The sequence below is a fragment of the Rhinichthys klamathensis genome, unplaced genomic scaffold (genome assembly GCF_029890125.1).
Source record: "Rhinichthys klamathensis goyatoka isolate OS25496 unplaced genomic scaffold, OSU_Roscu_1.1 h1tg000006l_1, whole genome shotgun sequence".
Taxonomy (NCBI): Eukaryota; Metazoa; Chordata; class Actinopteri; order Cypriniformes; family Leuciscidae; genus Rhinichthys; species Rhinichthys klamathensis.
The window spans coordinates 1-72,089 of record NW_026606559.1 but is presented as its reverse complement, the minus strand read 5'-3'; the positions used below and the strand labels follow the sequence as shown (position 1 = coordinate 72,089).

Below are 72,089 nucleotides of genomic sequence, written 5' to 3'. Positions count from 1 at the left end.
ATTTTGAGGTGAACTAATCCTTTAAGTGCAATCCTAAGTAGCCTATATTTCTGAGAAGAAGGCTGCATACAAAGTAGACTGAAAGTAGCCTATACTTTCTTATTTTTTTTTAGTTTAAAAGAAGTAGGCCTATACTAATATAGCACACTTGAATAAACTTCTTTTTTGTAAGGGTTGACACCTTTTATTTGTTGATGGTATGATTAGTCAGCACACATATTTTTACCTGTCATAAAATAGAGGTAACCATAAGTAACAGCGCGCGCTTAGGACTGTCATTATTTTTCACAGTTGTTCAACTTACAATTTAGACATTTATTGACTGCTTTTTATTTGTCGACAGTAAGCAAAAATGTCATTTGTTCCCTTAACCACTCTCTGCACCCTATATATTTCCTGTAATAGATATCATGTTTCTGAACTCCATGTCAGTGGTTAGAAAGCTAAAAATAGCAATGCTGTCCATTTTAAACAACACTGTCATGTAAGGGGACACCTTCAAATCTATGCGACATCCATGGCAGCTTGCCTCCATCAGCAATATGTTCTTAGAAACCTGGGTTCTCCAAAATCATACATGATTAAAGAGAATCAGGGTTTTCTGGAAAATGCGCTTAGCGCTGCAGATTTTACGGAAGGATTGAATCAACTAAAGCACTTGCAGCATTTCCAATAAAGACGTTTTTGTGCATTTGTTTGTTGTACACTTCAGCTTCTTAAGATGGAACACATTAACCTCACTGGAAGCTTTTAGTCATCTAGTCCCATCCACTCATCCACAGGGATGCCACTTGTTCCTACAGAAATGCTCCAGCATTCGATGGAAAGTTGAAGTGTGGATACTTGGTACCCTTGGAAACCCCTGTGGACAATTTCCAGTGGTATTGATTTCTGAGAAGAGCTTTCCACTGAGACAGCCTCGGGGATCTGACCCCAACTCTTGGCTGCGTTTCCTCAGCATTATTTTTAGTAGCAGCACAATGTAGGTATTTGTACGGCTTACCGAGGTTTATTAACATTAGACTTGATATCTCTTTGTAATGTAAATTCAATCCTTTAAGCCCTTTTGCTGAAGTGGAACTATGCTCCCCTGCACTCTGCGTTAGCACCTAGATTAGTTTCTCCCATCAGCTCTATTAGCCTGCAGCATTTGTCATTATGAGGTGGAATAAGGATGCTTCTAAAAGCCCACGGGAAATCTCCGAGGGGCCTGTTTGGCTAAGAGAGGTTTCTACCTGTCTGGATAAACAATCCAGATTCAATTGCAAATGCAAAGTCACATTTATGGGCTTCATGCATGCACACTTATTTGCAAATGCCGACTTTGGTTTTCAATGCCAAGTATTGTAATAAATAAATAAAAGTGAATCAGAAAAGACAATAAAAAATTCTCCAAATAGTTAAAAAAAATATATTTTCATGATTCGTTATCGCAACTTTTTATCTTTTGTCAAATCAACTTAATTAATGTGGTTCAGATAACATAATATTTATTATATAATATTTATTAAATCAATCTCCATTGTATTAATTCAAATTTTTAAGGCAGCCAGGTAACTTACGTTTTTAAGTTAAACCAACAGTATGGCATATACAGCAACCGGAGACAACCACAATGTAAAAAAAAAGTTGTTTCAACTTAAAAAAGTAAGTGTTTGTGCTGCCTTAAAATGTTACGTTTAGTCAACTCAAAAATCCAAGTTGTCACTAAGTACAAATTCACATTTCAAGTGACTAAACTTGAAATTTTAAGGCAGCACAAAACTTAGTTTCTTTTAAAGTTGAAACAATTTTTTTTTTTTTTTTTTTTACAGTGCAGGCAATATTTTGCTCTCCCTTTCTAAAGTTTTAGCTTGGGGAAGTGCAATCTTGTTGTTAGAGATTAACCTTTCTGCAAAATCTAGACCTTTTAGACCCTGAAACACACTTGATGCAATATAAGCTACAGACAGATGTACTGCTTTAACTGGTGTCATTTGCCATCATCTAAACTGATTCATTGTCCAAGCTAGCCTACAAAAGTGCATCCTGCTTGCTTTTCAAAGGATGCCAGTCTGCAGGAGAGGCTGGTCTGCAACGGTGTCTCCAGAATGGCTCGTTGTGCTGTCCTGGCAAAGGAAGCTGTGAAGAAACTAATAGTCTGTTTAGATCAGGCAAAAGGCGGGTGAAAATAAAGCCCTGCGGTGTCAACGCTGATGAGAACTCGCAGAGCATCCGGAAATCATTGCCTTTGTCACAGTTCATTTGCACTGAGCGCTTGGTATCTGCTGCAGAGTAAATAAAAAGAAACAAATGCAAACAAGACAGCAAGCAGGCCTTTAAATTTTTAAATTTAAAACGCTGTTAATTTACTCTGTGCTTTCTTACCTGGAGTTTGAAGAAATGTTTTCTTCTTTTTTAGTTGTTATGTGAATATGATCTTCTTCAGAAGACCTGCAAGCATCAAAGTAACCTGGAATTGGTCTCTCTAGCCAGACTATTCACAAGATAAACTAAAATATGCAGCACATCCTACACATTGGACAATCGATTTTTGTCAAGCAAAAAATATCTTAGGGTCAGTTTAATTCTAAATTAAGGTCGTTTTGGGAGTATATAACAGGACCTCATTGTTAAAACAGTCAAATAAAGTTTACCTCGTTTTTCTAATGTAGTTTCCACAAACAACCAGGAGGTGGCACCTTTAGATCTGCATAAACTGGTGCTGGATCCATATCTTCAGATTCTAGATTCACAGCTTATTTGATTTCATAAATTGCATGGTGGTATCCGATCCTCTCTGTTATCAGTTTAGCTACAGACTCCCCCATTTTGCTCCCATGTGGTGAACTCTGCGATAGCAGATTTTAGATTAGTGAATTTTTCGAAAGAATTCAGTTTCGCAAGCAAGTTTATAACATTTTAACCTATTTTAACCCATCAGACATAGCCAATGCAAACAAACAGCTTTAAACGCTTCCCGCTTATGCGTGTGTAACAGCCTCATTACACGTAGCCCATGTAACTGCACGACAACCTCTCACTGATCTTGTTATAAAACACAAACACATGCATGTAGGGGAGGTGACCTGACCTCGCATCTCGGTGCTCGGGTTTATTTAGGATCGCTTGTGCTGCATCAAGTTTCTCTCTTCCCCAAGAACCCTCAGTAGGGCAACAAACAAAGAGTTGAATTATTTATTCACGTCAATTGCTGTTAAAGGGTAAAGAGACCAGCAGGCGTGTGGAACGAGGGTTTCCTCTCACGTATCGCAAGGATCAAGGCGTCTTTTGTTTGCATGTCGCGCTCGCGCAGTGTGTCAAGAATGAGTGCTGTGTCATGTTTTGTTTAGTGGCGATGTTGACAAGGTGTGTGATGTCCTGGTGTGATCTCGCTCAGGCCTAGCCTCCCCCCTCGACTATCTGTGGAGTGGAGAGGACCGTTTGCGGGAATCACTGGCGAACGATCGTATCTGGGCCGTTCTCGGGTTTCTCAGCTGCACCAAGACCTGATGCTGTTCGCTGTCATCACTCTTAACCATGGAGCCGGACTCCACTTTCTGGCCCTGACAGTGGCTACTGTAAACACAGGAGCAGAACAACTGACAGATTGTGTGTTTTGTAATATTACTCAAAAATACACACAGACACATTTGTCTAGATTATTTGAGTTATTCAAAAAAAAAAAAAAAACTGTAAAAAATGCTGGTTCGTTTGTTTCAACCATAGACTGTAAAAAAGGTTTCAAACCAAGTTTGTGTCACATAGCCAATGGACAAATCCAACCGCTCATAGGCGGATTAACCATGGGCAATTGCCCAAGGGCACCACATCCAGGGGGGCACCACGCAAATATTTGTTTCTCTTTTAAAACAAGCGATTCATTCTCAAACTATTTCTAGCCTAGGGCTATAAATACCCTTTCATTATAACGTTATAATTTCCCTGAATGTTTTGTTGAAAGTTTATTATTTTCATTATTTTTTTGTGGACGCGAGATTCACACTACAACGCCCATATTAGCCTACACTAGCGTGTCCACTGGCACGGAGCAGATTGAGTGTTTTCAATTAATTCCAATGGAAGTTGAGCTTTAAGCTTGCGTGTGAGCGTGAAGCTAGACTTCTATATGAACTGAAAATGCTCGCTCTGCTCCGCGCTAGGCTAGTGGAAACGCACCATACAGATTCTGGGAGTGTGCTGTGCGGTTTCACGTCCTTTCAAAACCATGTAGCTATATAGATGTTATTGCAAGACCAGTCAAAAACCTTGGCATGTTTGCATTTAATTTTTCAATTGTCTAGATTTAGTTCAGTTTTTTTTTAATAATATTTTGCGGCATACTTTGTTCAAATGGATATCTTATCTTGAAGTATAATAAATAATAAACAGATGGTTATTATTATGCCTGTAACAGTTGGGTTCACTAATATTTCATGTTGCATACTTGCAGCAGGTTATCTTTAACATTTGGGCTCACAGGTTATAATTTATCATTTACATTGCAAAAAGTGCTAACCTGATTTTGTAAGAATTTTTTCTACTTGAGCTAACATTGATTAAACCTTCTGTTGTCAGATAAGTTTATTAATATAAATTACTTTTGAGTATAGGAAAATAATAATAATAATAACTGAATGTAAATTGGATTTTGGTTGGAAATTAAAGTTGGGTTGACATCAGAATCCATCTCTGTCTATCTTCCAAACTCGCTCTCTTTGCCTTGCACAAACACAGAGACTCTTCCATGATCTCCAGAGGAAAAGAAAGAATGTACGTGCAAACATATGCTCTACATAAACAAAGCCAGTAAAACAATAACTCAGCTGAAAGTGACAGAAAATATGGATTTGACCTGACCTTACATCATTGATAAACTATTGTCTGGAAACGGGAATTACCTTTTCTGATGTTTCCTAATTGACGCTGTATTCTTTCTTCACCTTTGTTTGTTTGAAAGCCCCTGTAATGTGGTTCTTTGTACAGAAAACAAGAGAGACCTTCTTAAACATAAATAAAGTCATGCTTTTTTGGAATGATAACAAGGTGTGTAAACAGAATATACTTTTTTTTGGTGAACTATCCCTTTGAATTTAATGTAGCTAGAAAAAGATTCCATTACCACAGCTCAGATGAAATTGCATGAACATGACCTGTCTGCAACATGACCAATTAATGAATCAAGTAATAATTTACTCAAATTGCCCATTAGCTATTCATATCCGTACATTATAGGATAAATGCTCCACCAAGCTTCTACGTGCACACATTTTCCATTATATAATAAAATATAATAATAACTGAAATCCAATTCTAGGCTCCACAACCCTACATTGGACTTGGAAGATGGATGGATGAAATCCAATTATTAACCTAAATTAATGCAAGGCAGACTTTGTCTCGATCAATTAGCAGGAAATATCATCTCTGTGATATTGCTGAAAAATGACATTGGGAATGCTATTTCATGTGTCTATGTCTACCAGAGCTCAACTGAAGAAGAAAAAAAGTCTGTTTTTGATTGACAGTGTGAGCTTAATGCAAATCCCTACTAAGTCTCAGTTGTTATTGGTTAGTACAGCTGGTCTGATGTGCCGCATCACTCCCAGAAGAGTCCCGTCACTGACATAGAGCTTTGAGAGTGTTTGATGGTGATTGCTCTCGAGACGGTACGGATGACAAATCAGACGAATGGAAGAGGGAATTCGCTGTGGAGTGAATTGACAGGTGTTTGGTGTTTAGCCCATCTCTCTTTCATTGTTCCGCTTGTTCCAGACTCTCTTAGAACAATGCATGAGTCACTGAGGTGAGAAAGCAAAGAGTAAAGAGGCTATAAGTCACTGGCCTTGTTTCGAGATAAATTAAAGGACTCCCTCAGTTGTCCGACCGGAGGGTTCTCTTGAATCATGGTTGGCAGAAGTTCAGTTTGCAACGGAAGGGTTGGGCGAGCTAAACAAATCTCCGTCCTGACCGACGTCCTCTCCGCTACGGTTTGTCTGAGGCTTGAGATTTGTGTGTGTGTGTGTGTGTGTGTTGGGGAGGATGAGGATGACGTGATTCCCTTTATCCCAGCCAATAAAGGAGAGTGGCCAGCAAAGATCCGGTTCTGTACGTGCCGTCAAATTCAATAAGGTAGTGCTTTAATGTTTTCTTTTAATCAACCAAATTGCATTATACACCAACGGCGTGCTGTACCCCCCCAACGGTCGCCCGACGGAGGAGAGGAGGAAACGGCAGGGGGCAGACAGGACACTTCGTTCCTCTCACTTTGAACAGTGGGTGGATATGATGGCTGACGAATGCAGGTGGGAGATTGCAAATACAAATACAAGTGTAGGTCAAATGAGTTTTTAAACCAGCTCGGTCATGTCTTCTCCAGTCTGCAAGGGCGCCATAAACTCTAAAGGAGCTAATAAGTGTGAGAAGAGACTAAATTCACTGCCGCTGGCATATGAATGTCAATAATGTAATTGGAGTCTTGGCCAAGTGGTCAGCCCATTCAGGCAATGTTAGACGCTCGATCATATCCTCCCAATTCTCTCTATGTTCATCCTAACAGATATACCAATAGTTGCAAAAAACTATTGGTCTGGACTGGGACGACAACAGATCTCAAATTTGAACGGAACACTATAGTCAACAACACAAAACCGTCGCTGTGTTGAAATCAAATAGCCTACTGTATAGTAGGCACTAGGCACTACATTTGTTTTGAGACTTACATTGTGACCATTAAAAAAAAAAAAGTTCTACATAGTGTGAATTGTGTTAAAAATTTTGATGTATACTGCATCCACCATGTTGTCACTGTCATGTGACCTATGACATATATTGTGTCGCTTCACTGCCATTAACAAATTCTTTCCCATGGCCTGATGGGATAAAGTGTCCAGTGAATGCACGCTTCAGAATCTCGCTGGAAGTATAGGTCACCCGGGTACTTTTCACCTATACTATAAATTCGTATATACATACTGTTTTTTGCCTAAAGCAGGACCAATGACAAAACAAAACAATTCTTTTTAGTGATTCAAAAACATACAGCGACACCAGAATGTTCTAATTCGCTAACAAATGATTCTTACTAGCCAGGCTTTTATAGTAAATCAAACACATAGATATTACAACTTACAGCTCTTTGTTGTACTTGAAGCCTGGTGTATGATTCATTTTTTGCCTTTATGTCTTGCATACTTGCGTTTGTACAACTTGAGTTTGAAACAGTATTAATGCTGCCTTCACATGCTATTGAAAATTTCCCTACTTGCACTTCTGAAGTCGTGATTACGAGCTCGTGGCATTCAAGTGCTTTGTTGTCGGAAAGAACAGGAAACATGGAGGACAGCAGGTTTATTCTTGCCTTTTTATTGGAAAAATCTTATTAAAGGGTTAGTTCTCCCAAAAAATGCCTCTTCTGCTGGAACTCGACTCGCGTACGGCCGTTACCGGAAGCCAGTGATTACTTTTATGATGGATGGATGTGCTTTTTGGAGCTTCAAAAACTCTATTCACTCCCATTATAAAGCTTGGAAGAGCCAGGATATTTTGTAATATAACTCTGATTGTGTTTGGCTGAAAGAAGAAAGTCATATACACCTAGGATGGCTTGAGGGTGAGTAAATTATGGGATCATTTTCATTTTTGGGTGAACTATCCCTTTAAAGCCAAAATTATATTTAGCGTCCCATTCTTTGACAATCATATTATAAACATTCACACCACTATTCTAGAAGGTCAGCTTGCTTTTCGCTGTGTATAAAACATACAATACATTTCAAATGATTATGTAAATATGCACTACTTTAATGTCAAGAAGGTGATGTAGCTGTTAAGGATAAGATTAATAAAGTATACCAGTCACAGCAGCAATCGTTCTACCCTCCTCTATGTTTAAAGTTTACGGCACGCTCAACTCGAGAAATTGCATCAAAATGATCCCCGAGCTTCCCAGTGGTAAATACGACTTGAGAGGGCATTGATGTCCAATTGTTAACAAGATAAGGCAGCATGAGACACTTCATGCTGTTCTCGGCAGGTCAGGTGAAGTAAGGCAAAGCTCATGTGTCGAACGGAACGCATACATATTTTGGCTATTGTGTGTTGCGAAGAGAATATCAAAACACATATTCAAATAAAAGTATTCTTTTTAGAAACTTGAAGACATGATCACATTGTGTTCCTTAAAAATATTTGCTCTCTCATAGATTATGGAATTAGGATGATAAATAGCATCACAAGTAGACACAGTGCTCTTTTCAGCTTGCGGTATGTTCTGATTGATGTTCTCAGCATGACATATCAGTACTATTTTGATCAAGTGTTTGTGCTGTCCCACAGACAGCTCTCATGTACTCACCACATACTCGCACACAGCGGAATGGATTGGCAGATGCATTTGATCCTCAGAATAGAGGAGGAGAAGAAACTAAAGGGATGACTTCAGCCACAAAGTCACTTTGACACAGCGAATGAGGAATCAGGTAACGGGATCAGGCTTCATTAGGTGACTTCAGGCAAGCTGGCAGTCAGCCAGGTGAGCTGGACGCACAAATGGACATTGATTTTTCAATAAGGGCCTCCCGAGCTGTCAGCCAACCGTACCACACCGATATCCCTCCTCCTGGGGATCAACCCTCGACTACCTGACTGGTGGGTCTTACAGGCACTCACTCACAGGCCACCTGCCTCATTATACCTTCATCCTAACTGAGAAGTAACCATCCCAGCCCCACTTGGAGAAATTGATGTCTTTTTCTGAGAACACAGAGAGAATTGTAGCCCAGGACAGGAAAGGTCATACTCTATTGACATCTCAGCCATATATTTTTGAGCTTGAGGCCTGTACCGGTCTGTGTTGCTGTTCCTCTTTTCCAAGGCTGCAGACACCTTTAATGTGTCCCATCCATCAGGCCGTCTCCTTGACCGCGGGGCACTGCTAGTACTGGGCTGCCCTCCACCTGAACCCCCTCACCCAGTAGGAAGAAGTAGTTTGCAGAGGATTCATTCCATTGCTTTTAAATATGAATTTGCGAGCAACCGTCTACACAGCATAACACTGAGTTTATAGAGAAAGAAGCAAATCTAGGTGCCTTGTCCATCCGCTTTCCTGCCTGCACTAAAATTTGATGTCTCCAAAGGCGTTCTGTCCATATCAACCTTTGCCATTTGCCATAATGCAGTCGATGGTTTGATAAATGCTACCTTCTTCTTTTGGAGAAAGCCTCTACTAGGCCTTGGAGGAGAGCAGATGAGAAATCAATTTCCACAGCATTGTAAAAATTATACAAGTTTCACTTACATGTAATTATCAGATTTCAAGGCGATTTACCCTGACACTGCTTAATGAAATTGATTATCTGTTGTGCAAAATAACAGAGGGGTCTTGCGATCTATATTCAGGCCGGCGCTCTCTCGCAAGCCCATAAATTATGAAAATGCAGTGAAAAGTGGATAATAAATAATATTTATACTAGCTGTGAGGTAGAAGCCATCAGGAGCGTAATAAAATTTGACTTGGCTAATGCTTACTGAAACGACGCTGCTAATGAAAGGGCACTTGTCAACAACTATGAGGTCATCGCAAGCTATAATGAGATTACCTAATCGTAAAAGTGAGAGTCAGCTCATGCAGATTTAGGGGAAGTAAAAAAAAAAAAAAAAATAGTTTGAGGGTGTTTGGCCCACTGAAATGACAGTGGGTTTTAAACAGCTACAGCTGAGAGACTGATTGTCTAGGGATCACACAAAAAAAAAAAAAAATGTGCCAAATTACTTCCTCTCACTATGCAAGATGCTGTACATATTGTACATATTTGGGGTTTAATGACAAATTGCTTGACAATGGAAGCCTGTTTCTGCCAGAGTAAAAGAACAAAAAGGGTACTTGTGAGGAAAAAGAAATAAAGTTACAGCTGTGAAATCTGAAGTCACATTTGTAAGTTATAAAGTCACAAATTTGAGATGTAATTTTTGAAAACTTAAATTGCAATTTTTAGATATAAAGTTTATATTAAGCACAATTATTCAAATATTGTGAAATATAAAGAAACAACTGGTAGATAAAAAGTTGCAATTATGAAAAAATATTATCAGAATTTTGAGATGTAAGTTGCAATTGTTTAAAAGTCACAATTATGAAAAATAAATTCGCAATTATGCAAAGATAGACTAAATTGTGAGATATAAGATCTTAGATATAAAGTCACAATAATGAGAAATAAAGTAGTAGTTATTTGTTGCTATGAATATATTCACAGTTATGAGAAATACATTTTAAATTATGCAAAAATAGTCAAAACCGTGAGCTATGAATTGAAATTGTTAGATATAAAGATATGAGAAATAAAACAAAAATTTTATGGGCCGTTTACATTACACCGTTTTCAACTAAAAACGAAAAACCTTTTATGTGTGTTGCCTGTTCATTTACACGACTTTGGCGTTTCGCTAGCCTGAAAAAGCAAACTTTTGAAAACATGTTTCAAAGTGCAAGTTTTTGAAAACAATACCGTTATCATCTCTATATGTAAAACGCGAATTTGTGAAAACAGTGATGCGTATGGTTCAGTCTATAGGCACATAGTGTTTCTTTACACAGTGACATCGCCAACTACTGGCCTGGCAGCATAATACAGCGTTTTTAATCGTTTTTGTGGATCAATGTGAAAGGGGATCATTTTGACAACGTTGTCATACTCGAAAGAAAATTTTTTCTGTTTTTAGCACGTCGTTGTCGTGTAAACGTACCCTAAGATATAAAGTCACATTGTGGGATATAAATGTAAAATTGTTAGCTGTAAAGTCCCACTTATGCAAAATTGAAAGATGAAAGTTGCAGTTGTTAGATATAGTCACACAATAAAGAGAAACAAAGTCAGATTGTGAGATCTTATGTAGTATGTATTATGCAAAAATGGGTTCCATACTGGACCCATGCTCTATCTGTATCTCCTCACTTCGGATATCATTCGATAACATTCCAAAAAGACTTTTAAGGCAATAAATAGCAGGATGAATCAATCGCCGGCTGCCTCACAGAATGTGCATGACCTGACACAGAGCATTACTAAGATATGTACCATATTTTGAGTGTGTGCAAGAGAAGTGACAAAGTGAACGCAACACATTATTAATGTGAAACCGTATTATGTCGGATGGGTGTAAATCATGCCCTCCTGCCGACGCCTGCAGGTATGCAGCAGACCGTTTCGGAAATTAGCCGGTCATGTCAACAGTCTTCTGTGTGTAAAACTCCATACTTCCATTCGATATTGGGCTGTAAAATAATCACCTACGGGTTTTTGGAACCGACTGATGGTTTGGCATCGGTCGAGTGCAAAGTGTAATATTCACATCCAGCCAGACGTGGATTTTTTTAATGCATTTTATTTGAAAATGATTTGCCAAAATAATCTTTTTTCCATTTACTGAACCCATCGCTCGCAGTAAAGTCAGCAGACTAGACGTAAACCTCTCTTTACTTTACACAGAGTGTTCACTGGCTTTTATTGTGCCAAATTACTCATACTTTTGAATGTCATTTTTTACTGGGATAGCTACAATGAATTGATTTAAAGTTTGGAGACCACTTGATTAACCATGACTATAATGGCTTTTGCTGTATTGAGTTCACCAATACTGCTTAGAGCACCATCTCCTATCCTGTTCTTTGTCAATACAAGTGTTATGCATAATTCATCCTGAAAACAGATCAAATTGGTCTAATGTTTCACAGTGAGAGAAAATTACTTTAATACCGAAAAGTGACCTCTCAGGATAAATAAATAGATGCTCATTTAATATTGTGTTTCATATATGTGTTGTCATGAAATTTCTCGGTGGGTGTGACCTTTAACCCACAGGCATAATTTAAGAGTAGAAACGGGAAAACCGCAGACTTGGAAATGATGCATGCTGTTAAAACCTGCATGGCATTTTCTTTAGTGGGAAAAAAAGATTAATTTAGAAGAAAATCCTGAAGTTGAATGAGAAAGAGGATGGGTAAGAGGCAAGCACTGGCAATTATAAAAGTTGTTTGGATGAATCATTTGCTATATTAAAAGTCTTCTGAAAGCCCATACGAAAAAAGCTTGTGATAAACAAATTGAAATTTCAATTTTTTTTTTTTTTTTACTACTGACATTCCTATGCATGTTCATGAGAGAAGTAAGGTCTGATTCGGGAATTAATTTTTGTCGGATCTTTTTTGAATCAGTTCGATAGTCCACTTTAAACATTCTACTAACTTTGCAGCTACATGTCAACAAACTCTAAAGTAGACCATTAGTAGACTGTTAGGTTTGGGTTAGGGTTAATAAGTTGACATGTACTTGCAAAGTTACTTATAGTCAGTAGAATGTCTGTTGGTGAATTAAGACATTATGCAGCAGTCTACTTATATTCTAATGACTGTTAGTTGACATGTATAGTTGCACAGTTGCACTTAGAGTTAGACGAATGTGGACCATCAAAATAAAGTGTTACCTGCTTGTGATTATTGTAGATTGAAAGCTCCAGTCCCCATTAACTGTAATTAAACTGAAAAGAGCAACCGGTACATTGTTCGAAATGTCTCCTTTCATGTTCCACAGAATAAAGAAAGTCAAATGGATTTGGAATGACACGAGGATGAGTAAATGACAAAATTGACATTTTTGGGTGAACTATCCCTTTAAAGGTTATGAGAATGTTTCTTATTGGAACTGGGAGATTTTTTGTTTGTTTGTTTGTTTGTTTCAACATCAATTATCCCGTGGCACAACCCTTAGCAGCCTGCTTTTCGTGTGATCTAAGCAAACACATGCACATATAATTGCTCTAAAATTCTCCTTCACTCTCTCTGGAAATGGTTTTGCTGCTCATGGCCTGGAAAGCCACAGAAGTTGTCATTATACTGTTGGATGGGTCCGACTCCTCTCACCTCATATGATTACCCACAGATTTCTCAAACAAATTTCATCTGAAACTGAGATTCCTGTAGCAATTAAAGCATTTCTCTCATTCTCTGTTCCTTTCCCCTGCTCCTTTGGCAGGAGGGGTGACCATGTTGGTCAAGTCATCTTGAGGCTCGCCAGCCAACGCTGCCAATGCCGGTTTGCAGGGCTGCTGAGATCGACAAACAAAAGGAGAGGCGGATCATTGTGCTGAGGGGAAGTCTGGGGTTCTCAGAGTGTCGAAAAATGTGCAGGGTGTGCCATTGTTTCTCAACCGCCAGTGGTGTTTTGGCAGGTTTACGGACCCTTCTCTTTCCTCCAGCGCAAAGAGTCAGGCCGCTCTGTCAAAAGTCTGAGACAGGAGACACTGAAAGGGCAAAGTGAAAACAAGGAGCATTTGTGGGCTAAGAGTGATGTTGGCGGAGAGGTGGAATGGAGTGATGGAAAGAGGAGCTTTGACTAAGAATGAATGCTAAAGACTGCCACATCACATAGGAGTCCCACATCCACGTATATCAAAAACAGCCATGCAGCAAATACCACAGACTCATGCAATACTGGATTGTGGTTTGTTTTGACATTAAAATGATTTTCAAGATATTCATTTAATATATCATTATTCAACCTCATGATACAATACAATGTTAATCGACAGAGGCAAGTGAGACTGTAAGTCTCTGACACATGGAAGGGACATTTCTTATTTTTCATGTGGGACTGTATGAGCAAAACAAAAAGAGGGAGAAAAATGGATGAGTAAAACAGTTCAGTATTTTTTACATTTGTCCTCACTTGGTGACCAATAAATGAATAATTTACCCCAAAATTAAAATTTTGGTCATTACTTACTCACCCTCAAGTTGTTCCAAACCTGTATGAGTTTCTTTCTCCTGTTGAACACAAAAGTAGACATTTTAAAGAATGTTGGTAACCAGACAGCTGACAGTAGCCATTGACTTCCAAAGTATTTTTTCCCTACTATGGAAGTCAATGGCTACCATCAACCAACCTTTTGATTACTAACATTCTTTAAAGGGGTCATATAATGCCATTTTTGTACAAACTAGTATGATTCTTTAGGGTCTAAATTAAAAGTTTGTAATATACTTTAATTAAAAATTCTCATTAGTATTGTAAGAAAACACTTATTTTACTTGGTCAAAAAAATGCTCTGTTTTCAGCACGCCGTTTCAGTGCATATGACTTTAAATGATAATGAGCTTTGCTCACCCCGCCTCTCTGTTCTGTGCGTACAGCGTTTATAACACAATAACACAATAACCATAACGCGTTGTTCAGTATAAACGTGGGATTATGAATTATATTGAGAACATCATACATAGAAAACATGCCGTAATGTACCCTGAGTGTAAACCTTAGACGCATTCATTGTGAAGCGTGCAGCTAGCGATTTGCAAAGATTAATATAAATATTAATATAAAGTTGAATAAAACATTACACTCACTTCAGTTGTTCTAGAGGTTCAGCAGGAACACGAATAGCTGGTACCGATCCTTTTTTCATGAGCAGCTTCTTAGCAAAACCAGCTTTATACTGACCCTTGTTTATAAAGCAGTCTGCTGAGAAATGATTCGCGCAAACATGAAAGCATTGACGTTGCTCGTGGGGAATACTCCCTTCGAAAACAAACTCAGCCACTGCGTCTTCAGCGGTTTGGATTTAGGAACATTAAAATGACTGCTGTGTTCGTTATTACACCCAAGAACAGAACACCACAATCGCTTAGACGCCATTCTGCTCATAGACAGTGCTCCAGCATATCAACAATGACCGCGCCAGTCCGCGCAGACTATGATTGACAGCTCGCTCACGAGCGAGGGCGGGTCTGTGTTGAAACGATGCTGTCAATCAACAATCGTGGGAGGGGCTTCCGAGCATGTGACGTCACAAAATCGAACGGCTTGATTTGAGGCAGGGGAAAACATATAAGGAGATTAAAACAAAAACACTGGATGGATTTTTATCATTTTATGATGGTTGTGTACAGGCACTGCCAACACACATTTCAGTACAATCAACTTGTAAAAGTGCATGTACCATTGTATGACCCCTTTAAAATGTCTCCTTTTGTTTTCAACAGGAGAAAGAAACAGTCTCAACAGGTTTGGAACAACTTGAGGGTGAGTAAATGATGACAAAATGTAAATTTTTGGGTGAACTATCCCTTTAAGACTTCTTACTTATGAAATCTTTGATTTTAATAACTTAAAATAAGCACAATATTTATTATTATTATTATTAATATAATTAATAAAAACAATTTAAAAGTTCAATATGATTTAACTCATAAAAATAAAGAAAACACATTTAATACAACCAAAACAAGTTTATTCATATTTAACATCGCGAGATACATTTATAAATAAATGTAGGGGTTTTGAGCATGATGCATTACATTTTTCCAAAAATAAAATAATTTATAACATAATTAAAATTAAATTTTATAATGACATATTTTATATAAATGCATATGGATGCATTTAAAAACAGGAAAGTATTTCAACTGACATTATATTCATATTTATCTCTACAAGTATTACAACATAACTCCTAATCTTCAGGACTAAAGTGATGTCTGTGTTTGATGCTGCGGGGCATTCCAAACACATTTTGTCAAGTGAACTTCTAGATATCCCCTGCTCAATGTGCAAGAAGCAGTGAACTATACGTAGGGACCCTGTGGAAAGAAAAATTGCCTACATCACACTGTTTACATCACCGATAAGTAGGGTATAACTACAATACCCGTCATCTTCATCACATACTACAACTTTTATAATGCTTGCACAACTTCAGTATATAACTCCATTTACCTGGTAACGGGAGAGTTTGGGTTCAGTACGAGTTGGTCATTATCAGTTCCAGGTGGTAAACGAGTAGGTCTAGATAATTATTAAATACCTGTACGATGAGGCCAGTGCTGTAATTTCACAACATGCAGACTGGGAGCATGAAAATATTCCCACCTCAGTGAGAGGTCAGTAAAGTTCGGACTACTTACTCCAGAGTTTTAGTATTTGGATTACGTTTCTGTTTCTCATGGGGAAGGTTTACACCCGAAAAACACAAACCTCCTTGTTTGAACGCTCGAATGCAAATTGACTGAATGATGTTATACTGAGAACTTTTTAATGGCCGCTGCGAGAGCCATGGAACGTACTAATATTACCTTTGAAAGGGATACATATTTTTGGAGCGCCAGTACAGTGGAGCAGGGCCGCTCAAACCTGCTTTAGTGGACGCTAGAGTGGAGTTGTGTGTAATTACGGGGAAATGAAATTGAAGGCGATACTGACAGCAGCGAACCTCGCTGTGCTAATGTAACACAACACTTCTCAGTTTAACACTGCAAGAGCAATATGAAAAACATCTGTTTCAACATCTCCCACTTTCCAAAGCACTTTCTCAAGCTGATTGGTGTATAAGAGTGCTGATTGTGTTTAGCTTTTATTTGGCTGTTGGGTTGGTTGAAAACGTTGAAGCGGTGGGTAGTGGGAATCTTTCGGTCTCAGTTTACTCATTCGTTTTCATTTATTGTATCTATCTATTGTACTAGTTCACATTTAAAAAAAATCATCTTAATTAAGAAGGAGGCTGGGAGGGTAAGGTTTTTCCCACATATTCCAGAGAGATGTCTGACAAAGCATCCACAGGAAAAGGCTTAAATCTGAGGATAAAAAAAACTGCCGGTATCAACATTACTGGTTACCAACATATGTTTTTGGAAGCGTATACCCAGACCAGTATAGTGCTGTTGCCCCTATACATTTCCTAACTAGCTAAACCAGCAAGATTTTACTGTTTTACAACATATCCACAAGCTGGACCAGCACTAATGATGGACTTATGCGGGTCTAACTTTTGGCGTATGCGTGTTCCCGAGAAAGTCGAGTTCCAACGGAAGGGTGACCTGTGACCCGACGAAGGATGTTGGATGTATGATGTATAAGCTTAGATGAGAACAAATGCCGGCCATGCATTTGAAGTCTAAAACGAGAAGTTTTAATGAAAAATGTCGGAGGATTTCGGTACTGTATACGGTCACCCGGAACTCAACTGTCGACTGTGTGAATTTTTCTCACAAAAACCCATCGCTTCACTTAAGAGGGCATTTATTACCCAATGGAGTCGTATGATTTACTTTTATGATGGATGGATGCACTTTTTGGAGCTTTAAAAAAACCCATTACAAAGTTGGGAAGAGCCAGCATATTATTTTATATAACTTTGATTGTGTTCGGCTGAAAGAAGAAAGCCATATACACCATGGCTTGAGGGTGAGTAAATTATGGGATCATTTTCATTTTTGGGTGAACTATTCCTTTAATAAAGAAACAGAACTAGAAATAAAAAGGGTGGGGGGCGAGACATGCTAAAGGGTCAAATTCTCTTCCCGACCATAGCATTAGGATCCCACTGTGTCTCCACTTTAGCACAGCACTCCTAAACTGCAGGACTCTCCGATCGGTCTGGACAGGCTCAGAAAATCCAAATATTATCCTTCTGAAACTCAATATGTGGGCACGACTATGGCAGCTAATAACCTGGCCCCTGCCCTCACTCCACACCTCCCAAGAGTAGATGGAGGTGTAGGCATAAACTCCCACATAATGCAAAGAATGCCTTCACACTGAGAGAAGGTCATTGGTCATTTGAGGGTCTTCAGCAACTCCGTCCGCTCGCGCACACACACCGCCACAACATACACACCCCAATGCCTGGAACTGTTGTACACTCAGATTACAGTGTTGATACTGTACATTTAGTGGGAAAAATAGTTAGAGGTGTGTCTGCTTCTCTAAGAGCTGTGGCTGGTGGCGCCTACATTGTTTCCTTCTGTTATTTTAGAGCTTAGAAATGCTTGAAAGTTGATTTTCTCTGGACGTTTTTGTGAGAGTGCTAACGTCAATCTGGAGGTCTACATCTTTTAGCCACATATCTGATCCTTGGTTTCCTTGACTTGCTTTCGAACAGGCCACACAGAGATTAAACATGGCCAAAATAGCGTATACCTGCCTGCTGTCAAATCCTGTTAGAGAGCTTAAAGGAATGGGAACAGGCTAGTAAAAGGTACTGAGAAAGGCCAATGTGAGAACATAAAATGCAATTACTTGCAATTGTATGAATTATTATTAATAATAAGTATTATTATTAATTGTCTATGCATATATTGTATGTACTGTTCAAAAGTTTGGGGTCTAAACGATTTTTTATGTGTTTAAAAGAAGTCTCTTATTCTCACCAATACTGCATTTATTTGAATACAGTAATGTTGTTAAATATTATTACAATTTAATATAACTGTTCTATTTTAAAATATTTTAAAATCATTACTCCAGTCTTCGGTGTCACATGTTCCTTCAGAAATCATTCACATACACATATGCTGATTTGGTGCTCAAGAAACATTCTTCTTATTTTCAATGTTGAAAACTGTGATAGATTTTTCAGAATTATTTTATGAATAGAAAGTTATTTATTTTATTATTTTTTGTAGTAATGTAGAATCTTACTGACCCCACACTTTTGAATGATAGTGCATATTGGCTGGAGTTGAAATTATTGTCGATAATCTGAAAAGAATGTAAACGATCAACATTACACCATAGCTTCGTCTTGAGTATTTTATCCTTCTTATGTAGCTGACAATTAATCATTTGTGAGCCTAGAGTTTTTTGCCAAATACAGTCCAAATGGTTATTGTTATTGAGTTATGCTACTACCCATTATGTATGTCAAAGTAAAGTACTGCTGATTTTTTTTTTCTCTGCGCATGCAAAAGTCATAATCTTTTTTTTTTTTGATTGACAGAAACCTTGCAAATCTCTGGTCTGACCTTCATATGCGAGTGAACTCATGCCTTGAAGATTTTAAGCATGCATTAACTACAGTACCCTCAATGAGACTCTTAAGATTTAAAACTATTTACAGTAAAAAGCCAAAAAACACAGCCAATTTACATATAATCAATTGGGACCACCTCCGTGGTGCGTTTATTCATTGCTCAAAAAGGCGGTATTGATTGTACTGTGAGGGATTGTGGTACATTACTTGAAGGTTGTTCCAGAGGCTGATGAGGACGCTAAATATAATCGCCGTCAAAACGATCAGCCTTCTTCTGTTACTTGAATGTAAATTTCTCAGAAGCTTATGCCTGAAAGCCTACAAAATGCATGACTATTTTTACTTACACATCCAAGGATCTCAATGATTATGTCACGCTCATTGACATGAACCAATCGTACAATATGTCTATTTTTGACTTTACCCGCTCTAAATGTCTGTTGCATGACGGTTGCGTATCAGGGTTGAATGCACAGAAATGCCCTGATGGCGGAGCTTTATTTGGAGTCTCTTGGACGTCATTGGATATGTGGCCAGGAGCGGGCCTGAAACCCAGAACCTTTTTCTATCTAAGGAACAGAATGGGTTGGGAGGAAGCCCTGTAGGGTGAGTCAAACAGAAAGTGCATATAAGAAGTGTAGGTCAAGATCCTCAGCAAACAATGTGTAAGGATGACCTGTTTGTTCATTGATTTGTATCTGATCTACTGAGCACCACATTGCATATCGGGGAAATCACATTGCATATCACGAAAACCAATAACATTTGATGTCACTGATGTCCAGTCTGCACAATAGGCACCATATTTAATTTGAGAGCAAATAATGACCTAAACTTTGTATGTATACGTATGTATGCGTGTGTGTATGAATGTAAGATAAATGAAAACTTAAAACCTTAAACAAAAATGAGAAATGTTAAAAATGATTCAACTGAAATAAAATAAGCATATAAGTTGAAGTAAAGCAAATCACTAAAACAAAGATAAATTAAAGCTAAATAAAGCTAACAATGAAACCAAAATGAAGATGGAAACTGAAAATATAAAAATAAAAGCTAATTCAAAATAGTGAAAAATACTGTAATAGTATATCAAATACTAAAATAACTAAGCTTAGGATGAGTGATAAAATTTCACTACAAAATCTTATAAACGGCATATGACGCTTGAGTACTTTCACTTGTATTTTTGCACATTTTTATCAAGAAATCCTATATCACTGGGTTCATTTTGGATTTAAATAATACAAATTTAACCACATAATCAATGCCAAAATAATTAACCATTGGCAGATGAAAATCTAAACAGCAGCTATCCTCCACCTTTGCCTTTTAGCTAGCACTGAGAAAATGTATTAGCTGAACATTTTTCCATGCCGTTTACCAAAGGTTTCACCTTTTAATTTTATTCGGGCTGACTTTGGCTCCAAAACGGTAGAATATATGCATTCCACAGTTCACTTTAGGCTATGTGAAAACATCTCGAGACTGACATTTTGATGCTGCTCTCACAGCAGGCCTTCGACCAGGCATCCCGAGAAGGAGGAAAAAAGAAACCAAGAGTAGTTCTCTGGGAGAATCAGTGCGCTCTTTTCTAGCTATTGCCAAGTCGGTTAGGGTTTGGTTTGGTTTGAACAGCTTTGATTGGAGGCCATCAGTAAAGACTAAAATTCAGGTCAGCGTGGCCTCTCGCTTTCATGACTGGCTAGCCTGTGGCCTGACCATTTGGAAAGCTGTGTACAATAACATTTTACTGAGTTCATAAACCTCTTGTGTACGTAAGAATCACTCTCCTCCATAAATCTGAAGGTGTTTAAGGCACGGCTGTGAAATTGATGCAGTAGGAAAGGGAAACGTATGGCAAGACTTCAATGAGGCACACGCGGCCAGATGGATCGTGCCTGAAATAATATACTTATTCTTGATATTAATCAAAAATGAACGTAAAAGTAATAAATGACTTTTTCAAGTCGGGCAGATGGAGCAAATTGTTTAACGAATTGGACCTAGCCACTGAATAAACATTTCACAGGTACCTTTTTACTATTTACTGGTGTGAGAAATGTATTAGAGCAAAAAAGTTTCATTTCTATGGCTTTATGGAAGTCTTTAATATCACTGTCCCATGATTAAAAAGCACAAACTGAGGTCATAAAGTCTGCCAACCCTATGAGGATATTGACTTTGACTTCCTAATAGGATAGTAATAGTCCCTCAAAGAATTTTTCTTGACTCTTTCTTAAGCAATTACACGAATGACGTCAAAACATCCACCCCTTATTGCTTTCAGTCATCCGAAAGCCTCATGTGGTTTTTAACTTGTTCATGTACAGTGTGTCACGCTGCTACAATACAGATTTTCATTGCACTTCCTCTCATCATGTGCCTATGTAACACATAACACCTGTTTCCTCTATCCTTATGCACAGACTGTCCTGCTCTGTAGCTGGTTAGCAGTGCAGTTTTTACTTACAATGCAGTCTTTTTGAGGGCACCAAAGCTCATCCCTTTTAGCCCAAAGTTTGAGACCCCATTGAGACCCATTTATAAACCAGCGTGAGTCATCCTCCTCCAGCCTGCCGGATATGCCCTCCCCTTATTGAAGTCCACTGCAAGACACACACATATACACACGCATCTGATCATCCGCAGATGTTCTGATCACAGAGGAATGAGAATGAATCATGGGGAACAGTTTGGAGTGAAATGTAAGATGGAGATTTCCAACCAGCGTCCAAAATAAAGTTTTTGCCACTAATGGCAGATTAATTGAGAAAATTCCACAAAGATTTATTTTAATGACCACAAAACTGTATTTTGTATTGTTATTTTAAAAAAAAAAAAAAATTTGGTCCAATGACTATGACATTATTTTTCTTATTTTCCTAGCATACTTTTGACCCACATTATTTTCTCGATAATCCATTTCTACTCACATTTGGTAAGTTTAAAATTTTTAACCAATGGTTCCACTTCTCAGATTCAATGTTATAAAATACCAATAAACACACAACTGTGACATAACATTATATACTAATGCATCAAGTTGCTTTGTTGCCGCAAAAGTCTCCAGTTATTCAATTCAATTCAAATTTATTTGTATAGCGCTTTTCACAATACATGTTTCAAAGCAGCTTTACAGAAAGTGCATTTCAGAAATGTACACAGAAAAATACAGTCAGTTAATCATATATTAATTTAGGGCATAACATATCGCCGGCGTTGAGTCGTCTCTTCACCGGCGTTTAGTCATCTCATCGCAGGTGTTGGGACATCTGAAGTCTCCGTGAGAGGCTGGATACAAACTGAAGCTGGGAACGCTAGCGTCCCGAGATAACAGTAGAAAAGTAGGTGGGAAATAATTAGCATAGCTGCTGTTCATAATATTAATGCATTCGATCTGATTCAACAGTAGTATAAAAGGTAAGCATTATGTGAATGTTTGGCTAGAGAGATGCGTCTTTAATCTAGTTTTAAACTGGGACAGCGAGTCTGAGCCTCGAACAATATCAGGAAGGCTATTCCAGAGTTTAGGAGCTAAATGTGAGAACGCCCTCCCTCCTTTAGTGGACTTAGATATCCTAGGAATGACCAGAAGCCTCGAATTTAGTGATCTTAAAGAACGCGATGGATTGTAGGGCGATAGAAGGTCCATTAAATACACAGGAGCTAAACCATTTAGAGCTTTATAGGTCAGTATAATACTTTGTAATTGATACGGAGCTTAATAGGTAACCAGTGTAGAGATGATAAAATTGGTGTTATATGATCATATTTTCTTGACCTAGTAAGAACTCTAGCAGCTGCATTTTGCACTAACTGTAGCTTGTTTATTGCAGATGCAAGTCATTTGCAAGTTTATTGCAGACACTCTGTCAATTTAGATAAGTTAGTGTTTTCATCTGGTCGTGATGAAGTATATAATCATCAGCATAACAGTGGAAATTAATTCCATGTTTTCTTATAATATCACCAAGTGGCAGCATATATATTGAGAATAGCAGAGAGCCTAACACCGATCCTTGCGGCACTCCATAGTCTACTGACGTTATCTTTGATTTTTCCCCATTTAAACAGACAAAATGGTAACGGTCGGATAAGTACGATCTAAACCAGCTTAATGCCTGTCCCTGAACACCAGTGTAGTTTTGTAGTCGATCCAAGAGTATTTTATGATCTATAGTGTCGAACACAGCGCTGATACAGCCTTGGTTAGAAGCTAAAAGTAAATCATTTGTAATTTTAACTAGCCCAGTTTCTGTGCTATGATGCGGTCTGAATCCTGACTGAAATTTTTCATAGATATAATTTTTCTTGCAAGAAAGAGCACAATTGAGCGGACACAACTTTTTCTAGTATTTTAGACATAAATGGAAGATTTGAAATGGGTCTGTAATTTGCTAGGTTATTTGGATCTAATTGTGGTTTCTTAATGAGAGGTTTTATTACTGCCAGCTTGAATATTCTTGGCACATGACCTAAAAATAAAGACGAGTTAATAATATTGAGAAGAGGCTCTTCCACTACATGTAAACACTTCTTTCAGTAGTTTAGTGGGTATTGGATCTAATAAACATGTTGTTGGTTTAGATGCAACGATAAGTTTATTTAGCTCTTCCTGTCCTATAGTTGTAAAGCGTTATACCAATGAACTATATTTGCATAAGAATTAATGCGATTACTATTATCATTAATAAGAACATTAGTGTATTTTATTACATTTCTGTTGCATGTACAATATGCCATTCAATGGTAAACATTAGTTTACATTACTAAATATTAGATGCACAGTTGGGGGAAAGTTACTTTCCAAAAGAAATGAGTTACAATATTGCGCTACTCCCTAAAAAATAACTACTTTCGTTACTTAGTTACTTTCTATGGAAAGTAATGTGTTACGCTTTTGCGTTACTTTTTCTCACCTGGGCTAGTCTTGCTTGTTTGTTATTTAATGAATAAGCCTTAAGCTGGGCGAAATGCAAATTCACTCCTGACTTTCAGCTGTTTGCAATAAACAAATCAAACAACAATAAATAGTGGTTTCCCCAAATTCAACTGAAAACATTTACTTCTGCAGTCTCAAAATTATTCAAACCCCTAAACAGAATCCTTTACAATATCTGCAAATCAGGTGTTGTCTCAAGCACACCTGATGCAACTAATCAAGGGCTAGAAATATGGCTAAAGTCAAAAGAATGGTCCAAAAAGTTAAGAGAAGATATCATCGCCCTTCACAAACAAGGAACAGGAAAAAAAAAAAAACATAGCGAAGGCACTAAATGTTCCTAGAGACAACATTGGAAGCATAGTTCGCAAGTTCAACGTTAGAGGAACAGTGCATGGTTAAACTACCTGGATGGGACAGAAAAAGGAAGCTATCAACGGCTGCAACCAAATTTCTGAGAAGGCAGGTTCAGAGGCTTTGCATCCTCTGGCACTTTAAACCTGCAGTGTGTGGAAGGCAAGATGGATTTATTGAAGTGTATCAGGAAATCCTAGGAGAAAACATCATGCTGTCAGTGAGGAAGCTGAAGCTTGGGTATCATTGGACCTTCCAACAGGACAATTATCCCAAGCATACCTCAAATTCCACCAAGGCTTGGTTGCAGAAGAAGTCCTGGAAGATTCTACAGTGGCCATCACAGTCACCTGACTTGAACCCCATAGAACATCTCTGGTGGGATTTGAAGAAGGCGGTTGCAGTACGCAAACCCAAGAATATTACTGAACTGGAGGCCATTGCTCATGGAATGGGCTAAGATTCCTCAGAAACGCAGCCAGAAGCTGGTGTCTGGTTATAAATCTCGTTTGCAGCAGGTCATAACAGCAAAATGGTTCTACTACGTACAAAAGATGCTTGCCATGAAGGGGTTGAATAATTTTGAGACTGCAGAAGTCATTAAAAGAGTAATTTTCAGTTGCATTTGGGGAAACCACTTTCCTTTCAATTAGCTTTCAATAACTTCTGTTTGATTTGTTCATTGCAAACAGCTGAAAGTCTGTAAATTTCGCCAATAAACCTGATTTGTAATGGGGGTTGAATAATTTTGATCAGAGCGGTATCTTTCCTGTCCAAAAATATATAGGCCTAAGCCTACATTAAAAAATGAAATTTGCTATACATGTTAGCAGATCTTGCAAGACTTTGCAAGAACAAAGACTGTTTATGTAAAACATCCATTAACTTATACATCATCATTCAGTTTCTCAAGACTGAAAACAGAAGGCCAAGCAGCATCAGCTTCGGAGGGAAAACCAGCAACATTTGGTGCAAGGGGGCAATAAAGCCCTGTGAGCATTATGCTCCTGTGGATTTAGAAGATGAGGTATGTGTTTGAAGTGATATTCTTTGGATTAAAAAATTTCTTAGATGGAGTCTATAGGTCCAAAACCTCACTTGGAGAAGATATGGCAGAACAACCTCAAGATTCCTCTGCAGTATTGTGAGGTGCAGACATGTGCTCCGTGAATGTCCATAAAGTACAAGCCAGTTCAAATGACAACTGAGAACAGGTGTTTTTGACTGTTCATAACCGTTTATGGTATATTTGAAAACTTAACAAACTGATTTTTCTACAAAATTCCGAATCAGCCTTTTGATGCTGGTTAAATATTCTATATATTTCATAATATGAAAGAGAGAAGGAAACGAGAGGGATAAGAGAGAATATCGAATAAAAAAGAATATTCAGATTGCCGTCACAACTGTTGCAAGCAAATTCCACGCTATCTCACCTCCATCCAGAGAGTGCCGTCACTTGTAATGAACCTTTTTGGTAACACTGCACCACTCCTGCTGTGCTAAAATCTCTCCAGGAGACCTGGTTCACACATATCCTTCAACCACAGCTCTTAATGTTCACAGTTTAATCCTGACGAGCGGGCCCACACAGAAATCGGAGCATGCAGAAGCCCACAGAAAGCTCTGCAGAATTCCAATGCTCGTCATTCACAAAATAAACATGCCTTCTGGCCCCTGGAATATTCGTTATTAAATATTGTGGTTGATTTGATAGTGCTTTCAGCTACCTATACGTATAAATAGTAAACTTGCAGTTATTTTTAACAGATGTTTAAATCAATTTTACAATGTTTTATGTTGTTTTTTCAATATTTTTTTTTAATTTAGTCTCCTAAATCATTATTGCTTCCTTTTGTGTTCAAATGAAGAAAGTAAGTCATGAGGGTGAGGAAATAATGACTTGAATTATTTTTTAATATATTTGGTGTGTGTGGTTCAGGTATGGTTCAAGTTATGGGGACAAAATGTCCCCACAAAGAGGGCAATATGCAAAATCCTTGTATTGGGGACATTTTTGGGTACCCATGAAGAAAATAGCTTATATAAAAAAAAAAAAAAAAAAAAAAAAAAAAAAAAAAAAACATCATTTGTAACTCTGGACATTGTCGGATTTGGCGATCATTGTTAACTTTAATTTAACCTTAACGGGAATTGCATATGAAATTGATTATTAATGAATACTCCAACCACATTGACAGCATGAAAAGAGCAAAAGAACAATATGTCAAATATAACTGATGTGAATTACATTCCAGGATGGCCTTATAGGTTTCCCACAACCCATGAAAGCTGTTCCCATCTCTTTATTAAGTTGGAAATCTAAGAGAGCAGTTTAAGTGGACACAGAGAGCTGGCATTTCAGTGCATTACTTCCAGAACATCATGTGAATGTTCAGGAAGCTGAAATGGGCTCTTGGCACCATTAAGCTACTGAAACATTAAAGGGGTCCTGTCATACTTTTTATTATTACTTCAATTTGACATCCACTCTAAGTTTTTGCGCCAAAAACAAGAGTTTAGTTTTTTTTCATTTTCATTATCCACACATTTCTGTGACCCTTAAAATGAAATGTTCTGTTTGTTTTTTTGTTGCTGCAATGCTGTATTTGTGCGCACGCACACACTAATATTTTCCACAAAAATATTCAGCACAACTGTTTTCAACATTGATGATAATAATAAGTAATGTTTCTTGAGCACCAAATCAGCATATTAGAATGATTTCTGAAGGATAATGTGACATTCAGCTTTGCCATCACAGGAATAAAATCCATTTTTAAAATATATTCAAATAGAAAACAGTTATTTTAAATTGTAATAATATTTTGATCAAATAAATGCAGCCTTAGTGATCATAAGAGACTTCATTCAAGCACATTAAAAATAGAATACAATACAAATCCTATTTTCTTTAGTGCTGTCAAATCGAGTAATCACAATTAATCGCATCTAACATAACAGTTTTTGTCAATATAATGAATGTATATATATATATACACACACACATACATACACACATAATATACACTCACCGGCCACTTTATTAGGTACACCTGTCCAACTGCTCGTTAACACTTAATTTCTAAGCAGCCAATCACATGGCGGCAACTCAGTGCATTTAGGCATGTAGACATGGTCAAGACAATCTCCTGCAGTTCAAACCAAGCATCAGTATGGGGAAGAAAGTTGATTTGAGTGACTTTGAACGTGGCATGATTGTTGGTGCCAGAAGGGCTGGTCTGAGTATTTCAGAAACTGCTAATCTACTGGGATTTTCACGCACAACCATCTCTAGGGTTTACAGAGAATGGTCCGAAAAAGAAAAAACATCCAGTGAGCGGCAGTTCTGTGGGCGGAAATGCCTTGTTGATGCCAGAGGTCAGAGGAGAATGGCCAGACTGGTTCGAGCTGATAGAAGGGCAACAGTGACTGAAATAACCACTCGTTACAACCGAGGTATGCAGCAAAGCATTTGTGAAGCCACAACACGCACAACCTTGAGGCGGATGGGCTACAACAGCAGAAGACTCCACCGGGTACCACTCATCTCCACTACAAATAGGAAAAAGAGGCTACAATTTGCAAGAGCTCACCAAAATTGAACAGTTGAAGACTGGAAAAATGTTGCCTGGTCTGATGAGTCTCGATTTCTGTTGAGACATTCAGATGTTAGAGTCAGAATTTGGCGTAAACAGAATGAGAACATGGAACCATCATGCCTTGTTACCACTGTGCAGGCTGGTGGTGGTGGTGTAATGGTGTGGGGGATGTTTTCCTGGCACACTTTAGGCCCCTTGTGCCAATTGGGCATCGTTTAAATGCCACGGCCTACCTGAGCATTGTTTCTGACCATGTCCATCCCTTTATGGCCACCATGTACCCATCCTCTGATGGCTACTTCCACCATGTCACAAAGCTCTAATCATTTCAAATTGGTTTCTTGAACATGACAATGAGTTCACTGTACTAAAATGGCCTCCACAGTCACCAGATCTCAACCCAATAGAGCATCTTTGGGATGTGGTGGAACGGGAGATTCGCATCATGGATGTGCAGCCGACAAATCTGCGGCAACTGTGTGATGCCATCATGTCAATATGGACCAAACTCCCTGAGGAATGCTTCCAGCACCTTGTTGAATCTATGCCACGAAGAATTGAGGCAGTTCTGAAGGCAAAAGGGGGTCCAACCCGTTACTAGCATGGGGTACCTAATAAAGTGGCCGGTGAGTGTATATTAAATCACGATTAATCGATTTGGCAGCACTAATTTTGCCAAATTGCCCACTTCATCAACAGCTCCATCCTTGCTATAAAGACCGAACAAACTTGTCAGGGTTATTTTGGTGCTCAAATCCTAATAAAGCTGGACTTATTAACTTTTCCTTGCGTCAGCTCCACGTCTCATCACAGTGACAGAGCGAAAAAAGTCACCATGCACCGCAGATATTTGGCTGGTGACATCAACTCACGTCTGAAATTGCTGCAGGAACCACGTCTTAGCCGTAGTAGGGTGGTGTAAGTTGCCAGGCAGCATCAAGTGTTAAGACAAGCAGAGTGAAAAAAGCCAGCACTTGTCCTGTCAGAGGTGAAGAATGGCAGGGCTGTCTACAGGACGTTGTGGGTTACGGAGCCAGGCTCATTAATCTCGTCTGACTGCTTCGTGCACTGAGCCAGGGTCAGTGTGTGATCTTACCCCAGCACATATGCACCAGGGTTGGGCTTCACTGTAGCAGCGAGCCCTATATTTGTTCTCTACATTCCCATACCAGACGACCCCAAAACATCCCACACTCCCAGCACAAAAAAATGCATCTGGCATCAGTATTTTTCCTCAGATAAAAAACAAAACGTCCATATGGAGCTAACTTCACAGTCCAAGTTTCTGCAATCTCCTTTGAGCCTTGTATTACAAAGTGAGCATAGAGATACTTTCTAATAGTTCATATGCTGGAAGACAGCAGGGTTATTATAGACTGTGAGAAAAAAAAGAGCAAATATTGTACCTTCAGTTCAGGGGTACTACAGCTTGTCAATGGCTAAGTTCCCTCAAAAGGACATATTTGTTCCTTATTTACCACTAAAAGGTGCATATTAGTTTCTTATGAACCTTTAGGGGTAGAAAAGCTACAAAGATGCCCTTTAGAGGGTATTGCCTCAGTGACAAGCTGCTGTACCCCTAAAGGTAATAAAAAAATGCTGAGTGTGTTTTGAAAATAAAACTATTTATTTTAGTCTTTTAAAATGATATCCTTCATAATGTGCATTTGATTTGATTATGATTATCATTCCATCCTATATTGACAACGTAACTGTTTACATTATAACAGCATTAAAGTCTATGAAAACTGTGGTGTGTTTATATTTATACACATTATATTATATTATATTATATTATGTAATTTATATTATAATGTTCATTTGAATGTGATTATTACTCCACCTGTTCACACATAACACTCTCAAAAACTGAACTGTTCTCATTATAACAGTTAACATAACAGTTAAAGTCTAAAATAAGTGTATTATATTAATTATATTATACTATATTATAATACATTATATTATATTATATGCAGTTTTGTATAATTAACAACAAAATGTCTTCATAATGGTTTTCACTAACAATAATAACCTTCTCTCGCTGGTCTACGCTTTGGGTTCCTACCCTAGAGTAAGTAAGAAAAAACCAGCAGTACTCAAAGGCATTAATGTTTTTAAATGACATAATAACTTTGGTTTTTAATCCATTCCTCTTGAAAAAGGAGTCCAATTTGGGTTTTGAGGAAGCAGCCTCATCCTACCACTGGTTGTGGTTTTGTCCCAGAAAGTTAGTGTAGGCCTATGTGCTTTCCATCTGTGGGTGAAGGTTCACTTTTAAATAAAATTCAAGAAAACTAGATTTAGTAATAATTTTGGTTAGGGGTCAGATGTCATACAATGAAATTGATCCATTGTTGTTTTTGGTGGTATTAGACATATCTGTTTGCATAACTGTCTGAATTATGAAGTATATTCATATACATGCTTGATATATAAGGAGCGGTATTTGATATCATGAACATAAAAAGGGCATTTACCTACAAATGAAATGTCTTTATGAGTGTTCTGAACAATGTGGAGTCATTTTTAAATTGTAATAAAATGGATTTTGTACCTTATCCAATTTACTCTTTATTCAAAATACCATACCTGTGTTCCAGGCAGTTTCTTAGTATGTCGTGGCTTGATATTCATATTACAATAATAAAATAAATAATGGCATAAGTTGGCATAAGCAAACACACTGTAGTAGGTGGGCTATTTAGACAGTCATCTTCCAGTGGCCTTTCATTACCATTGTTTTCACTCAACCATCATTTATGTAACGAGCCAACCACTTAAACTGTTTGGTTTGTTGTCCAACTCCTGAATAGCTCTTTATTCTTTTCCATTTTCATTCTAAATGTGGTAAATATTGTTGGATGTCTGTATTTGCGCAAAACTTGAGTATCTCTAATTATGTTTTGTATTATCCTTCCATCAAAAACATTCGCTTCAGTCGGTCAATAGAATATGTGAAAAGTTATTCTGGGGATGATGAAGACAAAATAACAAAGATTTTATACATTTTTCAAAACATCCAACGTTTAATTGATCGTTTACAATTAACCCTTAATTCAAAATGAATAACCTTGTCTGCTGATTCCATGGATCCTCAAAAACAACAGCAGCAAGCAGTTTGATTTTATTATGTTTGGCACTTCTCAAGCTGTTTATTCTGGTTTCTCAACATACGAATTATTGAAATGTGGCTTTTTTTTTTTGGCTGGCAGACTCTTGCAAAAACAATTATTGCTTTGTAAAATATACAACAAAGAGCACAGTATCTCAATTACTTCAGTTAAACAGGAAAAGGGAGAGAACGAGCAAGAGAGATGGAGCATTCAGAATCATTCGAGAGAGTATTTAGCCCTAATAATTGCGTAGGGTAATTGTGACAGTGAATCCCGCAGTTGGCCACGTGCTGCTGATGACTGCGGAGAAACACAGAGACTGAGTGGAACCCTTCACTATTACCTTGGCTGTTTGTGGTGGTCCCTTTGGTATCTCACTTTCCCACAAACAGATGGTAATCTCTCCCGCCTGCCAACTATTTAGTGAGAGGAGGAGTCACAATATGCTCCCTGCACCAATATCTATCTATCTAGTATCTATCTTGTATCTATCCATCCATCCATCTATCGGTTGAAAGACCAGCCTCGGAAGAGCGGAGATCACGCGTTAGGGTGTAGGGGGTAAAGAGCTCCGACAAATATTGAGGAGCCAAACCATGCAAAGCCTTAGGTAAGGATGATCATTTTAAAATCAACACCAAACCTGACTGGGAGCCAGTGTAAGGACTCCAAGTGATGTGATCCCCAGTCCTTTTCCTAGTCAGGATTCTAGCGGCTGAATTTTGCACAAACTGTAATTTATTTAAGGTTGCTTTTGAAACCCCAGCCAGTAGAGCATTGCAATAATCAACGCAGTAAAATACAAAAGTTAATCAAGTTTTCAGCCACAGGGAAAGACAACATGGGACGTAATCTGGCAAGATGAAAAAATTATGTTTTGACAGTATTCTGGATATATGAGGATCAAAAGTTAGTTCACTCAAAAATTTAAATTCTGTCACTAATTACTCACCCTCATGTCGTTTCAAACTTTCGTTCATCTTTGGAACACAAATGAAGGACCATCAATGGACAGCTCCGCAACTGACACTTCTAACAGTTCATAAAGTTCATAAAGAGCTTATATGATGGATTATGACTCAATTATTACTTTATATCACACATCAATTGTGGTAAACGGAAGCTCAAGCATGTTCGCTTGACGAGCGAGAACCAATGAGGTTCATTCTTGTGTTACGCAGCACGTTTGAGCTTCAGCAAGAACCAATGAGGTTCATTCTTGTGTTACGCAGCACGTTTGAGCTTCAGCAAGAACCAATGAGGTTCATTCTCATGTTACGCAGCACGTTTGAGCTTCAGCAAGAACCAATAAGGTTCATTCTCGTGTTACGCAGCACGTTTGAACTTCAGCAATAACCAATGAGGTTCATTCTTGTGTTATGCAGCACGTTTGAGCTTCTGCAAGAACCAATGAGGTTCATTCTTGTGTTACGCAGCACGTTTGAGCTTCTGCAAGAACCAATGAGGTTCATTCTCGTGTTACGCAGCACGTTTGAGCTTCTGCAAGAACCAATGAGGTTAATTCTTGTGTTACGCAGCACGTTTGAGCTTCTGCAAGAACCAATGAGGTTCATTCTTGTGTTACGCAGCACGTTTGAGCTTCTGCAAGAATCAATGAGGTTCATTCTTGTGTTACGCAGCACGTTTGAGCTTCTGCAAGAACCAATGAGGTTCATTCTCGTGTTATGCAGCACGTTTGAGCTTCTGCAAGAACCAATGAGGTTCATTCTTGTGTTACGCAGCACATTTGAGCTTCAGCAAGAACCAATGAGGTTCATTCTTGTGTTACGCAGCACGTTTGAGCTTCTGCAAGAACCAATGAGGTTCATTCTTGTGTTACGCAGCACGTTTGAGCTTCTGCAAGAACCAATGAGGTTCATTCTTGTGTTACGCAGCACGTTTGAGCTTCTGCAAGAACCAATGAGGTTCATTCTCGTGTTATGCAGCACGTTTGAGCTTCAGCGAGAACCAATGAGGTTCATTCTCGTGTTACGCAGCACGTTTGAGCTTCAGCGAGAACCAATGAGGTTCATTCTCGTGTTACGCAGCACGTTTGAGCTTCTGCAAGAACCAATGAGGTTCATTCTCGTGTTATGCAGCACGTTTGAGCTTCAGCGAGAACCAATGAGGTTCATTCTCGTGTTACGCAGCACGTTTGAGCTTCAGCGAGAACCAATGAGGTTCATTCTCGTGTTACGCAGCACGTTTGAGCTTCAGCAAGAACCAATGAGGTTCATTCTTGTGTTACGCAGCACGTTTGAGCTTCTGCAAGAACCAATGAGGTTCATTCTTGTGTTACGCAGCACGTTTGAGCTTCAGCAAGAACCAATGAGGTTCATTCTCGTGTTACGCAGCACGTTTGAGCTTCTGCAAGAACCAATGAGGTTCATTCTTGTGTTACGCAGCACGTTTGAGCTTCTGCAAGAACCAATGAGGTTCATTCTTGTGTTACGCAGCACGTTTGAGCTTCTGCAAGAACCAATGAGGTTCATTCTCGTGTTACGCAGCACGTTTGAGCTTCTGCGAGAACCAATGAGGTTCATTCTTGTGTTACGCAGCACGTTTGAGCTTCAGCGAGAACCAATGAGGTTCATTCTTGTGTTACACAGCACGTTTGAGCTTCTGCAAGAACCAATGAGGTTCATTCTTGTGTTACACAGCACGTTTGAGCTTCTGCAAGAACCAATGAGGTTCATTCTCATGTTACGCAGCACGTTTGAGCTTCAGCGAGAACCAATGAGGTTCATTCTTGTGTTACGCAGCACGTTTGAGCTTCTGCAAGAACCAATGAGGTTCATTCTCGTGTTATGCAGCACGTTTGAGCTTCTGCAAGAACCAATGAGGTTCATTCTCGTGTTACGCAGCACGTTTGAGCTTCAGCAAGAACCAATGAGGTTCATTCTCGTGTTACGCAGCACGTTTGAGCTTCTGCAAGAACCAATGAGGTTCATTCTTGTGTTACGCAGCACGTTTGAGCTTCTGCAAGAACCAATGAGGTTCATTCTTGTGTTACGCAGCACGTTTGAGCTTCTGCAAGAACCAATGAGGTTCATTCTTGTGTTACGCAGCACGTTTGAGCTTCAGCAAGAACCAATGAGGTTCATTCAGTTCAGTTCAGTTCAGTTCAGTTCAGTCTTTATTGTCCCACTCGGGGAAATTTGATTTGCAGTAGGGTAAAAAAACAAACATACATGAGACATAAACAAAGATAAGAACAGCCGTTATATACAACCTTTTTTGTTTGTGTAAAAATACTCAAGTTGAAATGATAGCCTCAACAATCTGTAATTTTGAGCAATCGCTCAGGCTCAGAACAAATTTAGGGCATTAATTGCCGTAGGTGCAAAAGAAAATTTGTATCTATTAGTTTTTATTTTGGGCAGTCTGTATCTTCTCCCAGAGGGGAGAAGAACAAATTCCTCCCACAGAGGGTGGTCAGAACTGGCTATGATAGTCTGAGCCTTACGTATAACTTGTCTTTTATAGATGTCTGCCAAGGAAAGCTGTTTAATTCCAATTATTTTGCTGGCTACTTTAATGATGTTAAATAATTTATTTTTGCTTTGCACCGTAAGATTTCCGTACCAAGCTATACAACAAAAATTCAAAATGGATTCGATAAAAGATTTATAAAATAGAGTCATCAGAGTTTTGTCCACATTAAAAGTATTCAGTCTGCGCAGAAAATGAAGCCTCTGTAGACCCTTCTTATAGATAGCAGAAGTGTTAAGGTCAAAGTTCAAATTTTTGTCAATTACTGTTCCTAGGTATTTGTAACACTCCACTGTCTCAATAGGTGAGCCCTTGATTATTGTTGAAGAGGTAAAGTGGAGAGTTTTTCTGAAGTCTATGACCATGTTTTTGGTTTTAATGACATTTAACTTTAAGAAGTGGTGGTCACACCAATCAACGAAATCGTTCAAAACAGGCCCATGGTCGACCTCACCATGCTGGAGCAAACTGACTAATACTGTGTCGTCCGCAAACTTCAGAAGAACCCTATTATTGTAGTGACTCCTACAGTCATTTGTATATAGAAGATACAATAGTGGGGACAGGACACACCCCTGGGGTGAGCCTGTAGATGACAATCGCTTCTGAGATAGAACGCCATTAACGCTAACTGACTGGGGCCAACATGTTAAAAAATCCAGTACCCATTTTACTATACCTGGATCAAGGTTAAAAATAGACACAAGTTTCCTTACTAAAAGGTGTGTTTGGATTGTGTTAAATGCTGATGAAAAATCAACAAATAAAAGCCTTGCATGGGTTTTTTTCCCCTCAAGATGCTTATACAGAAGATTAAGTAGGGTAGTGGTAGCATCGTCTACTCCTCTGTTAACCTGATATGCAAACTGCATTGGGTCAAGCATACCATGAACCTTTTCAGACAGGATTTGCTTGACTAATCGCTCAAAAGTCTTCATCACTATTGATGTTAAGGCTACAGGCCTAAAGTCATTAAGCTCTTTTGGGTATCTGTTCTTGGCCACAGGTACAACCACAGATTCCTTCCAAAGTGTTGGGACCTTATGCTGGGAAAGTGACATGTTAAAAAGATCAGAAAAAATGTAACATAATTGATCTGCACAGACTTTTAGGATTTTACCAGTTATCCTGTCAGGGCCAGGGCTCTTTCTGATATTACATTTGTAAAACATAGATCTGACAGAATGGGCACTGATTGTAGGTTGAGAGGGGGCTGCACAATCACTCAAACCATCAAACAGATCACTCTGCGCATTTGTAAAATCATGTTCGTCATTAAAACGTAAATAAAAATCATTTAGAGCATTTGCAAGCTCTATGTTTGAGTTAAAACCGTCAATAGAGATTGATCTATTACACGTATTTTGCTGGCACGTCATGGCTTTCATGCCATCCCATACAGCTTTTAAGTTATTGCTATGAAATGTATCCTCTATTTTACTCTTATATTGGAGTTTTGCCCTTTTAATTGCATATTTTACCTCTTTTTTGGCTTCTGCCTTATCCCTCTCCTCACCATGTAAAAAAGCATTATGTTTCTTGTGCAGTGCATCCTTTACTGCTTTATCTAACCAGGGTTTATTATTTGGAAACACCGTCACCCTTTTAGTTGGAATAATAGAGTCTTTTAGGTAAAGAATATAAGAGGAAACTGCCTCAACCATATCATCAAGCTCAGTAGATGAATTGATAAAAACATACCAGTCTGTGCTTTCAAGGGCTCCTCTAAGTTCCTCAACAGCATTTTCAGTCCACATCTCCACTTCTCTTGTAGTCACTTTACCCCTTTTAAGGAGTGGCTTGTAGGTTGGAATAAGAGAGATAGTGTTGTGATCAGAGGAACCAAGAGGAGGCAGAGCTACGGATTTATATGCACCTTTAACTGAACCATAACATAGGTCAATAGTTTTGTTCAGTCTGGTAGGGCATGAGATATATTGATAAAAGTTGCTCATTGATTTGAGATTGCAGTGATTAAAATCACCAAGGATAAAACAAGGGGCATCAGGAGAGAGGGACTGAAGCTTATGTGTCACCTCGTGAATAATTCCCACTGCGGCTTTTGCGTTAGCTTTAGGATGTATATACACAACAGTGACAAATATTTGAGGAAATTCGCGGGGCAGATAGAAGGGGCGCACAGACACTGACAGCAACTCAATGTCCGCGGTACACACAGACTCTCTGACAGTGACGTTTTTACACCACCGTTAATTAACATATAGGCAGCATATACGCAGCACGTTTGAGCTTCAGCAAGAACCAATGAGGTTCATTCTCGTGTTACGCAGCACGTTTGGGCTTCAGCAAGAACCAATGAGGTTCATTCTCGTGTTACGCAGCACGTTTGAGCTTCAGCGAGAATCAATGAGGTTCATTCTCGTGTTACGCAGCACGTTTGAGCTTCAGCGAGAACCAATGAGGTTCATTCTCGTGTTACGCAGCACGTTTGAGCTTCAGCGAGAACCAATGAGGTTCATTCTCGTGTTACGCAGCACGTTTGAGCTTCAGCAAGAACCAATGAGGTTCATTCTTGTGTTACGCAGCACGTTTGAGCTTTAGCAAGAACCAATGAGGTTTTCTTCGGTTGACCTCCTGTTTATGTTCGCTGATCAATGTGTACATGTGAATAAAAGCCTAGATTAAATCTGTTCGTCATATAAAGCAATTGAGTCTCTATAGAAAATTTGGACTAAACCACTCAATTCATATGGATTAGTTGCTTGCGTGTTCATGAGAGCACCATGATGCATGTGTGTTGTGTTGATGTGAGAGCAGACATGGTTAATCAAATGCGTGTTGGAGATTAATATTTAGTAAATAAAGTGGTAATTTATGTTCTTTTGCGCAAAAAAGGCACTCGCATTATTGTTTTTACTGACCCCTAAACTTTTGAACAATATACTTTTAACATTTAAAAAAATCCTATTAGAAATATCCTATTTAAATGTATAAATATCCTATTTATGATAACTGATTAATCAAATCACAGTCAAATAAATTCATCTAGTAGCCTATTGCACATTTTGCTTGTGTGGGATGAGGGAGGAATACAACGAAAAGAAGTGGAGGTAACACAAAGCAGAAAGACTGATCCGTATGGATGTAGATTTATTTCCCCTGTTAAATCAGTGATATGAAAGGCGGGCAGGAAGAGAGAGAGATTTACTACAAGAATAGCACATTCCAGACATATGCTTAAAAATGGAGAAAAATCCACTGGGATGCATTTCAAACATAAGCCTAATAGCTGGCGAAGAAACAGTTGTTTAGATGGGATTACATGACAGGGACGAGACTCTGTGACAAATATGGGATATCCATAATATTGCAACAGACCACGACAAAAAGTTCAATCTCTGACCTGGCTCACGCTGAAAGAACGTGTTTGTCAACACAAACCGACCGTGAATGTTTATGTGAAAGTCATTGCGGTTCAACGGTCACCCTGATCCTTGTATGCCTTACAGATGTGCATGAGAATCCGTCTTGCCGAGCAGAATCAAACAAACAAATGAGGGCGAGAGGTTGCTGAGGCCATTCATATCATATCTCTGGGTTTTTTGAAGACTTCCTTGTTTCCCAATTATTATTTTTTAAATTAGCAGTGGGCAATTACCTCCAGTTGTGTGCAGAATCTGAACGTCTTCCATGAGGAAAACTAAACAGCCTACTGGTAAATCAAACCATGCGTGTCCACAAATCATTTCGGCACATGTGGATGTCATAAATAATTCTGTTGTTGGGTTGAGTGCAGAGAAGACACTGAAAAAAAAGAAGAAAAGGAAAAATGTTGAAGCATAATAAAATTATATCAGTGGCCTCTTCGTTTTCTAAGAGAGGTAACCACCACTTTAAGAAACCGTATGAGGTTATTTTCAATCAGGATGTTACAATCCCCAAACCTCCATCCAAATGACATGCTCTCTTCACCACAAGGGGCAAGAGAATTTGTTCCAAATAATTAAGTTTTATAATGATTGCTTTTTTTATTAACCGAGACATGCCATAATATTACTAAAAGAATGTGTGTCAGGACAAGTTTGTATGTGTGTGCGCGTACATTAAAGCTGCACGATTCTGGATAAATTGAGAATTGAATTTTTTTTGTTGTAAAAAGATCACGATACTCCCACGATTCTGGTGTAATGCTCACTTTAGATTACGCTCACTTTAGACATACTAGGATACTTGCTATTTTTGACAATTTTGTGTAAATATGTCTGCTCAAGTGCAAGAAGACATAAAAGAGAGCTCAGTTTAGTATTCGGCGTGCTGTCTGAGACGTGGCTTTCTGGGCATCTACTTCAGATGTGTGCGCACATAAAACTTTCCACACAGCACACGAGTAATGGAATGAACTCCCTTTCGTGACTTCTTGCACTTGAATATTTACATTGTCAAAGCTTAAACATTCGTGACGATGCAGCGCTGGACCTTCAACTGTTCCGAGCATCGTTTACATTTGTTCACGTTCATGCATTGTTAGAATTCATTAAAATGTTTCCCGCCAACTGACGAGTGACACCATTTCTTTTCATATACCCGCCAACGTCGATTTTTACTCACATTTGCCACTTGGTGAGTGTTAATGTCAGTGCCCTGGAAGTGCTCATCAACCCAGTACCTTTCAAATACAATTTTGACTGCATAAACACTGCCCTGGTAGCTGAACCTATAGGCTACATTAAAACTGCATGTAAAGATAGGCCTAGCTAATATGCAAACAAATTATAATAGTCACCATTCCTTCAAAAGGGGTTGAGATTCAATGCTTTGCTTTCAGGAGCAAAATCACACTTGCTGAGTCACAGCTAAATGTGTGAGGGCATGAGTTTGTGCACGAGTTTGTGCACATGTGCCATACACGGAGACAGCTAGACGTAGACTTGTGTTGTTCACAAGATATCCAAACCAAGAAAAGGAAGTGTCAGCATCAAAGGAGGGAAATGTAGTGAAATTCCTTTCACCTCCAATAGCTGCCATTATGAATTCTACCTGGCACATGTCTAAGAGTCCTTTGTCCTTGAGCTGAAAGGCATCATTGTTTTGAAAGAAGAAATGAGGAGCAGAGTGAAATGCTTGTGAAGAAGTTAGTGCGAGAACAGAGCTGGTGTTTTCTGAAACTCAACACGAACATCTTCTCATATCAGCTCAACGTGCCTCAACCTGAACGCTATTCACAAAACTAAGAGGGTCTAAGTGAGTTTTTCTTGCAGATGCGGAAATCTAGTTCCTGTTTGTCGATTACTTGCACTTTCACAGGGGTCCCCTTTTTAAAAACTAATTTGTATGGGTATATTGAATGCACAATCTCTTCAGGTTCATCTGGCAAATGCCATCTATATAAACAACTCTCCGTACAGAACATTTAAACGATTATTGGGACAGAAAGTGTTTGAGCGACATATCACCACCTCAAGCGAAAGCAACGTTTTGTCGCAATCGTCTGTTTAAATTTATGCATGACTAAATGTGTGGTCACATTAACGGCAAAAAAAGAGTCAGGTTTCTATTTTCAATAGTGTAGCGAATCACACACTGAAGCAAAGTCCCTGCAAGTCACTTCACTTGGCGGCCATCTTTGAAAGCCTCTCGGGCAGCTATTTCAGTCATGGAAGAACAGCTTCGCCACCAAATTCTCCACAGCTGTTCACCAAGCTTACGATTAAATTTCATATTTGAAATCACCAATAAAATCAGACAACAACGGTCTCATAATTTTTTTCAAATTGCTCAAATAATGACCAAAAAAAGCATCTTCGCATGTGCGTAAGCGTGCGTCTCAGAACACTGACTGTTTCTAAAGCAACCGGAGCTTCTAAAGGCCGCTGCAGTGACGCAAGGACTTTACCAACTGGCGAATGACTCTTTTATTTAGAAGGCGGGACTTATTCTGCCAAATTGCATGTTGTATTTTCTCCCATTCATAGTAATTTGCAACTGGTTCAATTTGGTCACGCAAATTCACCGCATTGACCAAAAGAAGCCTGCGTAGCTAAAAAGTGACTTCTGTGTGAGCTCATCGCTACATATTGACAATAGACAATCAACCTTTCAGTCAACGAAATTTGCCATGAAATATCGATTGAGATTGAATGATTTTATCTTACATGTATTTATTTTTTTAAACAGTCCTCTACAACGTACAAAACACTGTAATATTTAAGTCCTCTGCTGTTTTACTACAATCAATAAGATGCAAGTTGCCAAGTTGCCATTAATATTAGGAAATATATGACTGCTGAATGCCATGACTGACCAATCAGAATCAAGTATTTCTTAGAGCAGTGTAATAATTGTGTAAAAACTTGACACTTTTTACGACACCTTTTAAACCTCTCCAGATCCCTTGATTAGGGGCATCAGACGCATCAAATCCCCTATTAATTCGCACTCTGCCGTAGTACTTCAGTAGCTCTTTTTATTGGCTGCAAGGCCTCGCATGGGATGAGACACTTGCATCCGAGCCCAGAAGATAATTTACTAAGAGGGCTGATGTCTCAATGGACCAGGTCTGACGGGAAAAACTGTCTAAAAATTGGGATTCGAAATTTGGAGCCTTTCTGTCCCCCTCCCATAATTGAACACATGCCATGTGCTGTGACATTCTGCAGGACTTGTTATGACAGCACAGATAGACAAAGAGCATGCAGGCAACCCTTTCCACAGCTGAATGCTATAGCAGCTTGCTTCAGAAATACAGTGAGAAAAAAAAGAGATCATGCATAATTTACAACTTCTGAGGTAGAACGGAGTTGTAAAAACTGACAGGTCTGGCAAAATATATAAGTTGGACTTTGTACACAAGGTGGAGGAATAAACCTCATGTTACACGTTGAATGTAAATACTGTAAAGCACTTTGATTTCTCTGTGGTAGACTCTGGCTTGTAGAACACATCGTAGAATTTTTATTTCCATCACATTATAAGTATATTATTTCTTTTTGAGGCAAAACCACCGTGTATAATCTGCCAATTGTTGCGGAGAGCATTCCACTTTGGTCTAATACGTTTCATGAATATAAACAAAAAGATTAGCATTGGCTCTGCTAAACGGCACATTTATATCAAAATTCCCAGTTCCAAATGTGTTCTTACATTAAAATACTGCAATCTGAACAGCCTCGCTTCACCGAATCTGACTGAAAAAATGTTTCATTGAATCTTGATTTAGCAATGCATCATGTCCTGCATATAGACTAAAACGACAAAAGCAAATAACCATTGGCGAAAATGGATTTGAGAGACTTGTATTTTGACAAATTAGATGGTGTAGTTGGCATTTGAAAAGCAACATGTACGTGTCTGTTGTCACTAGAGCGGAAAACCGCCTTTTGCGATAGTCATTCTAAATCAATAATGACTGAAAATAACTATTTCACCCAGTAGTCAATATGCTCTGGTATTGCATAAATGCTTGAACAGTTCAGTAAATGAAGGGTAAATTCAAAGAACAACCTTCTGCTCAGAAAAAAAAAAAAAAAAAAAACCAGGGGCCTGTTTTTCATGGCTAGCCCTGTACTTGAAGGATCATTAAATACGAAAACACATTGTTCCTGGAAATCGTGCATTTCACTTTAAACAACACAAGCATCACAAGACAGATATCAGAGATGTCGAGTAAGTCCACATACTGTAGGTTCCTATGCATTAAGAAACTGGCCAGATAGCAATGCATACTGTGTTTTATAAGCATATGAAACGTAAAGCTGTGAGGCGCAATAATATTTGACTGTACGTAATCACACGTATAGACCTTACTGGCACCGATTTATGTCATCAATACGTTTTCAAATGGAAACATGCTTTTGATCTGCAGCTTTATAAAGCTCATGAACGTCTTTTGATGGATGTTGACGTCTTGCTGTCTATGTGGAGAGTTTCCATGTCGGATATCAAAGAACCTTGTGGACTCACTCCAGCCAGAGAGAAAGAAAGGATGGAGGCCCACAGGAACTGCTGTGGTCTGAGAACATCATCTTGTCTATATTTATTTACTTGCTTTTTTTTTTTTTTTTTGAGTGGAAATATACTCACATATCCAAAAATAATTAAATAAATAAATGTGTATAAATAACAATAAATAAATAAAAACTTTGTCCAGGTGCAGGAAAGAACTGCAAATTAAAGTAAGAATTGAGATTTATTTTCGTTATATATCAAGTAGAACGCTGCACAAAGATGTTTTTGAGTTAAGCATTCTCCTAAACTGATGCTTTCCAGCCTGAACCTACTGATTTGATATAGAGGATGCATTTCTGCCAAACATTTTACAAAACCAACATTTCTGTCATGAGTACTTTTCCGAGTGTTTGACATGGTAATGGATATGACAATATGTTTGGTCTTGGTAGAATATATCTCCTACACTGCTGCTGTTACTGCATAGCAAGTACAGGACTTGCTACTGCCAACACGTAAACAAGTAAGACATGCTACTGCTGTAAAACATAGCACACGTGAATGACCTGTATAGCTATACAGGTGGAGCTGGGGAAGGTGGAGGGTTTCTGAAAGCGCACTGCAACTGCTACAGCAAATGCTGACCAAGTAAGGTTGAGCATCAGCAAGTTCATTGGCTACTGATACAGCAGGAACCAATCAGCTGTTCCCTATAGAGAATGATGTGATTGCAAGCAAATTGAGTTAAGGACCTATCAGCCTGCACCATCTAGTTTCATGACAGAACTTTGTATTTGATTACAAGCTTTGGTGTTGAAAATTATCTTACTTGGTCTCTGAGATTCAGAGCATTCTTTAGATCCTCTCCTAATTCACATAAAAGTTCTGTTAGTAATGTGAGCTTCGACCTGTATTACTTGCATACTTACTGTGCAATACTGTATTTTATGCATTTAAAAAAATACCAAAACTGAATGGATGTATGATATTCTGCTGATTATTGAACATACATTGTTCCACAAATATGGACTGCAAATTTTACTGAACCAGTGCAGTCTGATTTTATCACCCCACAAAACGCTATCCCCATTGGACCCATAGTTTTTAATGCCTGTTCAGAAACAGATGGTAATAGTAGTATTTCCAGTTCTTTTGTAACAGTTGTAGATATCAGTTAGAAACATGCTAAGACAACAGCCTAATCAGTAAACAATACGCTAAGCTATCAGACAAATCAACTACAGTACAAAATATGTAAAGAGATAATCAGGCGCTGAATAGTGTAACAAATCAATAAAAACGAATAAAAAAAAGTTACAATTTTTCCATTTAAGTACAAATAACAGACTTGAAACTACATTTCTTATTTCCAAATATGTGTTCCTCATATTCAATCATAAAAAAAATCAATAAAAAAAATCATTAAAGAACAGGAATTCAGAAATTGCCTCAAGATTTCCAATCTCAACACACAAAAAGCAAGTTGGTGACTTTGTTCCTCCATGATTAATTAAATTCCCAGAAATGAAACCTCACTTTGAGGCAAAACATTGTTTCTTTCATGCATGGTGCACTGTGATGTGACTAGCCAGGGTTAACGTGTCTCATTCATCTTTAGTCTTCCCAGCCTCATCCCTAAACCATAGAGAGACAGATGTGCCGAGGGGGAAGCCCCCTGCTTCAATTCAATTCTCTTGCCAATTCCAGCAACCCTGGGAATTCTATGGGAAACCATGGGGAGACTCCCTCTTTCCTCACCTTCTTAGGCTCTCTCTGATCAATGCGTTTCTTTTCGAAAAATAGCTCAGAGAGAAGTCACTTTCTACACATGGAGAATTATCTCCATTCATCGTCTGTGGTGCGGAGTGTATGGATTACAGACGATTAATACCTTCACTGACTCATCACCTGGGGAGTATCCACAGGGGCTTAAGTGTGTAATGCACAGCAGACATCCAAGTGTCTCCTACCCGCCTCGATCCACCCTTATTTCACATGCATTACCATGTTTCCGCCTCAGAGGGAAAAATAAAAAGGTTTTGTAACAGTAAGATATAAAGTGACTGTTTATCAAAATTGACTTTTGTATCTTACAAAAGTCGCAACTGCAAGTCACAAATACGATACACATTTTAATTGTGAGATATTAAGTAACATTATTATATATCATGTCAAACTGCAAGATAGTCACATTGCGAGATTTATGCGATTGAGACAAAACGTTGCAATTGCGAGATATAAAGTAACAATTATGAAGAAGGAAAGTTGGAAATATGTGTAATGCAAGATTAAAGGTCATATTGTGAGATAAGTCACATCGCGAGATTGCAAATTAAGTCACATTGTGAGATATCACCATTATGAGACAAAACGCCAATTGCAAGATATAAAGTAACAATTATGAGAAAATGGTAGCAAATATGTGACAAACTGCAAGATGGAATATCACAATTTATGAAAAATTGCAAGATAAAAATGAACAAAAACGAGAAACAAAGTCGCAATTGTGAGACAGTTATGTTGCAAAATATCAGCATTTATGAGATTACGGGGTTTATGAGATAAACTTATAAAACAAGATATAAAGTCATTGCAAGATATTATGTCACATTAAGAGATAGCGAAATAAGTCACATTGTGAGATCACAATTATGATAAATAGAGGCAATTACAAGAAACAGTCACAATTGCGATAGTCATTTGTCACATTGTGAAATGTAAACCCAACTATAAGAAACAAATTCGCATTTGTAAGACATGAAGAAATTACATTTTAAATTTGTTTCCCTCTAGGCAGAAAAGGCTTTCATATATTAGAGATAAATGGACCAATTCACAAGCTTGCTGTGCAGGTGTGCGTCTAAGGTTGAGCGGTGTCATAACCTAAAGGAATTAGAAATAACATGGACAACTAATCCACAGTGCTTTGTCTTTGACCTCAATGGCATAGCATTTAAATGCTCCAGCTGTTTGACCTTTCTGGCATGAATGGGAGTCTGGTTCAGCTGATTTTCCATCTTCCTAAGAGGCACCGCAGAAATTAGAGCTGTGATTACTGGAACACTAAATCAGATGCAGCCTTTTTCGCTCTGTTTCTGTGTTGACGATCAACGACACCGTTTACACACATTCCAATAAATTGCATTAGCTGCTACCTGTACAAGCGTTGCATGTTAAATTAGCATGCGTCATGGAGCACCTAGACAAATTCTTTTCAAATGTTAGATGGATGACTCTTCCAACTTATTCTTTCTAAAAACTTCTTATCATGAAAATATTCCTAAACTTGGAAAAAGGCAAAAACGAGGAAAAGAAAAACATCCTCCTGACTACAGATGGCACTATTGCGTTAAGTTGAAGGCCAGTTTCGAGTCTTGCACATCACTCACACATCAAAGTGATTGACAAGTTCTTTTACAGACCACTTACAAGCCTTTAATGACCTTTACAAGAGAGGGCATTGACTTCTTCCATTCCTAGTTGCCTGGGAGACAAGGGTCTCCACATGTAAATGATATTCTCTCTCAAATGAACCATCCTTGATGGTTCCTCAAAAAGCTACACTTCAATGCAGCTATTCCTGTAAAAATAACCGCTCTGTCAGTCTCCCTCCGCGGTCCCCAGGCTTTCGCCGGTTCTGCGAGTTTGGAATGCGAAATCAAACGCAGACACATCCACTGACCAAAGTATTAAAACTGATGAGTAAATGACTTTCACCGCTCCCACTTCAGGCTTTCAAGCTCCTTAACAAGTCAGTCGGTCCATGAGAAAAAAAAAGAAAAAAGAGAGGCAATAAAGTCAACGCTCAACTTTTCCACCGAACTGCATGTGAAATTATGAGACAATTGCCACGACTTAATAAACAAAAGAGATGGAAGTAGCAGCTGACCCGGCACGGGTGAGTGAGAAAATAACGCTCATTTAGTCCCGAAAGCGATGTGACCGTTACAAATGAGTGCAGTAGGAAACCAGACCTCCTTTTCACAACATCTCTCAATCTTTCCCACTCTCCCACTTGAGAAAAACCCAGATTTATGCATTGAAAGTGCTTTTGTTTTAATTACTGGCGAAGCTTTCCTGACGGTCTTGCTGTAATTGAGGGGCACAATTCCCAGTTGGATCGTTGGGAGCGAGAGACTGCCTGCTGCTTAGCCTTCTTTTAATGGGAATTTCTGTTGCTCCTAAGTATTTCAGCAGATCCCAGCAGCCGCCCGTGGGGTAGCGTGAAGCTGGGGCTCTATCGGTTCTTGAAGTCTTCTGAGGGCACATTATATGACCATAGTAATGGCGATTATTATCCTCTTTATTGCCATTATCATTCAGTGGTCCAAGGGTGGTCTGAATGGGATTCTAATCGCTCATTAAAATAGCAGCTCATTAGTAGCTGAGTGATTGAAAACGACTAGCCAAAGCATTTCTAGAAAACAAGACAGAAGAAATGATCTTTGGATATCAATGTACGAAACAAGTAATTGACCAGCTTGGCAAATTGAAAACAACCAGCCAAAACATTCCTAGAAAACAAGGCCTTTGGATATCAATGCTAGAAACAGATACTTGATCAATGAAGACCCACCAAAATATTGCTATGGTTAGTCAAAAAATGCAGTCCTTTATTTTGCTAAAAAAAAAGAGACAAGATTCTTAGTTGATCTTCCAGCTGGGCGATTAAAAAACGACTAGCCATAACATTCCTAGAAAACGGCGAGACAGAAGGAATTACCATTGAATGTCAATGCATGAAACAGATAATGAATGATCAATAAAAACCCACCAAAACATTGCAACGGTTAGTCAAAAAATGCAGTCCTTTATTTTGCTAAGAAAGAAATGGGTCAGTCATGACATCAGTTTCTAGCGCATACAGTAAGCACATTTCCATCTTCTCACAGTTTAACCTCTAATCAAACCCTTAAAACTATCAGAACTGACTGAACTAGAAACATTACACAGATTTTCCTTTTTACGCTCACTTCCGTCGCAGACGCATTTGATTCCACCACTCGTCCCAATGATAAGCTCTTAATAATAAATAAAGGAGTGCTGCCGGTTGACTCAAGCAATGTGGAATGGTTCGGGTTGTCTGAAGCCTACCAGGAGACCTCAAAACAATACAAAGATGGATGAACTGATATAGAGGTGGTTGGGTTGGGTGGTCTGGTCTGTGGGTGGTGGTGGTGGAGTACTCCAGTGAGCAGGGAGAGCTGCCATGGTGTTGTGGTGACAGAGGTTGTGGGAAGGGGGGGACAGAGCTGAGGTTTAAGACATGGTGATCTGCATGGACTCCAACATTTCTTCCACCGCCTTCACCGAGCATTTGTTCTCCTTCTTCCCACGGCCTGCCATCTAGGAGAAACAGAAAGAGAGGGGTTGATGAAAGGACATCAGTCCATTTACAATGTTTTTGGACGTATTACGTTTTAACACAAACATTGTGGAGCGTCAGACTCCATAACATGCTGACGCTAAAAGACAAGTATTTGTGTACGATTCCCATGTCTTGCAGGAGCTGCATTCATAAAACACTTCAGACTGTTTCTAAGAGGGTGAAGAGTGAGTAAAGACCATTGTTACACATCTTTGAACCTTAAGGCTCTATTCCGGTCTGCCTAAACTAGGAGATGAACCTATTTTTTGAGGGGTCCCAGTGACATTAACCCTCTGGGGACCAGAAACGCGCCGGCGCGTTTTGCTAGTTTTTTTTCACATAGCAGAAAAATAGACTTAAAGTACTACCATCATTTCTGTTCATATAGAGTTAAGAAATATGAGAAAATAATCTGTTAAATGTCTACTTTTTTATGTGCCCACATACAATCGAAATAAAATATTGTGCTTTTGTAAAATAAAGAAAATAAACAGGGTGTGCGTTCTGCCTCTCGGTCACCGTGAACTTTTTTTCTGGAGCACGTCTCTAATCTTCAACACAACTCAGCTAATACTATTCACCCAGCCATAAGCAATATATCTTTTAAATCATTTGAGTTTGTACTTTTAAATGATCCGATTCAAAACTAAAATTATTATTCTCCGTTTATGTCATCTATATAAAAAGAGAGACGTGTCAGCCCGTCTCATTATCGTTCTCTCAGCTGATTATCTCTGGTAATGTGACACGCCCACGGAGAGCACGCGCTATTCAAACGCAAATATGTGAAGCAACACATTGAGACGCGTTAACGCCCATAAACTCTGAAAACACACATTATTTTTTAGTCAGATTAATCTACTGTCGTCTTGCGCGGCTATATGAGGAACAATCCTGGGACATTTACCACTGGGTTTATTTTCACTTCGAGGATGAACAGATTCAGCTGAGAAGTAAGTGTTTTTTGCAAGTGCTTTGTTCTAATCGCGATATAGAATAACGTAGTGTCTGTAAACGGAAAAATAGCATACTGTTAAATGTGAATCATGTTTGTGTGTGTGTGTGTGTGTGTGTGAATGAATGAATGAATGAATGAACGCACAGATACGCAGACTAAATAACAGACAACATTTCGTTGACTCGTTTTGGATAAAGTTTTTACTCTAAAATAGACATCAAATAAGCTTTTTTTAGGAGTTTCTGCTCATATGTTAAATATATAGTATGTTTTGTCAATAAACTAATCAACTAAGATGTTATAGTGTTTGTTCAAGCTATATCAAAATAATGAATCCTCAACTTTGAAATATGTATGATCAAACTGAGACATTTATGGAGAAAGACAATTTTCTTTTCAAGATGTTTCCAACTCTAACTTTGAACTTTGAACTGAAATAAAACCATGTCTATATGGTGAAGGGTGTGTGATAGAAGTGTCCAGACGTATGCACCCAGTATTTTCCTTATATAAATCCAAACAATCTAAAAGCCATTCTTTTTTAAATCTCCTCATTCTTTGTGCAAGGCTCCTGTAATGATATGGCCTGATAGCACCTAATAGGGCCATTATGGGGAGGGTCTTTGTCTTTCTCAGGTGTGGAATGCCACACATATTAATGAGAGATCAAGCCTCCTGCATAAAGCTTTCTCAAACAAAACACGTCATTAAAAATGTAAAAGACTTTATTGACTTATCTGAATGAGTAGTCAGGATGATTCTCAAATAGTTTTGGAGCAAATATTCTAGGCTATGTGATACAATTTTCAAAAGTCTTGTGAAGAAATAATCAATATGTGTTTTGTGGTCTTATTTCAGCAACTTTCATTTTTATTTTTTTCAATAACCACGCATAAACATTATTCTATTAAAAATACAAACATGTACATACATGTTGCTCAGATCTCATGGTAGCCAAGTTTGTGCTAGTGAATTTACACCTTTGCCATTAACATGTTTATAAATAACTGAAAAAAGCACAAATGTCAGTGCATGTCAAAACATCCCAAGGGCCCCAAAAACACTCTGGTCCCCAGAGGGTTAACCTATATTTAATTAAAATAAACTACATATAAATTACCATTATATATGTTGTTGTCACTGTACTAAAGACTATATAGAATATGTATGTATACTGTATATTGGTCACTGACCAAAAATCTAAAAACCAGAGATATACTGTTATCGAACATCCGATGCCGCCCACACTGCTGAGAGCGACGGTTAGATTAATATGTGCTGTGTGCTTTCCTCACAATAACAAAATAAACACAACAAAAATTGAGAAAACAGCAAGCATTTTAAAGCATAAGAAAAGCATCTGATCATTGCAATGTGGATGTTTGCACAAGCTCTAAGGCACTCCAGTAAAGTCACGTCACGTTTATTTATACATCACTTTATACAATAGATAGCTTAAAATCAAGCAGCTTTACCGTATTAAACATGAAAAAACAGTGTCAGTGTCTCGTTTTATCAGAAGTACAACTTCATTTTCTACTATAAAGCAGCTCTCCAGTGTGTTCTCACGGACGTCTGACCACGACCGACTAAACAGGCCAAGTGAACCTCGGAGCCTCAGCGCACAACTACCTATTACGTAATCGCCACGGACCAATGGCAGTACAAAGGTATTTAGCAGCCAAAGCGAACTTTTCAAACTCCCAAAACGAACTTCGTTTCAGCCTGATTTTGATCTAAATGACATCACATTAGTTTGTTCTTCGATTTCGCTTGAAGTATATCAGGGCCTTAAAGGTATTCACTTTTTTATAAACAAGTATTTTAACTTAAAGGGACAATGTGTACTTTTTTAGGTATTTTATTATCTAAAATCAATATTTTTATTCATAAATATGTCCTCAATGGTGTACAAATACCTCTGCCAAATATCTGAATTATCCTCGTAAACGAAGAATTTATTATCTTTATGGGACGGGTAGGTCCACGGAGGCTTCCATGTAGTTCCGCCATCTTGAAAAACTATAATAGCAGAGAGGGACAAAAAGTACTAGGCCAACACGTTTCCACAACGCGTTTTCGTTCAGAGCCAGCGTGACTGAAAGCAGCAGAAACGGAGGAGCAAAGCAGTGAGAGGCGCTTGTCACTGCCACGGCAAGTTTCACAGTCAGTAATTCACTGTAACATTCGTTTGATCGTTGTGTCAAGTTGCAGTTTGTTTGAAATGACAAACCTGTTCACCCGAAAGAACACTCGACGAAGTGCTATTAGAACACATCCTGTCGTAGCTTTTTGGTACATAACGGCTACCGTAGATACAACACGCATTTGAAAAACTAGGCGCTGGAGAGCACAATTCGTTTGAATGCAAAATACAATTTCACCGCTAGATGGGAGACATTCCTACACATTGTCCCTTTAAATCTTAATTTAACTTGCAACTTTTTTTTTCAAAAGAATGGCTCAAAAATAGTTTGAATAGTGATGACGCCTCTGCCTGCACTAGTAGAGTAATTGAGATGCCACCGCGGGTCTCTATTCCTCTCTCCTTGTTTGCCCTATGAGAGTAAAAGGATTGGAGGGATACTACAGCCTAATGAGTCACCAACTCACACGCTCACTCACAAAGACCCATTAGCCGACAGACCCCATGGCCAAGCATACTTACTCGCTCTTGCCACATCCGCTGTGACTCATCTGCTAAGAGTCCCTCTGCCTCGCTCAAACTGGACAAATTGAGCATATCGGCCAAAGCTCACTTCTCTATCCTCTCCCCCAGCAATTGACATAATAAACCAATCCACTATCCATTAAAGGCTGTGCTCTCCATTTCTCCTCATTAGTCTCATCTGACGTCTGCAACATATCTCGATCACCACTGCAGCTCCAGCAGAGGAACCAATGCAAGGTGTTTAAGAAGTCAAGGTTTGTCAGTTTAGCAAAGTCCCATTAACCCTGGCTGGTACATGCTGGAACTACACCAAAAAAGCTGAACAGTGACACCTGTAAACTGAAGTGCTTTGCTAGCAGGTTAACTCATCCAATCAAACCATATACATATGAGATTAATCAGATATAAAAAGTTAATTTATTCCTGTGATGTCACTACTCCAGTCTCACAAGTTTCACATGATCCATCAGAAATCATCCCAATATGCTTATTTGATGCTCAAGAAACATTTCTTATTATTATGTAATGTTGATGTAATGTCAGGTGAACTCAGCTGGATCTAAATGCAGCGCGTTTAATAAATCAAGATAAAGGGCAGAAGATGAAGGAACAGAAATCCAAGGAACAGAACTGACGACAGACGATACATCCATAAATGGATAAGAACTAACTTATTAAAAGAAACTTTAAGGTTTAAATACACAGGGGGTAATTAGCAAACAAGATACACCCGGGAACAATAACAGTTGCACTGCCTAATATTTTTGTGGAAACCATGATATATTTTTTTAGGATTCTGTGATGAACAATTTATTTGAAATAGAAATGTTTTGTACCATTATAAATGCCTATTTTGAAGCATTATAAATGTCTTTACTGTCACTTTTGATCAAGTGAATCAGAAATAGATTATTTTTGTCTGAATAAAGCTTACTTTAAAGCAGCACTAAGTAGGAATTCCGTTTTTGTCAAACGGCGACCCCTAGAGTCGCTGTGGAGTACTTGTACTGTCGTGAATAGCACTCACGCAGAGATGGCTCGCACTCACGGCCGGATCCCCTCCCCCTGTACACCGGTACCTGTTCAGTAGGATGGACGCTGTAACGAGTGGAAATAAGGTATGGCCCCTTTAAGAGCTGCGCGCGCCCAACACCACATGTATACGGCGCCGGGTTATTTCTGTTTGATGCTCATTTTATCAGAATTTTATCAGATCTGTTTTTTTGCCGTAAAGCAATTCGTTACCTCGCGAGACCTGATATCACACGATACTTCCTAACACTGAGGCCGGCGGCTCGCCGGCCCAAAGTTGCAAGGGTGGTTTTGCGGCTCACAGGCACCAGGGGGGTGCGAGACGACCACCATTCAACACGAAATCAGTAATATAAACATTACAATGACTCCAAAGCTGTTCGGTTAAGGTAAAAAAGTTACTTAGTTCACCTTTAATGAATATACGATATGAATTTTTTTATACGTTTAAAGGATTTAATTTTAAAGGATATTTTCCTAAAGAGAAAACAAAATGGGCTCAGATGATTAGCTTAGGTGGTTCTCACAAACAAATGTCAGATTTCAAATTGCGCCAGCCGAACAACTGCCATTGAGATAAATGGGAATGCTAACAGACAGCTTTCTCCAGGTATTCTAGACCTCCTTGGAGGAAACATCTGCATCGTAATGGGCTGTGGGTGCGCTTGTAGAAAGAAGGAGCCAGCAATCCCACTGAACTCATTGGGTAAACAGAAAAAAAAAAAAACACAAAGCATGGCCGAGAGAGCATGGCAGTGCCGTTTCTGGGCTTGGCAGTGCATATCTGTGTCCTTGCAAGTAATTCATGGGTCCCGCTGGACATGTACACATACAGAGAGACAAATGTTATTTTCTTACTGGGAAACATAGCTAGATTAATAGAGTTGATATGTGGTCTAAATGCCAGGCTGCCGTTCCCAGCATTCTCTCAAAAACCCCACATTATTGTGCAAGTGAGCTGTGTGGTTTCTCCTGAACGATGGATTCCATCACGTTTTAGACGAGGGCAAAAGTCAAGGGCATCTACAAACGGCACAGAGGACTACTCGATGTTCAGCAGCCCATGCATATCATGCATTTCAAAGCAATTAGACATGTACACATGCTGACTCAGTGCCAATATTTGCATTGATCGTGGCTGACACGCGACCAGGTAATTGCTCACTTGTGAAATTAAGCGATATGCGTGTGCCTTTTGTTTCTGAGTGTTAGATAATGGACCGACCCTGTCATATCGCTCAATCTGCTGTGAGTGAGGGCTATGGCATTACGCATCAGAAGCCCTGTGTTGCACCCTAATCCATCAGCGAGGTGAGTCATCCGTCTGCATGACTATTATGAAACGAGGACTGACTCAGGACTTGACAGCCGCTGTGGCTGAGTGATATCAGCGATGAATTATTAGCTCAATATTGAGAGAGAGAAGGATAAAGTTAATGTATTTATGCTCAAAGTCAAAGACAGAAAGCACTAAGAGGAAAAAGGAGTGAGTTGAGAAGAGAATGTCCTAACAAATTCAATTCGAACAGTTGTCCCAGCACATCAACCGTGGCTAGAGAGTGACTTGCCTCTACCATCAAATGAAGGTATGCAAACCACCAGAGGTTGGAGGCAACGTTAACCTCCAGAAGACCTCATCAATCAAAGCTACTCTGCTAAAGGGTGACTCAACTTCTCTTTGAAAGACCTCAGAAGTTCTTCAAAGCAAGGAGTACAACAGGTTATGTTGACCTCTCAATACAACTTGGTATAGTGAACGAGGTCAAGGATAAATAGCTTATTCTGAATAGCCTTAGGTTAATTCTTACCTGCATATTCAAAGCCACTTCACCATATCTTCTCAACATTAACAACATCAAAGCCTCTGACTCATCTTGTGTAAAAAAATATATATCTACGTATCATATGTAATACCTCCCAAGAACCAAGTGTCAACAGCAGATATCTTTGTTGTTTTGACAAAACATTGTACAACACCTTCTCTGAAAGGGATAGTTTACCAAAAAATGAAAATTCTGTCATCATTGTGTCTAACCCTCATGTTGTTCCAAACCTGTTTGATTTAATTATGTGGAACAAAAAAAATATTTTGAAGAAAGGTTTTGTCCATACAATGAAAGTCAATGAGGTCCAAAACAACACTGGACCCAATTTAACTTAATTGTATGCATGGGGGATGGTGAGACTTTTTGAAATGTTGCACAGTTACTATCAATCAGGCAAATCAGTCCGAACATATTTTTTATGTTTAAAATGAAACTACATGGAGCATGATTTCTGGCCTGTAAGATTTATAAGGGACTACCAGGCGCAACGTGACAAAAATAGGAACCAAGCACCGTCACAAAGTCTTGACGCATGATGCTGCTGACGCTATGGTTAGGACACAATGTCAGAATGACTGCCATCATAACCAATGACGTTCTTGTGAGTAAAGTCTCTCCAGAGGCATACGGATCAGTCAATAGAGGAGAAAGATACAGAAGATGATTGTGTAAAAAAAGGCAGAAGGAATGAAAGGAACATTAATATCCATTTATTGGGTGGTCTGGAAATTCCAACAGAAAACCAGCCAAGTTTTTAATACACCCTCAGGGTTGGAGACCACAAGGTCGATGTGTTACTTTTGAAAGTGGATAACAGTCCTTAAATATTCAATTCTATAAAAGACATGTAAAAAGGCAACAATGCACATTTTATAGGTCCCTTTAGCATTACAGGTAAAAAATGTACACACAAAAAAAATCCTCTCCTCTCTAGAATACAAATGAAAAAATGCCTCAGTATTTTTTTTTATTCATACAATGAAAATCAGGTCCCCACTGACTTTCAGTGCATGGACAAAAGCAGTTCTTTAAAATATCTTCTTTTGTGTTCTACTGAGGTAAGTCATACAGGTTTGGAAAGACAAGAGTAAGTGAGTAAGTGATGCCAAGTTTTCATTTTTGGGTGAACTCTCTCTTTAACATCAAGATCCAGTTCATTCTGATCAGAATTTGGTCTTGTGGCGTACATCTGAAGAACCCCTCTTTGGAACTGAGACGCCAACCAACAAGTCAAAGGGAGCTCCATCTAGAAAGTGTGACAAGAGTCCTCCAACCGCACAGGAAACACTCCAAGGGTACGCTTGTGTGTGTGTGTGCGGCCCCTGATGGCCCCACTTGCTGACTAAGGGCCCCTTTATTACACTTTTAACTGTCAATCCTTAAATAAGCAATATATATCACCCTGATGGCAGTTAAGATTTCAAATAAATCTATAATATTTACATTGTGTACCATGGCAACAGCATAAACCGCTTTAGTGATACCATGCACGCTGCACTTCACTTTTTCCTCTCTTCTGCTATCATTATTGCCTTCCTTTGCAGCCGTGGTGTGCACGCTGCATATTTTCCCCTTGCTAACTCCCGAGCCCTGTGTTTGGCACCAGCTGTTATGCTTCATAGGGATGGTGGCGCTTTAACATGCAGACATAGAAAACAGCTGCGTAACACAATGCCAGGCCCTGTGGGCTTAAGTCAACACATTAGCTGCGCTCTGCCCAGGCACGCGTGTTCAGCACAGACCCAGCGTGAAGGCATGGCATACGCTCACTGTCTGGGGATGTGCTCTCCTGTCTGTATATCAGATTGTGCCCTGCAAGAGAAAAAAAAGAACGAACCCGGGCAGCCAAACGGCATTGCCAGTAACTAGGGCTGGGTGGTATGACTAGGTAGAGATTCTGCTATACATCTGTGGCAAGATTTAAAAGATCCAATGACAAGCAGAAAACAGTAATAAGTGATTCAAACATCACACACAAATATTTTTGATCGATAAATACAATACCATTCAAAAGTTTGGGGTTGGTAGTAATTTTTTATGTTTTTGAAGCTCATAAATGTTGCATTTATTTAATCAAAAACACAGAAAAATACTATAAAACACCTTTTTCTCTTTTAAAGTATTTTAAAATATCATTTATTCCTGTGATGGTCAGGTCATTTTCAGCAGCCATTACTCTAGTCCTCAGTCACATTGATCCATCATAAATCATTCTAATATGGTATCTATACCCTATATACATATATAGCCACTAAATGGCAACTCTGTCAAAAATGAGATAATGATATTGAACGAACGCTCTCCGCACATAGTATACATTCATCAAATACAACTAAATCTCAGCCTCAGTCCACTCAGAAATACCGGTCAGTTGGCAGAAACCTCTAAACACCACTTACTTTTGCCAGGATAAGCCTCCAAGTTCACAGAACCAATCAGAACAAGCGAATCGAATCATGTGATTTCAAGATGAAGGACGCCGTGCGTATGAGCCGGCTTTCAATTGTCGAGCTGCAAGTTTTTAATCTTGATTATCCTGAAGAGAATTTTTTACTACACATGATGTTTAGAAGTTCATACTAGAAATGTACATTTTATGACAATGGTTTGTTTAGATTTGAAAAATATCAGTTTAATGTTTACTAAATGAACAACTTAACATTTGGCGTACACTTTTTTTTAATACATAATTTTATATATATTTTTAATATTGTATATAGATTATTATATTTTAAATATATATTCTATATTTTAATTTATTTTGAGCGTAGAGTATATGGTGTAGTTATTGTATAAATTCTTCTATTTGTTGTCGTTATCCAATAAAGTTTGCTGTCATTTTGTGTCATTATGGTTATATTGTGTGAATTGTTTTTTATATATATATATATATTTTTTAGCCTTTTACCTTTATTCAGAAAGGACAGTGAAGAGTGACTGGAGAGAAATAGGGTGGAATCGGGAAATGACTGCGGGTCAAATTCAAACCTGGGTCCTCAGTGAGCACTTGGACCTGAATATGATATGGACGTGGCAGTAGTGATTTTGCAACTGTTTACTAACTGTTTACTTGTCCAAACAGGTGGACTTAGAGGTTTTTGAAAAAAGAAAAGAAAAAAAAGGCACACATGGACTTAGCTGGTTTTGCAGCAAAAGACAATCAAATTTGTTAGATACCATTTTCAATGCCATTAAAGTGGAATTTCTAAACCTAAACATAGGAGCCTGATTAAAAAAAAAAAAAAAAACCTAATTTAAAAGTAAAATGTCAGATGGACTTAGAGGTATCTATACGTATATAAATATAAAACAGAACATTTTTGGGAGAGATTTAGGTTATACCACCCAGTACCACATGCATTCCTCTTACCTGATAGGCTCTGCTAATCTGAGAGGTGGCCCATGCGGCGTATTTCACATTGTCCTTCTTCACTTTTGCGCTTACTTTTGGGCTTGCAGCAATGTGACTCGCCGACTGCGGGAGAAGACGAAGAGAAAAAGACAACAAACAAGTGTGAGATGGACCACAGTGTTGGGGGAAACACATAAAGATTAGAGTATCACCATTCCTGGAAAGCGTCAATAAAGACCCATGAGATAAAAATCCATCGGCTCCCACTTAAAGCCCACATAATGGAAGGGTGGCTAAACCCTGATGGCAATGGAGGGTATTTTTTAAAGGGTGGAAAATGTGAGGGTTTTGAGCCTGGTTGAGTAGTGAAAAAAAAAAATCCTAGACGCTGTGTTAACGCAGCCTGATGTGTCTCGCATCAGAGATAGGAAAGGCGGTGCTGACAGGACTGGGAGTGTCAGGGAGGCGGCGTGTGAACGGCATAGCGCAACGTGAATCATGCTCTCCAGCCGCTACAAGATCTCCGTTCCACGACCACAAATCCTCCATCTTTAGCTCGTTATTGCTATTAGACCCGCTCAACAGAGCTTGCAGGACTCTGTCGGCTAGCATGAAAGCCCTTCCTCATGGATGTGCTGAAACTTTAACTGCACACCAATCAAACTCATCTCTGTTTCTGGCAGAAAATCCCTCGGCTTCTGGATTTTGGGGTGTGTAAGGTTGGTGAGATGTGGCAAATAGGCCCTGTTAAAAAAAAATTTCGGTCACTCGAGCCACAATCTGTGTTAAGTTTTCATTTTTGTTTTGTTTTAGTCATAGTCTTATGATAAAAAAAAATCCTTTAAATGTAGTCAATATTTTGTCATTTACTCCAAATTTAGTCAATGAAAACAACATTTTAGCAGACAAGAAAGTCACAAATTAAAGCAAATATTCAAACATTTTATATATTTAAATTAGGGCTGTCAAATGATTAATCACATCCAAAATAAAAGTTTTTTTTACATAATATATGTGGGTGCTGTGCACTGTGTATAATTATTTTGTATATATATATAAATACACACACATGCATGTATATTTAAGAAAAAAATATTATTTATACATAAAATATTTATATTTATATATAATATAAATTATATATAAATCTATATACAGTATATACATGAAAATATTTCTTAAATATATACAAGCATGTGTGTGTATTTATATATATAAAATAATTATACACAGTGCACCCACATATATTATGTAAAAAAAACTTTTATTTTGGATGTGATTAATCACGATTAATCATTTGACAGCCCTAATTTAAATATGTATCAACCAGCTTTATTTTAGTATTATTTATATACTATAATATTATTTATTAATACTTTGAATTAGCTTTTTTCACTTTTCAATTTTAGTTTACGTTTTAGTTATCTTTTTATGTCCTCTTGTCATTATTAGTTTTGGGATGTTTAAAAAATATATATTTCTATTTAATTTATTTAAGTTTTAGCAATTTTATTTAGCAACATAAACATTTTATTTCAGGTAGGTACCAAAGCAACATTTTTAATCAAAATTTTTCCTCTAATATTTATATTTTAGCTTTATTTCAATTATTACAATTATTTGTAATAGTTTTAGTTAACAATAAAAACATGTGAAAACTGTACTTGTTGCGAAAACCTGTTCAACTTAAATTGAGTTCACTTCGAATAATTTGAGATTTGAGTAGATCTTAGAAAAATTACTTTGTGATAGTAGTTTTAAAATAGTTGACATGACAATGCACATTTTTGGGTTCGTCTTCTTTATCCTTGTTAAAATTTTCATCAGTTGACAAGATCAGTCACATTATCTCAGGTTTTATCTGATGTTTTTGCTGGGTAGTGCTCTTTTCTCTATATATGACCGGGAAACGGGCGATTGATTTTGTTGTACTGACCGTCATCCTTCTATTGCCGGTCTTGTCACACGTGCAAATCGCACATCAAAGAGCGCTGATGACTGTGTGTGTGTGTGTGTGTGTTTGAACAGTGGGCCTGTGTGTGGCTCCCTATGCACCCTCTGTCGGCCTTCTGCCCCTGGCTGGCTGTTTGTGTTCATATGTCAGGAGTCACTTACAAATGATGCATTGGTGTTAATGGACAACTTCCTGTTTAAATAAATACAGATGAAAGGCTTATTCAGCACACATATTGCCTGGACCTTTCCAGCAGAGCCACGTTTGATGGAGGGGTTGCCATTTCTCTACCATTCTTTTATTGTCAAAGGTTTGTTTATCTCTGGAATAAACATAGAAATGCCCCACAAAGGGCTAGTGGTGTTACATTACAGCAAAAAGTCAGATATTTTTCAACACAAGGACTGAAAACACCAACTGCCCCTGTGTGAACCAATCACAGCCTCTGCATCCATTCACGTTTAAAAACAAGGGGTCTCTTACCATGTAAAGGCCGAACAAGGCCCTCATGTTTCTGTTGTTAAGCTTCAGTGCCTGCGCAAAATACTTCCTGGCCAGCTCGAGGTTTTCCAGACCTCCCTGGGTGTACTTTACCTGGGGGAGATGGAAGAGGAAACAGAAAGGTGATGTGTTATTGGCACCCTTAAAGTTAACACGAGAGCTAAATAAACAGAACATGATCTAAATAAACAGGAATTATCCTATACAAGCATACAACATGATGGATGCAGCAAGTCAGAGAGTGCAAAGTTAAAGGGAGTTGGCCAAAGATTTCTGTCTGTTGCAAAGTGACAAAATCAAACCAAATTGATTATATTTAATATTTAAAGGTCCCGTTCTTCGCGATTCCATTTTTCAAACTTTAATTAGTGTGTAATGTTGCTGTTAGAGCATAAATAATACCTGTAAAATTATAAAGCTCAAAGTTCAATGCCTAGCGAGATATTTTATTTAACAGAAGTCCCCTTTCAAAGCATACAGCGAACGGCCGGTTTGGACTACATCCCTCAACTTCCTTTTTTAATGACGTAACTAGAACAGTTTTTTGACTAATCTCCGCCCACAGGAATACACAAAAAAAGGGGGCGTGGTCTTGTTGCGCTCCCACCGAGAAGAAGCACTTCAGCTGCACATGCATCTCCAATTTATGGTAAGAGGCGTGACCTTTCCGGGCAACGTGCGATAAGCTGCTGTCGAATCACAACACAGGAACCGCTGGCACAATCAGAACTCGTTACGTGTTTCTGAAGGAGGGACTTCATAGAACAAGGAAGTCATCGGGCCGTTTTTTTTGGACTGTGAAAACAGCGGTATACAGATAAGTAAATTGTGTAAAAAATACTGTGTTTTTTTACACGCGAAACATGAACACATGTTATATTGCACACTGTAAACACAATCAAAGCTTCAAAAAAACATGTAGATCGGGACCTTTAATGTTTAATGATGCTATGCACATAGGAATGCTGGACCAATGAGATTTTACAGTGGGTGGAGGCAAACCACATTGATATGACAGAAATAGAAACCAAGTGTCTGAATTTTTTTTTAAAGAACAAAGAAAATAACAATTTTAAAGGACATGACCAAGATATGATTAGCTGATGCCAACTTATATATACTGTATATATATATACTTTTTTAAACCCATAAACCTCTTCTTTCTGAACTTATCAACAAAAATGTACTTTTTAAACATTTTAAAAATAAATTATTTAATCAAAAATAAAAACATATTCAAACATCATACGTTTGTGTATATTTTTATATCATTTTTTTGTATGTTTATATGTTTTTATTTGACATTCTATACATTTGTCACTTATTTTCTGAAGGCTTAATTAAATCAACAATTTAAAATCTACTGCTTCAGATGGCATAGTTGATTAACAATTAAACATTATTCTTCCTGAAATATATATTTTTTATCACCTTAATTAAACTGAAAAAAAACATTTGTTTTAGGCAGGAAGAAGAAACAAATTGTACCTCGGCGTATTGTTCACAGTAGAGGTGATTGTGTGGGTTCGTCATCATCAGTTCTTCAAGACAAAAAGCTGCTTTTGCATAACTGCGGGAGTGAAAGAACATGAGAGGGAGGGGGAAAAAAAAAACTATGAAGATCACACATACACACTTAAAACATCTCCCAGTAGCTTTGTGGCTGATTATGCAAAGTGATGCTCAGACTCGTTGACAATCTGGGACTGGACAGTTTGAGGTTTCTCTTTCATCAGCTTTTATTAGGGTTAATGGAACTCTGTGTATAAACACCCATATGGTCAAATGACGAACGGAGCTTTGTAAAAGAGGTGGCGTTTCTGCCCTAGATTCAAAAATGAATGACAATCTCTTTCTGGGTTCTTCATTGACATCTCGAGGCTGTCATTCTCAAAACAAAAGCCATTTCCACATGAGATCACTGCTCAGCCATTGACCTCACACTAAATTGACAGTTTCATGTCTCAGACACTCTCTCCCTTATAAGTATACAACATGGGCCTGCACATTTCCCCATTGCTCCCACCAAAAAAACCAAACAATTTCAAAAAGATCTGCAGGACTATTACGACAAAGCCGCAAGACACAAAAATGAGCCAAATGAATCCAAAAGCTGTGGATGGGGTTGAAAGACTCGTTATCGCCTCGAGTCCCCGACACCGCACAGCTTTTTTAGCTACCATTAGGCAAGCTTTCTGTCTCATTTTGTGCAAGGTCCACACAGAGCCCCGCAATGTACGTGCTCGCGCACACATATCAATTTATCACAACACATGACATCTTAAAACAGAGCTGGAGCACGTCCAATCGGGTTGTGGATGCTAATCTTATGCCTAACAACAACTGGTGGAAAAACCTGCTGACGCAAACAAGACTTTTTTGGTTGAAAAAGGGCATCGCTGTTGCTGACTCGCAAAGAGATGATGAGCCTATCTAGACGTTTAGGAAATGTTCAAGGGATTTTAAATACAAAGAGAGGAGAGAATGAGAGTGAGAGAACAACACAGACCGTCAAAGAGGTTGGAAGAGTGAGCCAGTGAGATCAGGCCACTCAGAAGGTTGAATGCTGCTTGCAATTACCATTTCCTCTCCATAAAGACTTTCAGATGTGCTCCTGCTATGGCGTAAACTGTGGCGGAGCAATGCAAAGAGTGAGAGAGATCGACAGATGGAGACACAGAGAAAGCAAGGCAGGCATCAACCCACATTACTGCTTAACTTAATGCCCACTACCGGAGTATTCAACATACACGGCCGACTCTACCAGTGCTCCATTTATGGATGGTGGTTTCTGCCTCAAAAAAATAAAAAAAATAAAATAACATTTTTAACTGTCTGTATGTGTCACAATGTGACTTTAATTGTGAGAAAGTTTCAAATGAAAAAGTCATTAAAAGATATAATGTAACACTGAGGGAAAAAAAAAAAGAGTCAAATTTGGAGGCAGTCATATTGTGAGAAAGTTATATACAGGAAAAAGTCATGTTTTTTTTTTTTTTAAATAGGCACATTTTTATATTTAAAGTCAAATTACGCAACAGACTCAAACTGAGAGAAAGTCACATTGTTAGAATCAAAGTCAACTTAGGACACAAACTCAAATTGTGAGATTTCTAAATATTAAGTCAAATTGTGAGATATAAAAAGTCACATTGCAAGATGTTAAGTCTAAGAAATAAAGGTGCAATTACCTTATTTTTTTAAAACTTTGAGGCATAAAAAACAGGCTTCCACATCCATCTCCACATGAACCTACAAACCTAAAATGTGTTAGGATGACTGACTAGTTGTCCAACAATCAACTAGCCAATTAGCGATGTTTACCAGTTTATCAAGACTGCTTTCTATTGAGCTGCATCCACCTGCTTATGAAAGAATCACATCTTATTCGTTCCGTTAACATGATCACTCAACATATTTATGCTTCCTTAAGAATAACCAGGTAGCTTTAGACAACCCACCGGAAACCCAGAGAAACCAATATCTAGTTTTTGACAACCCTACCTAACAATAGCATACAATTCACCCAAGAAACCACTTTTCAATTGTCATTGAAAAGAATGATCTACTAGTGGTCAATGTATACTACGGACTTAGTGTAGATAGCTGTGTAATCAGCTGTTTGGGTGGCGTTTGTTTCTCTTCATCTTGTTTTAGTTGGGAGAATGGTTGCCACCTCATTCTCTTGGGAATTTCTCTTTTTCCCTTTTCTCCCATTCTTTCACAGCGTGGAAGAGAGATGTGATAATGCTGGCTTTGCCGGAAGAGGAGGGGAAGGGGAAAAAGTGAGTCTGTGACCTGAAATAAAGAATAGAAAGAGAAAGGGGAAGAAACTAAAAGAGTGACACTGACACGCCTATAGATAAGGAGTTGCCAAAGAATGGTGTGATATTAGAAAAGTTGGACTAAGCGGGCAGATAATCCTCTCACCCCTGGATTTCCTCTGTCTGCAACACCAATAAAGCCCTTCACACAAAACCGTGAGGTATCTAATAAGCGGTGCTCTCACCAAGCGCCTGCATTCCTACGGCCAGTGGCCTCCGACCGGGACAACCAACTTTTTCTTTCTCTCACACACATACTAACACCACGTAGCCCCCCTCATGGACAATAAGACCAAAACAATTAAAGAAGGATGGAGGAGAGGAGACACAGACACAGACTTGTAGTTTCCTACAATCCTGATGCCTGGCAGAAAGTAACCCCTGGCAAAAGAGATATCAGCAGGGGAGCGCAGTCTTATCCCAGGAGTTGGAGAGGGGGCTCAAGGAACAAATCCTATTATGGCCCTGCTCCATGGGACAAACAGACACTGAGCTTTAAGAAGGGCCCCTGGCTGAGACTGGCATTTCACTGTCTTTTACTCCAGAGGGTCTCAAAACTCTACAGCAACCGTCGCACGTCAAGCGAAGGTCCTGAGAATGACCTGCGAGATGGTGGTGAATGTGACCTTATAACCCTCGTAAACATCACATTTTATACGGACAACTTCTGGACATCTTACTGACACATTGGTGACTGATAAATCGATTTTAGCAGATTCATTCATCTTACATGAGTTTTCCCCTACCTACACAACAAAAACGCCTTTGTCTGCATTGGGTAAGAAGAATACAGTAAAGACACACAGGATGCACTGATATTTTCAAATTCTAGCTGATTCCCAATAACCAGATAATTATTATGTAATGGTAAAACCAATAAATGGCAGATTCTATACTATTTTGTCTAAGTAAATTAAAAAATATTTACAAAGACATACAAATTTCAGATATAACTTAAAATAAACTTAAAATATAATGTGCAGTATATCAAATTAATATTCACCTTGAATTTGCTAAAGATAACATTTAACAGTGTTATTAAAGTATAAGTCTAAAAAGATTAACTTTAAGTGAGCATTAGATGATGGCAAAGTAATCTAAATGTAAAAATAAGACAAAAGAGCAAGTACAATTAAATATGCAATATTAACTGATATTACTAAATAAATAAATAACTAAACTAAATATCTTAATAAAAGCTGCTGATAAAGGAAATTAACAGTCATTCTGATACCAGTTTTATGTTACTGTTTTTACACACGATGTGCGTGTTAAAATTAATCTCTTTTTTCCAAATCAAATTCAAATTCCAAATCAAAACCCAGTAGGCAGATATTATTGAAGCCTTTGCCATAAACTATGCCTTCTTTTTTGAAACATGACTGGTATATGTTCTAGTTACGTTATTTCTGTATGGGGGGGCAATTTGACCAAGACAATTTGATTAACCCTCATGTCCCATCAACTTCTTGCAAGAAAAAAAAAAAAAAAAAATCCACAAAAGAAATGATGTAAGAAATCATTACTCATGCTCATTGATGTAGAGTTCTGACAGCTCATGCCATGCTTCCTGGTCTCCCACAAACCTGCAAGACAGAGTAGTGGTAGTTAGCTCATCAGAAAGGCCACGGTGGACAAAAGGGGGGTTAGGGAAAGGCTTGAGGGCCAACTCAATCAAATGCAAAACCCATTTTAATTAAAAAGTGAAGGGGAAGGGAGGGAGGGGGTCTAAATCCTCTTGTAAAACACTCACTGCTCCAGATATTCGTTGAGCTCGCGAATAGCCTCACTGCTTTTGCCCTGCGCTCGCAGGATGGAGATCTTGCGCTTCCTTGCTGCCTGTTGGGTTGACATCAACAGAGGATTAGGGCTTTATTGTCTCAAGTGTTTGCGAGCAACAGAAAAGAGCAAAGAGTGAAAGAAAGAGGCATGTGTAAATGATCATAGTATTGTAAAAGCTGAAGGAATCTCCACAATCCCCTATAGGGTTCTGGTGATCAGACTGTGAAGACAACGGGGATGGGACCACAATCTAAGTTGGATTCCATCTCCATCTTTCGATCAGACAAATACTGATTTTGAGAGTTATAGAAGTAAGAAATTGATTTAGATCCATTCATCAAACATTGTCAGATTGTCACCAAATAACTTTACGGATAGCATTTTGGCGATTCTGGTGGTTCTTGTTAACAAAACATCCAATTTCCGTCTTAGAAATTTGTGACCTAGTCTTATATAGCCAGACTTCTGAATTGTTGCAAAATATCCTCATTTGTGCTCATTTTAGCAAATATAAGGATTTAGCATTTTTAAAATTAGAATTTTAGATTTCAAAAATCTATTTTAGTTTTGAATTAAAAAAAAGTAGATTTTAGATGAGACTTTTAACAAAAGAGATTTTTATTGCGGTAATTTACAGATTTGACCTAAAAAAGTTAAATGTCATGTCTAGAATTCATATTTACAAAACTCAAATTCAAAACTAAATTATACTACATTTATCTAAAAGTAAAAAGCACAAAATTCTAATCGTTCAAATATTCCAGCTCCATAAAAACATCTAGACAGATGTTTGAGAGACCAATGTACAGAAAACACTAGAAAAACAACAACAACCAAAAAAAAACCCTACTTAATCATACAACCCGTGAGCAGAATCGTGGAAGTTATATGGTATGCTCTAAAATAGTTTTACAACATCACCCTTAAAGCATCAATCCTTTTTTCATGAATTCTGAAACAGGACATCATGAAACAGGAGATAAATTAAATGTTGTCAGTTACTGGACAGAAGTGCACGTACAGTTCTTTTTTCCTCTCCTGAGGCAGTGTTATAATTTAAAATAGTGTTACGATTTAAAATATGCTTTAAAATAGTCTCACAACATCACCCTAAAAGCATCAATCCTTTTTTCATGAATTCTGAAACAGGACATCATGAAACAGGAGATGAATTAAATGCTGTCAGTTACTGGGCAGAAGTGCACGTACAGTTCTTTTTTCCTCTCCTGAGGCAGTGTTATAATAAACAGCCTTGCACCATCAGATTGTCCAATATGACGTTTCCTTGAAAGCATATTATTACTGCATTCAATTCGTAAGTAATATAGCAGCAGATACCAAAAAGTAATGTCTTTATCAGATTAGAAAACGAGCATCAGCGAGGATGCTGCTCACATTTAGAGGAGCAAGTAAAGACCCATTTCAAGTGGTGAATATAACACATTGCCAAAGAGCCACGGGCCATATGCATTCACATAAACTTACATAGCCCAGCTCACATCAGCCACAAATAACGTCCGCCTTGTTCCGACGCAGAAGTGACCTTCAGGCGGATTAGAATCTCATCAATCTGAATCAGAAAGTATTACACCAAGTCCGACGACTTTTCCAGGAGTGCCTCTTTTTCCCCTCCGCTGGTGAAAGGAGAGCAAAGAGCAGAAGCTTTACCGTTAGAAGTGCCCCAGATATTATTTATGAACTGGCACTTGATAGAGTGGGTCTTCCCTACTACCACAGCATGGACCAAACCCCATCAAGCCGGGCATGAGTCACGTCTGAAAGGCCATAAATCTGGAACTGCTATGATACCACCGCCACTCCAAATCCACTTATCCATCAACCAGGCGGCCAGACGAACCTGCTCCACTGGCTGCTGGAGCTAAGCAGTTGATGAACTGCCAAACCCCTACTGTACGCAAGTCTGATAGTTCTTACTGGATCAGCGGAAGACATGGTTTCACATTACCGGGGCTGCAGATGACAGGTGAAATAAGGCTATGGCTACAACCTCAAGCTGTTTGGATTATTGCACGAGTTCTGTATCGCTACATAACGTTTCCCTCCAAAAGTATTTAAAGAAACTGTGGAATGGAATCAAACAGCAATTCCAAATAGTTTAAGCTATCAAATTTTATTGTTAATGTTCAGTTTCTGCCAACAAACTGATTTCTTTGTACTCTGCACTGAACAAGGCGGAAGGCTGTTTGCGACCACAGGTTATTTACTCGGCCCCCATATCTGTCTTTCGTTTCCTCTTAGCGCACTTGGCACCGACAGAAACTTACAGAGGCTGGTCTTACGAAACTTTATTAAACAATGAGCTATTCCAAACCATTCCAGTCTCTCTATGTCTTTCCCTCCCTCTCCCTTCTCTTTCGACGTGATCCAGGAAAGGCCAGCATCTCATTTTCATTCTCTTCGTGATTCTTTCTTCTGAAGCATTTCTGAGTGGCTCTCACCGTGAAGGACCTGGCTGCTTCCATCAACCCCTGGCTCCGCTTTCAGACTGCCGTTGAGAGCCCACCTCCAGGGATTTCAAAGGCAACCAGCGTTCCCACAGGGTGAAGAGGAGTTGACTTTCAGCACTGTGGTGTACCGACACGACCTGACTTAAAAATTCATCCTTAAATAAAAAGAATTAGCTGCTATTGGTTTAAACATATCCAGACCAAATCTAGTGTCTCAGCGACGGATATCAAAATAAATTCTAAAAGTCCAAATTCATTAGAATATCCAACTCTTCGGAAGCAGCCAAAAATTCCCTCGTTTACTCATCCTCATGTCATGTATTCTTTTGATTAATGTTTCAGCTGAGTTTGTTTATACAATGAAGGTCAAATGGATGCAAAGCAACACTGGATCCCACTGACTTTCATTGTAAGGAGAAAAAAAAAGCAGAGACATTCTTCAAAATAAGATTCTTCGTTTTGGGATCCACAGAAAAACGGTTTCTAAAAACTATGACAAAAATGTCATTGGACCGAAATATAGTTTCAGTTCAGAAAAAAATCTGTTTGACCTTTACAAACGACATCTCGTTCTGCACTGTAATTGCATGTAATTCTAGAGGTCAAACTCATTAGAATTGTCATTGACCTCATTGCTTTCACAAGCACAACCATGTTTATCCTGCTGGATTACAGGCAGAGGGAGAGTGCTGAAATTCTGTGAATCGAGTAAGCCTACTGGGTCTATCAGTGTTAAAAAAAACAGCTTGTTAACATTACTTGTTTTCACTGTTAAGAAGTGGGTATTCTGTTAAGTGACCAAAGATAGATAGATAGAGATAGAGATAGAGATAGAGAGAGAGAGAAGAGAGAGAGAGAGAGAGAGAGAGAGAGAGAGAGAGAAGAGAGAGAGAGAGAGAAGAGAGAGAGAGAGAGAGAGAGAGAGAGAGAGAGAGGAGAGAAGAGAGAGAAGAGAGAGATGAGAAGAGAGAGAGAGAGAGAGAGAGAAGAGAGAGAGAGAAGAGAAGACGAGAGAGAGAGAGAGAGAGAGAATGAACAAATAGATAGAGAGATAAAATGAACATTCAACAGATTGATAGATAGAAGGAACAATAGATGATAGAAGGATAGATAGATACATAGACCAGGTAGAAACAACAGAAGGATATAATGAACTAAAGATGATAGATGGAAACTAACGTACAACAAATAGAATGACAGATAAATAGACAGACAGAACAAACGACAAAACAAACAACAGATGGATAGATGGAACACATGACAGACAGACAGGCAGGGAGAGAGAGACAGATAGATGATAGAATGAACGACAGGTGATAGATGGAACAAATGACAGACAGACAAAGACAGATAGCTGAACGAAAGACAGAACGAATGACAAATGCATAATATAGAACAAAATGAACAGACAGACAGACAGATAGAGAGATAGAGAGATAAACAGACACACAGACTGATATGAGCCAGGAAGAATTTCTCCAAATCATTGCTGTAGGTATTGGACCATAATGAGCAATGGAAGGGCTAGGAGTTCGAACATTTTTTGGACACCGCCATGGCAGAGAAACCTTGAGCAATTTTTTGTTGATTCAACAATTTTGGTTAATGGGTACCACATCTATTCCACAGCCTATAATTACAACAGTTCAGTTTCCAATCTCAGCTCCGCATGCTGGGATGCCTCACAAGTCCTCACAGTAGTCGCCAATTTTCCGCCCATTTTCTTGGATCGTGCCCTCATCCCATTCCACTGAACATGTTAAAAAACACAGCGTTTAGATAAGCCCTTGCATTTACAGACAAGGTGACCTAGATGATGTCATCCCTCCCATACCACAACCTCTTGTCAGCCCGCCTGCTTTACCCAGCCAAAGGGATTGGATTGTGGGAAAATATAGTCTAGCTGCCACTGGCACAATGGCTCCGTTTTCCTCCATTCCCCTCCTCAAAACGTACAGATTTGACAGGAGGTGACTTGCATTTGGAGATCAGGAAACGGGCAAAATCCTTTTCGGGGCCATCAGAAATATCTGGGCTGAACCTAATTGTGTCAGGGTGTTTCACATGGTTCTCGCCTACACCCTTTCCACAACTGGGTGCATCCTACCAAGCCTACCATGTCCTGTCAATGAGCATTCAGTATGAAGATAAGACATGGAAATTTTATGCTTTTCACTGTGAAAACATGCCCTTGATGGCTACACTGATGGGCTGTTTTAGTCTTTTAACAGAGAGAGCCACCTAATCAAGTTGATAAATCCAAAAAGAGCCAAAATCCCACGGCGTTTCACAGAGCGATCAAGCAAAGCTTTAAGAATCTGTCAGCCCATTTCACTTCATTTCCCAGACTTCCTGGTGCAAAAAAAAAGATGGCTGTCTGAGTGATCATCCACAAATGCACATTTCCTTTTAGGAGATGATGGCTGCAGCCGGTTTCTGCAAAAGACTGATGAGGTAATGAGACGTGGTTGGACAGTATTTTCCAGTGATTTTTCTGCTGAACTGTGTGTAAAAGGACCATTTCATTATATTGATGATGACAATTCAAATTTGGGTTAAATGACAGTTCATAAATAAAAAGCTCAGTTTAACAATTTTAAGCTTAAAAAAACATTTACCCAGTAGATTTCATAAAGGTCATTTCACCAAATGATCTCTACCTGCAGGTGTTTAGTAACGGGATATCTTATTTCTCCTCATGGTTTTCATTACTACAGCAGATAAAGTTCACGTAAAATGCAACACTTTGATGGGGACGTTTGCAAAAATCACGTTATTGCCACACTCTTTCCCAAGCGTGTTTGGCTTGGATAACACCAGGACACGGGGAAACATATTTCCCCGAGGGGAAATTTGTTTCATATCTTTTGGATGTTAACAGAGGGGCAAAGCGATATGATTACTAGATTGTGAAGAATAATGTAACCGCACTGATTTGATGATATCCATTTTGCGTCGATCTTCTCAACTTCCCATTTACACGCCATTAAATGTGCTTGCAATTTAACCTTGATCATGGGAATAGGGAGAGTGCCTCGGTTGAAATGCACAAAAAACAAACAGAACAGACCTCTCGTTTTCAGAGGGAGAATGACGGATGAGAGCGGTTCAGTCCAACAGTAACAGATAGTTAAATAAATATCAAATGGTAATGATATAACAAATGCAGAGACGAAGAGGACAGGCCTTTTTTTTTTTTGCCTGCAAGATGAAGATGGTGATAGCTTAAAGCAACAGTTTAAAATGAAAACCCAAAAGTGAAAATTCAGGCATTATTTATGCATCCATTCCAAACCCACTTGACTTTCTTTGGTTGGACACAAAAAGTGAATTTTTGAAGAATATCCTGGCCACTTATCAATGTAACAAAACGTAATGTAGGACTAAAATGATAAAAAAAGCACCATTAAGTGGCCCGTAAAGTGGTCCATCGTTCTTGCTCTCCTTGGCAAGTTTAGTTCATAAGAGATTGAGAAGTAGGGATATCCAATATGTGAAAACTTTTATCTTTCTAGTCAGATCTCTTCAATGAATCAGTCTGACTGATTAATTCAAGAATCTGACTGATCTGGTTCTCATTTACTTAATGATCCAGTTGTAAAGGTTAAAAGCCCAATGAGGAATAACATTTTCAGTGAATAACACCTTAAAGGGACAATGTTTACTTTTTTAGGTATTTTATTATCTAAAGTCAATATTTTTATTCATAAAGATGTCCTCAATTGTGTAAAATACCTCTGCCAACGATCTGACTTATCCTCGTAAACGAAAGAAATTTATTATCTTTATATACATGGGACGGGTAGGTCCACAGAGGCTTCCATGTAGTTCCGCCATCTTGAAAAACTATAATAGCAGACAGGGACAAAAAGTACTAGGCCAATGCGTTTTCATTCAGAGCCAGCTGAACTGAAAGCAGCAGAAACGGAGGAGCAGAGCAGTGAGAGCCGCTTGTCACTGCCCCGGGCAAGTTTCACAGGCAGTAATTCACTGTAACATTCATTTGTTCGTTGTGTCAAGTTGCAGTTTGTTTGAAATAACAAACCTGTTCACCCGAAGGAACACTCGACGAAAGTGCTATTAGAAGACATCCTGTCGTAGCTTTTTGGTACATAACGGCTACCGTAGATACAACACGCATTTGAAAAACTAGGCGCTGGAG

At 38.6% G+C, this 72,089-nt stretch overlaps 1 protein-coding gene across 1 annotated transcript; it reads right to left on the bottom strand.

Annotated features, from left to right (window-relative positions):
• Window positions 1–46,980: 46,980 nt before the first annotated feature.
• On the bottom strand, window positions 46,981–65,563 carry LOC130089470 (ER membrane protein complex subunit 2). The gene is made up of 6 exons (XM_056256779.1): window positions 65,431–65,563; window positions 65,204–65,263; window positions 61,342–61,423; window positions 59,836–59,946; window positions 57,417–57,521; window positions 46,981–47,537 (listed from the first exon to the last, which is right to left on the bottom strand). The coding sequence occupies exons 1-6, from the start codon at window positions 65,529–65,531 to the stop codon at window positions 47,451–47,453; spliced, it is 546 nt and encodes a 181-aa protein (XP_056112754.1). The 5' UTR covers window positions 65,532–65,563; the 3' UTR covers window positions 46,981–47,450.
• Window positions 65,564–72,089: the final 6,526 nt, after the last annotated feature.

Bases quoted from the DNA above. Each gene is read 5' to 3' on its own strand.
- LOC130089470 (XM_056256779.1), bottom strand. From the start codon at position 65,531: ATGTCAACCCAACAGGCAGCAAGGAAGCGCAAGATCTCCATCCTGCGA. The intron at 57,522-59,835 runs GTAAGAGACCCC...CTTCTCCCGCAG, and splicing joins CCTTGTTCGGCCTTTACATG to TCGGCGAGTCACATTGCTGC. The intron at 47,538-57,416 runs GTAAGAGGAATG...TGTTTCTCCTAG, and splicing joins AGATTAGCAGAGCCTATCAG to ATGGCAGGCCGTGGGAAGAA.